Source organism: Carassius gibelio, chromosome A8, assembly GCF_023724105.1.
Source record: "Carassius gibelio isolate Cgi1373 ecotype wild population from Czech Republic chromosome A8, carGib1.2-hapl.c, whole genome shotgun sequence".
In the NCBI taxonomy this organism is placed as follows: Eukaryota; Metazoa; Chordata; class Actinopteri; order Cypriniformes; family Cyprinidae; genus Carassius; species Carassius gibelio.
Window position 1 is genome coordinate 2155436 of NC_068378.1, and position 71135 is coordinate 2226570.

At 42.8% G+C, this 71135-nt stretch overlaps 3 protein-coding genes across 8 annotated transcripts; all 3 read right to left on the reverse strand.

Moving 5' to 3' along the window:
- Window positions 1-4811: 4811 nt before the first annotated feature.
- LOC128019190 (ubiA prenyltransferase domain-containing protein 1-like) lies at window positions 4812-14389 on the reverse strand. 3 transcript variants are annotated; one of them, XM_052605287.1, is made up of 3 exons: window positions 14207-14389; window positions 6141-6677; window positions 4812-5774 (listed from the first exon to the last, which is right to left on the reverse strand). In XM_052605287.1, exons 2-3 carry the CDS (start codon window positions 6637-6639, stop codon window positions 5287-5289), a joined length of 987 nt encoding a protein of 328 aa, XP_052461247.1. In that variant the 5' UTR covers window positions 6640-6677; window positions 14207-14389; the 3' UTR covers window positions 4812-5286. The 3 variants fall into 3 exon arrangements, with proteins under 3 accessions (XP_052461247.1, XP_052461248.1, XP_052461249.1); XM_052605288.1 differs by having other exon boundaries at window positions 14117-14270; XM_052605289.1 differs by lacking the exon at window positions 14207-14389 and adding an exon at window positions 14014-14035.
- An 8069-nt stretch (window positions 14390-22458) lies between these two features.
- On the reverse strand, window positions 22459-34537 carry LOC128019176 (cyclin-dependent kinase 11B). 4 transcript variants are annotated; one of them, XM_052605256.1, is made up of 19 exons: window positions 34397-34537; window positions 33271-33401; window positions 32675-32790; window positions 32468-32598; window positions 32117-32264; window positions 31858-31997; window positions 31501-31632; window positions 31261-31356; window positions 31040-31165; window positions 27149-27220; window positions 26821-27023; window positions 26532-26744; window positions 25940-26045; window positions 25733-25854; window positions 25542-25649; window positions 25244-25360; window positions 24248-24396; window positions 22932-23121; window positions 22459-22854 (listed from the first exon to the last, which is right to left on the reverse strand). In XM_052605256.1, exons 2-19 carry the CDS (start codon window positions 33379-33381, stop codon window positions 22762-22764), a joined length of 2373 nt encoding a protein of 790 aa, XP_052461216.1. In that variant the 5' UTR covers window positions 33382-33401; window positions 34397-34537; the 3' UTR covers window positions 22459-22761. The 4 variants fall into 4 exon arrangements, with proteins under 4 accessions (XP_052461216.1, XP_052461214.1, XP_052461213.1 ...); XM_052605254.1 differs by having other exon boundaries at window positions 27104-27220; window positions 31261-31359; XM_052605253.1 differs by having other exon boundaries at window positions 27104-27220; window positions 34341-34400.
- A 1758-nt stretch (window positions 34538-36295) lies between these two features.
- LOC128019186 (solute carrier family 35 member E2A) lies at window positions 36296-46854 on the reverse strand. The gene is made up of 9 exons (XM_052605281.1): window positions 46608-46854; window positions 45413-45784; window positions 44352-44487; window positions 43643-43770; window positions 40174-40294; window positions 40028-40081; window positions 39319-39391; window positions 38793-38938; window positions 36296-37042 (listed from the first exon to the last, which is right to left on the reverse strand). The coding sequence occupies exons 2-9, from the start codon at window positions 45681-45683 to the stop codon at window positions 36805-36807; spliced, it is 1167 nt and encodes a 388-aa protein (XP_052461241.1). The 5' UTR covers window positions 45684-45784; window positions 46608-46854; the 3' UTR covers window positions 36296-36804.
- Window positions 46855-71135: the final 24281 nt, after the last annotated feature.

Consider the following 71135-nt stretch of genomic DNA (forward strand, 5'->3'; position numbering starts at 1 on the left):
ATTTTTGCATTGCTTTATCACAGCTGATCAATTTAGGTGCTCACCTAATGTGTTGCTGGTAAGAGAGATTTAGAGATGGTTTAGAGATTTTCCCATATTTTCCTGATATGTATCCCATGCATTAGGTGTGTTATATATGTTTGTATTCTTATAATAGTTTCAAAGTGTTTTCTGAAACATACAAGTGCAAATGTCGGTATTTAAATAATATAATTTTAATGAATTAATGAAAATGAATAAATAAATAAAAGGATTGTTTAAAGCCATGGTTCTCAAAGTGTCAGGCCCCCTCTAGTTGTTATGCAGGTGAATCACTAAATTAAACTAATTAATGTTAATATATTTTAACTTAATCTTTGAGTAAGTTTTTTTTTTGCACATTTAAGTATGTCAGAGTTAAAGTACAGTACAGTTTTGTAACTTTTGTTACATAATTACATTTAAAATTACATTTTAATTTAAACTTTTTTATTTTATTTACCTGTGTATGTAAGCACAGTTGTAGTGTTAATGTTCAAACTGTATTTACCATGGTAAAGTGTCTGACAACAATAAATATTCTTATTAGAATAAAACTGCCTCATTTTTTAACTGTAGAGCTGTAGCTGAATAGTTTGGTCTACTACGCTGCTGAAATGTAATGTTGGTCATTATGGTGGAACTTAATATTTATTTTCTGAAGTGGTACTTGGTATAAAAAGTTTGAGAACCAGTGGTTTAAAGAAATGGTATAATATGAAATCCTGCTTTTTAAGAACTTTTCAGTAAACCATTTCTTCTTTCCCCTTGTAGAGTCATCGAGCATCCAGTTTATTCTTGAAACATTGGTAAGAAATTGTTCTTCTGCTACATTGCACTGTCACTTCTGCTAGAGATGCTTTGACCTTTTGTGATAGGTTTTGGTTGTGCTTAGTTTAATAAAAATGTACTGAATTTGATTGGACTTGTTTTACTACACTGTAATGTTAGTGTTCTGATTAAAACAGTGTAACTGGGGGCTCTGAAAACACTGCTTGTGAATAATTTGTTAATATTGTACATTTTCATCTGAATACATTAAATAAGTGTTTAATGAATAGTGTTGTCCACTTTGTTTCCAACCTCACTGTTACTGAACTGTAAAGTGAAAATATTGTGTGTTTATTTTGCATTCAGTTTTCAGTTAAATATATTTCACAATATCAAAGTTATTGTGAAACATTGTGAACATACCTAAACTCACTGGTTAAATCTTGTTCCCTCCAGAAGTTTGCACTCTGCAAGTGAACGACGCCTTGTGGTGCCATCCCAAAGAGGTTCACAATCACTCTCATGGACCTTTTCCTGGACTGTGTCCAGCTGGTGGAATGTCCTCCCAATCTCAATCCAAACTGAGTCTTTACTCATTTTCAAGAAACATCTTAAGACTCATCTTTTTCACCAGAACTTAACCAACTAATGCTAGCACTTTTCCTTCTTTTCTTGTCTTTCATATTAAAAAAGAAAAACCTGGCTATGTGTTCTGTACTAGACTAACTGAGACTTGTCATGGCACTTGTATCCTGTTGTTGTTCGCTTGTACACCTGACTGCTTCTGTTCTTCTCATTTGTAAGTCGCTTTGGATAAAAGCGTCTGTTAAATGATTAAATGTAAATGTTTATACAGGACGGTACAGAAAGTGCACAAGTGGGAGAGAGTGGAGGGGACGGCATCAGAAAGGACCTAGCGCTGGGACACTTTCAAGGATCACCCGAAGCACAACCACACTGTATACACTAAGGCTGCTGGTTCTAACATTTTAGAGTGCCCTGCGGTAGAAATCTCATTCTGCATTCCCCACGGTAAAGAAGACACAGTCCGGGGGGTTCCCATTAGAAATCAACTGGTTGAAGGTTCCCTGCTCGTACTGTGCAACACATTTTCACGGCACAAATGTGCACAACTTGAAATGAGACACATTACTGGGACAACTGGGTCTTTACTTTGGACGTACAGGTGAGTATACAAGGACAACTAGAGCTTGACTTCGGGCATACAGGTAAGTATACAAGGGCAATACGCTGGCTCTTAGCTTGAGGCGTACAGATGGGCATACAGGGGCAACTGGAGCTTTGCTCTGGGCATGCAGGTGGGTATACAGTGACAATACTGAATGGATACAACTCAGAGACCCTCGAAGAGGTGGACGTCAGGCTTAAGCCCTTTTCAGCTCGGGAGTCTAGAGAGGGTGTATATGTCACGACAGCTGTGGTCTTCTTCACCGGGGCAGACTTCCCAGACCAACACTGAACACGGTCACCTCCAACCGTGGAAACTCTCCCACGACGACTCAGAGCCTCAAGCTCAGACCTGTAGGACTGGTAACAGACAGAGTTCCTTCACAAATTTACTTAGCTTCAGTGAATATATGGAGAAGGACGCACTACCTCTCAAATTTGATTAAGAGTGGATAGGAGTACAGATTGAAGTTGCTGCACGTTGGGCCTTCCACGGCCTCAGCTGGTGCCACCACGCTGGGTGACTTCAGGTAGGTTTGTGCCACCGGGTATGTACCTCAGGAATGACTCGAACGCTTCCCTCTCCTCTCTTCCAGACAACGGACCAGAGATCTAGACAGGGCGAACCTCTGAAAGCACTCCACAAACAGGTATACATACACAAGGGCTACACAGCTGGATGTTGATATAGCAGCCAACACTTCTCCCAGTCGTCGTCCCCCACAATATGCACACTGTTCCTTACTTGCTATTGTTGACACGTCACCACTCGGCGGAGTAGGGGTCCAAAGCCACGAGCGGACATGTATATAAAAGACGGTCGTCTCAACAGGGTTTTCTCTCCCAGCCCACTGCACTCCACACACTCACAGTGAATTAGGGTCAAAACCACATTGGACCGGGGATTAGTTCCTGGACGTTGGGGGCACCGATGCAGCAGACGGCCAGAGGAAACGTCACAGCCACGACAAGGCTCCAGACTCCTTTTTCGCTGGTTCCAGCTCACCCACCAATCCTATTACAGTGGGGCCGCTCACACTGGTCACAACTCACAAGAGGTATATGGATATTCAACACTTGCAAAATAACTGTTGACTCGAATATTTCAGTGTAATCACGCTTTCATAAACACTGGATCTTTCCACTTCTCTTCCAGATAACCGACACAACTGGCAGCACGATCTCCTTCCTGCAATCCTAGCAGATGTTCAATGTGTGTTAACTCCACATCACACAATGCATCTGAACACAATGCTCCAATAAAGATATTCGTATACTCAGCCCTGTGTGTTTATCTCTCTTTGCCCAAGCTCCACAGTGCTCCATACACTCTCTCTCCAACTCGCGCCTCCGCTCCGTTGCACCCACAATAACTACTGGGAATCACCAACCACTTCCTGTGTTTCTGATGCCCTATTCATGTGTCTCCTCTTCCCCGCATTGCCCAATCAGTGATCGCCACGCTCAACAAGACACCTGTTCCCAATAACACGCCGATTTGGGTTCGTCGGCGTTCCCGGAAGCGGCGGTGTTTGCGATATATGGTCCGGGTATTGTAATTTGTTGAGAGTGAATTGGTGGTTTTTTGTTAAATGTGATCCAAAATCATCACAATTAAAAGAACCAAAGACTTGAACTACTTCAATCTGTGTGCATTGAATTTATTTACTACACAAGTTTTACTATTTGAGTTGAATTACTGAAATAAATGAACTTTTCCTCAACATTCTAATTTATTGAGAAGCAGCTGTAAGACACAAATCAGTGCTCTGCTGCACAGCCCATTGTTCATTGAATTATGAGCTTTTACAGATATTTTCAATGGTCCGAAAGTCCAGTTTTGGTCACCCTGTACGATGGTCCTCAATGCAGAACACAAGATGAAGGGGGCGTGGTTAAACCAGATCCAACTCCTCCCACCTCACATATACCAACCCCCACCCCCTAGAGGTGGATCTGACCACGCCCCCTGGATCTTGTGTTCTATAGAGAGTAAATAGTTTATGTATGCATCTATCCATCTATCTATGTTAGGTAATTTCATGTTCTTATAGCTTTTATTTTAACCTTCTACAAAATATGATTGTACTATTGCAAAACAGCTGAAAATACAAGCTAATAACTGACAATGAGTAAGAGTATAAATGGTTCAGTAAGACCTGTCTCAGTTGCAGCAATGAAACGGTTTCAGGTGGATGACTACTCATAATTATGTGACAGAAATATGCCACGTTTGTAGCTCTGGCATGTGAATGTAGAAAGCAATATGAGCCAAATAACCTTCAGTTTCAACAAAAGCTGTCATCCATTTCACCGTCAAATGTCAAAAAACAGGTACAAATGCTGGACCCTTAAAGATCGGGGAAATAAACGTGTTCATCTTTTTTATTTGCAGACATAAACTTGACATAAACTTCCTTTTACATTTTACATCTGGAGCAAATGGGTCATAAAGCTTGGTTTTCCAGAGCCACACCGCACTACGATGCTAACTTCAGCCATATTTCAGGAAGATAATTGACATTAAAACAGCTGTAGTGGTTAAATATCTGGATGACATCACAGGCTTTCCATGGTCCATCCACTGATGAAAGCATCATCACATGTCCACACACAGCTGGACGCTCGTCTCATGACCCCGCCACACACACACTGTAATGTCATTCATATGAACCCGTAATAAGCATTATTCCTCTTATGCATTGGCCAGTAATCACATTATTATTTTACACTTTAAAAGCATTGAAGAGCTGAACTGGGCTTGCCCTGCTGTATTTGTTCTCTGTGTAACATCCTCACTGAACACCTCACTCAACGAAGGAAAACACACTTCATTTGGTAAATCCTTTATTTGGAAAATATGTCTTTTAACGATGTCAGCTGGGAAACCTTTCCAAACAACTACCCCGTTCTTGTGGATTCAGGACATGGAGGGCTTTTATTTCCCCGAGGCACTGTAACTAAAGAATGATTTAATGCTGAACACATGATGCTGGGATGATATTCTGGGTTTATACAACATACAATCAAAAAAAAGTCATTACAACATGTTCATAAAAACATGAAATACTGAGAAAGGGCCTCAATTATATCTGAAATATATATACTGTATACTGTATTCTATACTGTATAGAATGTCCAGACTGGTCCGTTTCATGATCCTGATGTTCTGGACAGCCTCTGTACTGAGAAACATGTCCCAAAACATGAATTAACAACAATAAATTAAAGTCTCTGAACTTCCCATCAATAGAAAGCGTGTAGAGTGGTTTAGACCATCGGGACGGAGGTTTTAAAGCAGTAGTGCTCTCACAGTAAGGGCAGGCTTCCCTGGGGGGCCAGTATAATGCCAAACACGTAGAAGAGTCCCATGAGCAGGTTGAGCTTGGCCGTCTTCTGCGGGATCTGGGCGTAGCACTGGCGGCGGGACTGTCTCTCCAGAGGGAAGGCCATGGGCAGCGTGAGCAGCGGCAGAGCCATGCTGATGGTGTAGCGCGTGGCCAGGATGCAGAAGAGCAGGTAGGGCACGAACAGCAGAAGGTTGTAGATGACGTAGGACAGCGCCGGCCCCAGCAGGATGGCCAGGGTGACGATGCCCGCCTGCTTGTCCGAGTCCATGTCTCGCGTGTTGTTGCTGTGCAGGATAGCCTCGGTGTTGAGCGCCAGCGGCACGGCGTACACCAGCGGCAGCACCGACAGGTAACCCACCTGCACAGCGTGAGCGAACATCACGGCCAGGGGACCGAAGGTGATGAGGATGACCACGTCCCCCAGAGCCACATACTTCAGCCCGATGCCTGCGAGACAAGAGCAACAACACGTCAGGACACACACGCCTCAATCGAGGCCTCAGTAACTCCTCATCTGCTGCTCAGTGATACTTCTTAAGTGTAGGGGTGTGAAACATGCTCATGCAGAATAAAGCATTAATATGTGCTTCATAAGTGCTAATAAACAGCCAATACACTGGTTATATGCATGCTTATAAACAACTAGTTAATAATGAGAACTGGTCTTTATCTGAATTCAGCAGAAGCTTAAATAAGACCGGACAATACTGATTAGAAACAAGTCATATTCAGCTTTCGGACAGTATTCAGTATATCGAGAGTTAATCTCTTCTCAACTTGAACGTATGCATGAAAAGCGATCAGCGTATTGACCTCCAGTGTATAAGAAAGAGCTGGACAGTCCTCCGAAGTAGATGAGCGCCAGATGCTCTAGTCTGAGTGTGGACAGGAAGTAGAGCAGCGTGGCACAGAGACATCCTGCGGAGTACAGCGCCGCTCCGAACATCACCACGTCCTGCGGCGTCAGGATCTGATCCACCAGAGTCCTGTCGTCGCTCTTCTTGTGATCGATTCCCTTGGAGAAGTCGTAGTAGGTGTTGACCAAGTTGCCCGCCCCGTGGACCAGCAGCACGGCCGTGGCACACACCAGCAGGACGAGCAGGTCCAGAGATCCCTCCAGCTTGTAGGCCAGAGCGCTGCCCAGAGCCACGGGGATGAGGGAAGCGCTGAAGCTCCAGGGACGCAGGGCCAACACGTACGCCGCACACCTCCCCTGAACACCCAGCGCCCCCCACCGCTCCGGACCATCCACTCCAGCAGACCCTGAGAGCACACAGGTGTCTCCGCCGGACTGCTGCGGCCCCGAGGACATGGACACCTCCGGGAGAGAGCGCTTCAGAGAGATCACAGCTGTGCAGAGAGAGAGAGAGAGAGAGAGAGAGAGAGAGAGAGAGAGGGAGAGAGAGAGAGAGAGAGAGAGAGAGAGAGAGAGTCAGAGAGACACCGAGAGAGAGACACAGAGAGAGAGAGAGAGAGAGAGACAGAGAGAGAGAGAGAGAGGGAGAGGGGAGAGAGGGAGAGAGAGAGAGAGAGAGAGAGAGAGAGAGAGAGAGAGAGAGACACGAGAGAGACACAGAGAGAGAGAGAGAGAGAGACAGAGAGAGAGAGAGAGAGGGAGAGGGAGAGAGGGAGAGAGAGAGAGAGAGAGAGAGAGAGACAGAGAGAGAGAGGGAGAGAGAGAGACAGAGAGAGAGAGAGAGAGAGAGGGAGAGAGAGAGAGAGAGAGAGAGAGACACCGAGAGAGAGACACAGAGAGAGAGAGAGAGAGAGACACCGAGAGAGAGACACAGAGAGAGAGAGAGAGAGAGACACAGAGAGAGAGAGAGAGAGAGAGAGAGAGAGAGAGAGAGAGAGAGAGAGGAGAGAGAGAGAGAGAGAGAGAGAGAGAGAGAGAGACAGAGAGGATTAAATTCCTTTATTTATACCATATAGGTAAAACCAAACTGTGTAACAATTTTACATTCATACAATTCATAAATCACAATTGAAACATTTAGCCGATCACAACAAAATAGTTAAAAACTGACCACTAAATCATCATTTTCATTAACTGTGCATAGTACCTCATTTACAGCCCATATATTTACAAACATTGGCAAGCACCCTACAAGTTTATAGTATGCATATTCAATCTTAAGTCTTGATTTCACCAACCCCATAAACATGAACAAGGGATCTAAACTGTCTTTGCCCAACATCTTATTTTTCCTTGTTTTCCAAATAGCCAACTTGGCAATACCAAACACATAATTTAATAAAACCAAAGCGTTTTTATGACTAACTGAATATTTTGGTCCACATATAAACAGGTGATAAAAAAAATCTTCACCTATGGCTGATGCCCATTGGGTTAAGACAGTGAACAAATTTCCCAGCCGTGCACATTGCACAAACAAATGAAAAACAGTTTCACTTTCAGAACAAAAAGGACATCCCTCTGTTGTATTTGGATTGAGGTGCACCACATGTCTATTTTTTGCTATTGCGCCATGAACTATTCTCCATTGCAAATCGCCTGTTCGTTTGTCAATTGGGCGTTTATACAATGACCGCCAACAGCCTTTGGGGGAGGCATTATCTCTAAAAAATTCAGTCCATCTAGATGAAGTCACTCCAGACAAAAATTGTGCATTGGTTACTTTGACACAAGTCACATATAATGCCGTCTTCTCAGCAGACTCAAAACTGCCCAGTTTAGGAGTATTGAAGGACAATATAAGGTTTTCCTCCTCTTGCCATTGTCCTGAATTAGCAGTTACCATTAAGGTTGGAAAAATATATTCAGATCCAGTTTTCCATTCATTAATATGATTAGAATTCTTAATGAATGATCGTTGATCAAAATTCAGTTCTCCAAGCATTCCGTCAGTGAGCTGTTTCAAAAATCGAGTAGATTTGATCCCAGTTCTCTCACTCAGATTGTCTACACTGATACTTAGAAGATGGCCCAATTTCACACATCCAGCTGTTGTCAGTCGTGATGTCACATTGGCGGAGCATAATTGTCTACAGGGCAAAAATGGATTAAAAAACAACGGTTCTTCAAAAAGCCAATGACCTGCACTCATTTCAACTGATCTTGACACAGAAAATACTTTCCAAGCTTCCATCATAGACCTGTAGAAGGGGGTCAGATCTATTAAAATTGTCTCATTTAAGTCCATTAGGAACAAGTGTCTATGAATTGCCATATTTCCTGCCTTTTTTAACAATGCAACTGCTGTATTTAGCCAAGCAATATCATTGGTGTAAAGTAGTCTTTGAGCAGCTTGCAGGCGAAATGCCAGAAGTCTAGATTTGATGTCCACAAGACTTTGCCCCCCTTCTTGAACTGGCAAAAAAAAGAATAGCTGAACGAACCCAATGCTGTCCAGAGCAGAAGAATGTCACTAGTTTCCTTTGGATTTCTTGAATTAATCCAGCAGGTGGCTGTAGCACAATAAATCTGTGCCACAAAGCAGAAGCAACTAAATTATTAGCAACTAATACTCTCCCCCTATAAGACATCTGTGGCAACAGCCATCTCCATTTCGACAGTCGATTGCACACTCTCTCCAATACTCCTTCCCAATTCTGTTTTTGATACTCCTCAGATTCCAAAAACACACCCAAAATTTTTAGTCCCCTTGTGTTCCAGTTTAAATTACTGGGTAGTTTTGGAAACCTTTTTAACCCTCTATAACCTGCCCAAAAGGCTTCAGTCTTTTCCCAGTTTACTTTGGCCGATGATGCCTTTTCATACATGTCAATTGTCTTAATTAAAACATCAATATCATTTTGATCATTGACAAAAATTGTGACATCATCAGCATAAGCAGTAACCATAATTCTTGAAACCTGAGGCATAGTAGGTATTGAAAAGCCAGTTAAAGCTTTTCGTATGTGAAGGAGAAAAGGTTCAATTGCAATACTGTACAATTGCCCTGATAAGGGACAGCCTTGTCTGATACCTCTTGAAACTGAAATGGGCCTGCTTAAGCCACCACCCAGCTTAACCATACAAGAAGCTCCAGTATATAAAAGTTGTATCCATTTTATAAATGTTTTACCAAAACCAAAACTTTCAAGTAAATTAAAGAGGTAGTTATGGTCTACACGATCAAATGCTTTTTCTTGATCTAATGTTAATACTCCAATCTCTTCATTATATGATTTACAAATATCCAAGACATCTCTCACCAGGAAAAGATTATCCATTATTGATCGTTTTGGGACACAGTAGGTTTGGTCTTGGTGGATTATAAAATGTAGATACTTCTTGAGCCTGTTAGCAATACATTTAGATAGAAGCTTGTATTCTGTTGTTAACAAGGCGACAGGTCTCCAGTTTTTTAGGAGAGTTAAATCTCCCTTTTTTGGTAAAAGAGACAATACAGCACGTTGACATGAAGTTGGTAAAAAACCATCTCTATAACTCTCACAAAATACTCCAAAGAGGTCCATACCAATACATTCCCAAAAATGTTTATAAAATTCAGAAGTCAGTCCATCAATGCCAGGAGAACGACAAGGTTTTAACTGTCCAACGGCATCACTGAGTTCGTGAAAAGAGATTCTAGCTTCCAAAGCAGTCTTGGATTTACAGTCTATTTTTGGCAGATCTTGACACAGCTGTGCAGCACAATCAGAATCACATTCATCAGCCTTATATAGACAAGAATAAAAATCAACAGCATGACGACGCATTTCTGTAATATTGTTGGTTATTTTCCCATCAGGAAGGCGCAAGCATGTCATTTGTTTGTGCTGTGCCACTGATCTTTCCAGATTAAAAAAGAAAGTACTTGAGGCATCCATTTCAGCAACTGATGTGAACCGTGCCCTTACCAATGCTGCCTTCACCCTTTCATTCAATAAAGAGCTTAACTGTGACTTCTTCTGCTGCAAATTATTTATCATAGTTTGATCATTTCTTTGTAATGCAACAGTTTCTATAGAATCTATGTCTTTTTCAAGTCTTTTAACTGTTTCTCTTTCTATGACAGTAGAATATGCAGTATATTGTTGACAATATGTTCTAATATGAATTTTGCCAATTTCCCACCACTGCTTTAAATTTTCAAAATCTGCCTTTTTAGTTCTCCATTGATTCCAAAAAGTAACAAAGTATTCACAAAAAGATACATCTTGCAATAATTTAGCATTGAAGTGCCAATATGAGGATTTTCTTGGAGAGTGTACCATATTAACTGAAATAAACACCAAGTGGTGATCAGAAAATCCCACAGGACAAATACAACAATCAATGATTCTATTATTAAAAGACTCTGAAACATAGATTCTGTCTAATCGGGCAGCACTGACTCGATTGTCAGACATTTTAACCCAGGTATATTGTCTCTCTGCTGGGTGTTTAATTCTCCACATATCCAACAATTCAGCTTCCTTCATTAATTTTGACAAAGAAATAGAAGAAGGCATATGAGGCTCCTCATTTACACGGTCAACAGTAAACTTTTCCGTGCAATTCCAGTCTCCACCAATAATAATATTTCCATCACTAAAATCTTGTTTTAAAACATTACTCAATATATTAAAGAAAATAATTCTTTCATGTCCCAGGTTTGGTGCATAAACATTTATGAAGTAAAAAATGACCCCTTCAATAACAACTTTGACAAGAGCAAGACGGCCTTTTACAAATTCTTCTGTTTTCACAATGCTAATCCTTTTGTCTGGCATAAAAAGAAAAGCAATACCCGCACTCAGATTTGTGCCATGACTAAGGATATAATGACCCTTCCACCACATTCCCCACTCGACTTCATTATCAACATCGCTATGGGTTTCTTGTAACAGAACAATATTTAACTTTTTTTGATGCATTATTTCAGACACCAAGGCTCTTTTATGCCTATCCCTCCCTCCATTAATATTTAGTGATCCCACCCTCAATGAATCCATATATAAAGTAAGGAAGGGATAGAGACAGAACAGAAAAGAGCAGCAAAAAAGGAACACCGCGTGATGCATGGTTAGTTGTTTACAAAAAAACTCCTAATTTTCTCTTTTTATCCACCTTTCTGCATTTTCTAATAGAAGTAATGTGTTTTTTTAACCGAAACCGTTTCTTTTCACTCAACAGATCATGACTTACATTTTTATAAAGAAAGGCCACAGATCTCTCAAATTTTTCCACATCAGGAAAAAAATCTTTGATATTAACTTGTCTTCCAAAACTGTCATCAAGAAAGATATTGATTTCCTCTAATGTATAAAAAGAGGAGTCTTTATTCATATCTTGAGAAGTGCCTTCAGGTCCACACACAGAACCTGCTTGTGAATCACAATCAAAATCAATAGAACCATTGTCATCTGATACGTCATCGATTACACTTGCATCATTACTGGAACACAAAGCTTTCTGACTCGCCTGCATACAACCATCCTCCACACAACTACTGGAACTAGGTCCTGCCTGCATCACATTATTTTCTGGTTGTTCATCACCTCTGATGTTCTGCACATCATTCCTGATACATTTAACCTTTTGGCTTACATTTACATCAATATCTCTGCCATTGGAAATAATAGCAACTTTCTCTACAGTTTTTGTGGCGGACGGCGCCGCATCATCATTACTCACCGGCAAACACGGTGTGGATCCCTCCGCCTGAACTGAAATCTCCGACACACTTCCCTCACCTGAGACACCAGGCCCGCTCTCCACTGCTTGCTCTCGGTGTGGGCATGTAAACTTTTTATGGCCAAAGTCACCGCATTCATAGCATCGTAAATGCCCAGTTGATGCATATACCATATAGGTTCTCCCGTCATGTCGCACGCGAAAAGACACATCCATTGAATTTTCTGGAGAATCCAAAAACATAAACACTTGTCTTCTAAAAGACTTAACGTGTTTCAAGGACGGGTGTTTACAACCCAAAGGGATTGTCTTAAAACCACTCGCAAATTTGCCAAAACGTGCCAATTCTCGCTCCAGTGCATCATCGGGAATAAAAGGCGGAACGTTAGATACTGTAATTTTAGCAGACGGGGCATACAAAGGGGTAACCTGAACAAGGTTTTCATTTATAACAAGACCAGTTTCGATCACACGATTAACAAGGCTATGATCCTTCAAAAAAACCACTACAGCCTTGTTCATACGAGAAGCGGACACAATATTTTCATGTCCGACTTCTTCCCCAGTGGAAACGAGAACGTCTTCCACCGAAACGCCGTCCTCGGGTACACACCTGAAACCATTTCGCAGTGACAACGACGGCGTCTCCTCGTGAGACGCCATCTCACTGCGCAGTTTCTTCAAGGTGCTCAAAATAACTAACTCCAGACCATGCAGGAAAAAAAGAAAGAAAGAAAAACTCAAATTTTAAGAAATAAGTGTATTCACACAGTTCAGGTCTCACCCACCACCACTCTCAAACTTTTCCCAGCATCCACTGCGAGAGAGACAGAGAGAGAGAGAGAGAGAGAGAGAGAAATAAACTACAATCCCATGAGGTTCCTGCAAATTATAATTGAAAAAAAAAATGGAGAAAATTTAATCCTTTAAAGCTATTGACTGTCTATTATAGAAACAATATATTTTACAGTTATTGCTAAACATGCACATCATTTGTGGCACTTCAAGGAAGTGGGTGGAGCTAAAGAAGCTGTGACTCTCTAATTGGTGGTATGTTCTGAACAGCATCATGGGTAATGTAGTTTTCCACCATGCATTCAGGGATTAAAGAGAAGAGAATAATCCCATGATTTCTTCACTCTCAGGGCATCCCAGGTGTGTGAGTTTCTTCTTTCAGACGAATCCAATCAGAGTTAGAATCGTCCTGGCTCTTCCAAGCTTTATGATGGCAGTGAATGGGTGTTATTTCTCAATAGTCCAAAACAAGTCCAATAAAGCGCATGCATCCTCACTTAGCTCCAGGGGGTGAATAAAGTCCTCCTGAAGCGAATTGATGTGTTTTTGTAATAAAAATAGCCCACTTTAAATAGGGATATTTGTCTTACACAAATACACGACGCTTACTGTGAGACACACAAGACCATGAGGAGGATTCAGCTTCCACACCAGAACCAGAAGCACCTGTCCTAGAGCATGGTGTATTTGTGTAGTTAGTAAGAGTGGAAGGTTTATATGCAGGCTAAAGTGAGTCTATTATTGCACTCAAGCAGTTGACACTGAATCATCACTATCTGAAAGTGAAAGTAAAATGTGCATGGCATCTTTATAAGCTATTTAAACGTGAGGGAAAGTGAGGAAAAGAGGGACTATTCTTTTGGACTATTGAAAAATAACACCCATTCACTGCCATTATAAAGCGTGGAAGAGCCAGGACGATTATTACTCAGACTGGATTCATCTGAATCACACCTAGGCTAGTTTTCATCTTTGGGTGAACTATCCTTTTAAATTACTAGTTTAAAAATAAGTTATAATAATGCAAACAAAGTGTTTCAACAAAAACATATTCGATTAACTTCCAGAACAGAAGACTACAGCCATCCATGATCCAAAACAGAGTTATTATCAACATGATAAAGCAGAGCTAGATGGGGACAGTCACTGTATATGACTCTATGGTCATTTACAAAGATCAGTGTTATGAATGATATATATATATATATATATATATATAAAGAGAGCTAGAAAGCTAATGTTAGATTTACTAAATCAATAACTGTGTAAATGTGTGTGAAAAGGGTCCATGTGAAGCACATTCACCATCATGCCCTTCACAACACAAGCACACTGATCAAACACGTGTGTTCAGATGATCAACACTGAACACAGAAGTGAGTGCTTCACCAGACCATGATCACTGCACCTGAGGATGAGGAGGAGGAGGAAGAGGAGGATGGAGATGATGAAGGATAACACTAGCTAGAGAGATGATCAGAGTCTGTCAGGATCATACCTGCTCCACACACTCTTCACCAGCCGTGGCCTTCACACAGATCCCCGCGGGCTCCGAGCAGAGCACACATCAGCAGCATTACTCACGAACATCGCCATTTCCGTCCTGCGCCTCAGAGCGCCTGCGCGTGAGCGTGCGCGTGCACGGACCGGGCGGAAACACGGCGCAGCGTCTTGGTTCCGCGCGCGCATCACACACAGAGGGATGGGAAACACTCACGGGACGATGGGAAGGCAGGAGGCAATTAATTAATTAATGAGTATTTAGACTGGCGATATAAAACCCAGGTAGTTTGTTTTCGAGAGGTTATAATCAGGTTTCAGAAGGTCTAGTTTCTGGATGTATGGAGTCTAAGGTCTAAAATAACATTTGCATTGCATCTTCAAATGTAGAAAGGGAATTAAAGGTACAGTTCACCCAAAAATGATGTCATCATTTACTCACTTTCATTACTTACTTATAGCAGCGAAAGAACTGTTTCTGGTGGAACAGGGAGGCACAAAGAAAGGGAACTTCTGGTTTCAACATTTGTAAGTGAAGAAAAAAAAGCAGACACAGGAATGAAAGCGAAGACATAAGGAAGTATGGAGAAGAAGTGAGAAGAGTTTGTGGCAAAAGATGTGACATGTTAATTTCTGGCCTTCATAGGACACGCAGCTTCGATTCAGACTTCAAAAACAGAATAAAAGGAGTAAACAGACAGTAATAGAGGATGTGCAGCAGAATCTGGTGAACACACTCCTCTGAAGGTGATGGGTATAACAGAGAAAGAGAACCAGACCCCTCATCTGAAGGACACTTCATGATATGAAGATGCTGCGAGAGTTCGACAGAACAGTTAGTCTCTGGAAAAGAGGAGGTTTTGAGACCGGAAGTCAAGGGTACAGTCCGGGTCTTCTGTTCCCAGAGGAAAGAAAGTTCATTTAGGACCAACAAACCCGATGACAGCATTTAGATCTTTGGGTAAACTATCCATTTAGACAAAACATAACCATTTTGAGCGTTTAATAATCCATTAGAGCGGTTTTTCTGTCAATTCTGTCCAGTTGTGTTTATAATTATACATGTAGAAAAGTCCTAGGCCATTAGTATTTAGCCCAGCAGTGATGATGTCTATGGATGGATGTCCTCCAGCTGAACACACACTGACACACGCTGTTACACTAGTGCAGAGTTCATCAAGAAATATACACTTCATATTACAGTTCATATCCATGAATAAAGTCATTTATTATTATTAAACCTACACAACAGAAATGATGACATTAAAATATGAAATTATTATTATAATTAGGACATTTATAAAAAATAGTGATCTCTGTAATTAATACACATTTAGAAAGATTTAAAGGAACAAAATAATAAATAAATAAATAATATGTGAAAGGTTAAATAAACAGTTTGAGAGGAAGACTCCTGGCGAGCCTGTTTTGTCACCCGTATGAAAATAAAATCATTATAACAATTATAATATTAGCAGTATTAGTGATAAAACTCCTGAAAACAATAACCTGAATAATAAGAGTTGAAAAGTGTGGAATATGAGTAATTAAGTGGTTTATGAGTGTTGTAGTGCTTGTAGATCTCAAGCACACACACATTCAGCTCTGCTCCGCTGCTCTTCTGTACAACACACTCAAGACTTCTCTCTTCTTCTCTGGGTTTGGGTTTTCTAGAGTCACTCTGTTTGGGACGTATCAGATAAATCAAATTAATACCCATACACACTGTAGTTTCATCACAGTATCACTGGTGCGTCTCTCTTGACAGGTAAAGTCATTTATTTAAAGTTATTTTCAGAGTGATCTCTGATTCAATGCAATATCCACCACTGGAAGAAAGTGTCTGACACACTTTCAAAGGAAATGTCTGATTTAGACAGTAGTCAACATTCACTGGACGAACAGCTCTTTATAATGGAAATGTTTCTCACGTGAATGAGAAGATGGTTATTTTAAGATCTGTTCACGGGAAGATTATTTTGTGGCATGGATATGAAACCCCCTTTTGCAATCTTTCTGCTCCGCGCTCCAGTATATGTGATCTTGTGTGTCCGAGGCTCATCTGAGCTCCAGCGCATCACAGAGCCCCCAATGGCGAGCCAAGGAGCCCACGGGAGTAAGTGCTGAGGGCAGTTATTTGGACGGAGACGTCGCAAAGATGGAGCGCGCAGTTTGTGTCCGTCCGCGCGCAGAAGGGAGGCACGCGGGACTTCTCGTGCTCGTGCTCGCGCTCGCGGGGCTCGGGCTCTGGATGCATGAAGTCACGGCTCTGCCTGTCTGGAGATGTGCGGTATGCCTTTAGGTTTTATTTCAGCAGGCTCAATGGCGTCAGTCGCGCGTGATGTGATCGTCACTGATCCAGACGAGTCGTAAGGGGTCGTTCGGCACGGGACGCGTCTTGGCGGGGATCTGAGACGCAGTGACGTCTGTCTGACACACAAATCTCGGATAAAGAACAGCAGATGCGGGTCAAGAACAAGAGCTGACTGATACATATATAGAGATATATATATGACTGATGCACATTATCAAACTTTCGAGGACGCAGCCTTGGCGCCTCCAAAATGCATTCTCTGTGTTCACTAAGTGTACCCTAAGAAAAACATTTCATTCAAAATATAGTGTTGTTGCTCCCTCTTCTCTTCCAAGAAACAGAGGCACTAATCTTCCACTCACAAGCATGTCCAAAGTGTGTCCAATAAACTCCTCCTAATGTCACCTGGAGCTCTCCATCCATATCGTCCGTTCATCACAATGGCATGGTGCTTGGAGGCATGAAATAAATACTAAACGAAATGCATGTTATAGCCTACATCTTATTGTTGCATGTGTTTACAACACGTTTAATCAAAATGTCCTAACTGGATGTTCTACTGAGGACCTCTGACCTCTCTGGTGACGTATGCAGGACTTCTGCAATCATTTAGTGCACTTATCAGTTCCCCCAAAACATACTGAAAGTGTGCCCCCCTCAGGCAGGCCATAGGAGATGTAGGTGAGTTTGTTTATGCATCAAAATGGATTTGGAGAAAAGTAGCATTACTGGCTCACCAATGGATCCTCTGCAGTGAATGGGTGCCGTCAGAAAGAGATTCGTTAAACATCTTGTGAAGCTAAATGCGGTGTCAATTTGATTTGGATTTTTTTCACTAGAGGGAGTGTTATGGATTATGGAGTCGTATTCGAGATAAAAATGTCTGAATTATGGATTTGTTTCAGATGTTCACTGATGGACTGGAGTGCTGTGGATTATTGTGATGTTTTTATCAGACTCTCATTCTGACGGCACCCATTTACTGCAGAGCATCCATTGATGAGACACTGATGCAGTGCTACATTTCTCCAAACCTGATGAAGACACAAACTCATCTACATGCCCACACCTCAACATCCAATCAACAACTGATGCACAGAACCGAGTTCACACCCATTTTTATTTTTTGATAATGACTGTGATATACTGTCACATTACAAAATAAAAGCTCTGTAACTACTTTTGCTTCAATGTGACTTCAAAGTGTATTTTAAGTGATTTATATATTATGGCTATTTAAAAAAAATAATAATAATAATAATAAAAAAACAGCCCAACATCCTTTTCCAATTGGAAATATTATGCCAATTTAGAAACATAAACTGCACTTATCAACTGAATGCATGGTGTCTAAAGCATTAAAGCAAGTGGAACCATCATCGATTTGTTCGATACAAATATAAAAGATTTTCCAACCTCAGTAACCCTTATATTCAACACCGTAATATTGTTCTAGGTTGCTCCTCCAGTGGATTCTCATTCAGAGGTGGTGGCTTTGGGCCACTGGCCGAAGTATCCAATCCTGAACGTGCCCTCAACGCTGGACAAACAGACCAACTGGGCTGGAATCTTACCACTGCCAACCCCAGACGAGAAGATGAAGACAGACTCTCAAATCATCTCATCATGCATCGTTCCCATTAATAATCACCTTCCGCTGTGGATGAAGATAGCAGCCAAGAAAGGCAAAGTCTAGTGAGTTCTTGTTTTTCTACACAGATTGTTATAATAACTTTGACTGGGTTCCATATCGATGCTGATTCTGAAAAGATGAAGCACTGAGGGTTTCACTTGGTGTTTTTGACACAAGATCATGAGTTGAACATGTAGACTACTGGTGTGCCTCCAGGAGTCATTTTCTGTTATTAACTTAATTCCTCTGAGACTCGATGCTGTAAAACAAACATGAAGGTCTATTTCTACAGGCTCTGTATGTGATGTAAATTCTGAAGGTAGATTTTCAAAGAGAAAATGGTTTGAAGCATATGTGAGCTATGTTTGCTTCAAATGTCCTAACCTAAAGCATTCTCTCACACTGATAGTTGGTATAAAGACAGTGAGCCTCTGGAGTTCTCTCATCCGGCTACATTTCCCTGAAAGATGACCACATCACTATTGTGGCGAATGCCATCAACGAGGGCACATACACCTGCATCGTGAGGAAGAAGAACAAGGTGCTGACCACGTACTCTTGGACGGTACGAGTGCACTTCTGAGGACCTGACGTACTCCTGGAGCGCAAATTATATCCAGAAGATTAGCCAGGACCAGATCCAGACCAGCATCCTCTCACGCTTGATCCTGATGGACATCACACATCTCAGGATAGCTGCAGCATGGAGGAAACGACGGGATCAGGGTCAAAGTTCACCACAGTACAGCGGGACATCACTCACACCTTTATACATACACACTGCCAAATGTGTTAATACCAGGGTTTGTACTTGTGTGTGTTGTAAATACATCTCTTATTTTGTCCAGTAAAACAATTTACGATGTCATTTGAAGCCTTTAATTCATCCAGAATAACAGTCAACTTTCACATCCATAAAACCTTTTATGAAGTTTAGGGGAAAATGTAGTGGTGTCTAAAAGTCTGAAAACGCTGGTGAAACGGCTTCATTCTTGAAAACGGAAATTTTAACTACAACCAATCAAACTGAAAAAAAGTGCATTATAATGCCCAGTGTTTTCTCACCTTGGACTCAATGGTTGCGGTGTATCCAAGTGTCTTCTCGTATTACACCACTGTAAAACAAAACTGCTCTCTCACTATATTCCACTCGCATTTTCTTTTCATAGTAATAATCCACTGTACTAAACGCTGGTAGTGACCCAAGGCTTATTCTAGTTTGTGGTTTCGTAGTCCGTTCTGATTTTAATGTTTTATCCCCTTGTGTAAGATGCCACCCATCGGCACATTGGCTCACATTATAGGCCACAGAACATTTATAGAGTCTTGTAGACATGAGAGCACTTCAAAGAGTGGAAAAGCTAGTGGAAAGCAAATGGTCACTCCTGGATCCCCCTTTTACAGCTGGAAACAAGCGATTAGAGACCTTATATAATGTGAGGAGCAAGTGGGGACTTGGGAATTTTCTCTACTGAAAAATATTCAGAAGATTTTCCTCACACAAAAGATTATTCTGCTCTATTGTTCCAGTCCCACAGGACACATAAGGAGGGTTTTGGAGAATATGCTGGGTATTCTTCCATATACTGAAAGTGAAGGGACACTAGGTCTGTTCAGCTCTGGAAAGTTTCAAACCCAAACAAAATAAAGGTAGTCAAACACCACTCAAGTGCTACAGTCATGATTTTTCCTTCTTGTGCTCCACCAAATGCTCTGCCAGTTTCGTTCAGACAAAACCTGTTCCCTTTCTCCCTCTCTCCTCTGTAATATCATCCTTTGTTCCCTGTCCCACCCGTTCTCCTCAGTTGATGTGAATACTGCTCCACATTAACACTCTGTCTAGAGAATATCTGCTCTCTCTTCTCCAGGTGGTTATCTGATGTTCTCCATGAACATTGGTCCAAACTTGGTCAAGAGTTCAGGTTCACACAGCCAAGAACTCAGACCAACCACATACACAGCTAATAACCCTCTCCCTGTCCTTAAAGAGGCAGACGCATCTAAACTTCATGCTTCCACCTCCAGACCCAATCCCTTCACACCTTCTGCAAGCAATTTCTCCTAGTCTTTCACCAGCACTCACACATCATCAACACATCTGTCCTCACAGACACTATCCCCAGTGTTTTCAAGCAGGCTCAGGTGCAGTCACTGCTGGAGAAAACACACACTAAACACTTCAGAAGTAGAACGTTAAAGGACCGGTGTCTTTCTCCCATTCATAGCAAAAACACTTGAGCGAGTGGTTTTCAACCAGGCATCATCTATCCCTCTCAGAATGACCAGCTGGATGTTAACCAAGTCTACATGACTGTTGGTCACTGAAGCCCTGCTGATTGCAAAAGCTGATTTCAAATCATTAGCTAGATCTGTCTGCAGGTTTCGACACCCATCAATCATCAGATCCTCCTGTCCACCCTCTTATCACTGGGTGTCACAGGAACTGCACTTCTCTGGTTCGAGTCCTATCTCACAGGTAGGTCTTTCAGGGTTGCCTAAATTGAAGATGTCCAAAGTACTGGGGTTCCTCAGGGATCAGTTCTTGGACCCCTCCTCTTCTCCATATACATTGCATAACTGGGTCCCATCATACAGGCACATGGCTTCTATCTTCTATCTTTCATTTCAACCAGATGATCCAAAGGTAGCTGCACAGATCTCAGGCCTGGCAGACATCTCGGCATGGATGAAATAATATCACACACAGCTCAACCTGGCAAAGACTGAGCTTCTTGTCTTCCCTGCCACTCCTAAACTACAGTATGATTTCTCCATTCAGCTAGGCTCTTCTACAATTACCCCATAAACTTCTGTCAGAAATCTTTGTGTAACCTTTGATGACCAGCTGACCTTCAAAGACCACATTGAAAAGACGTCTCAATCATGCAGGTTTACATTGAACAGCATCAGAGACATCAGGCCTTTTCTAACGAAACATGCTGCACTACTTTTCGTCTAAGCACTTGTCATTTCTAGACTAGTTTCCAGCTATCCCAAAAGAGCCCATGTTACACCTCTCTTTATCTCCTTGCACTGGCTACTGGTTTCAGCTCGCATCAAGTTCAAGACACTGATGCTTGCATACAGAACAGCCACAGACTCAGCACCCCAGTACTTCCTCTCACTATCACGAGTCTACATCCCTCCAGAAGTCTGAGGTCTGTAAGTGATGACTCAGGGTACCATCAACGAGAGGCTCAATATCACTTTCCAAAACAATTTCATTCACTAAATGATCTTCCCACCCATCTTCTGAAACTAGTCTTTGAAAATTTTCAACAACTGAAAAGTTATATTTCCCATGAACACTTAACGGCATACTGCTGACTTTTTCTTAAAAAAAAAAACAACAAAAAAAAACATAATAATAATGTCCTATGTGTCACACTTTATGGATTTTGTGTTTGTTCTCATTCCCATCCCTCATATTTTCTTTGGTCTAGTTTCTGTCTTCCCTTTATTGTGTCATCATGTACAGGTGTTTCATGTCAAATACCTTTATCAACGTTCCCCTTGTAAGTTGCCTTCTGTTGGTTGTCTGGTCTTGTCAGTGTATACTTGTGTTTCTGCCTGCTCCCTATGGATTACTCCATGTGGATTATTAAAGACTTCCTCGTTATGTGTTTCTCTCCGACACCACTATTGCTGGTGCTTATAAAACTCTTTGGATATAAGTGGTTGTTAAAAGAATAAATTGAATATAAGAGCTTAAGACCAAAATCTACACCATTATTCCCTGAAATTATTCCATTCAGTCAAAGGTTCTTTGAAGAACCATCTCTTTCTTACCTTTTTATAAAATACAAGACACACCTGGTTCTGAGCCTGTGACCTGTGAAAACAACAGTCTTCGTCCAGTAAGACAGCAACAGATACAGACGTCCTTAGCCAGTTCTTAGAGAGGCAGAAGACATACTGACTCCGGCGAATTAACCTTTGGTCTGTGTGTTCCAGGTTAAGGACGTTCTGCACCTACTCCAGGTGCTCCAGGAGATCAGCTTCCTACAGTGTGTCGTGTTCAGGGCTGCTGAAGAAGAGTCCTGCTTCCTTCCTCACCGCACTGATACCAGCACAACCAGTGGAAGAAGTCTCCTCCACCACAGAGAACATACACATCTCCTCTCCAAACCTCTTCCAGAGACCAAGACTGTGGTAGATTATCAGCATGACAACTAAGAGAGGGGAAGTGGTCATCTGACGGACTCATGACTGTACTAATGTGTTCCCATCACTACATTATCCCACCTCCCTCGCTGAGCTAAAGCCAGACTAAAGCCAATCAGAATCTAGTATTCAGACAGACCATGGTATCAATGTTTTTTATTCAATATTCATATTTGTCACAAAAATGGATTCTGAACATCCGATTCCCATCTGCGACTGCAGACGGAGAGAAAAAGAGAAAAGCAGTCTGAACGTGCTGATCTGCTGCTCGTCTCCAAACCAAGCAGAGCCAGCTAGCACAAGTGTAAAGCTCGTGAGCTTCATGGAGGTCCTGGGTGTCTGTAAAACACAGTGTTCCTCAGAGTCTGTGTGTGTGTGAAGCTCAGGGAACTGCTCGGTGATGCTGGTCCTCTAAACCCGTCAGACACATGACCACTGGAGCTCAGAACTTCAGGCTGAACCCTGGACCTGCTTTAGAAGCGCCCTGGTTAGCAGTGGTCAGGTGGAAACCAGTTTCTTTAAGATCATCATCACCCTGAGGAGGACAAGAGAGAGATGAGAGTGAGAGACAGTAACAGAGACGGAGCAGGGTTCAGGAGCATGAGTGTGTACCAGCTGACTGAAGTCCTGTCCTCCCTCCGGCGGCCGAGGACTCGTTCCTCTCTTCACCCGCTGCTGCTCGCTCTTGGCCGGCCAGGTGGGGAACATGGAGGGCTCGATGGGGAGCGGAGACTCCCGGAAATACTCGTGTTTGAGAGCCTCGTCGGCACTGATCCGCTTGGCAGGGCAGTACGTCAGGAACCTGAGACGGAGAGCAGACACGGGACAAATGATGAGGGAACTACAAACCAAGGAGTTCGGATAAACTCACACAACGTAGATAATATTACTGCTCAGTTTCAGCTAGATCAATGAACATCTGGGAGGTGAAAAGCTGCGTGTTTGTAACAAACCAAACATCGATACATTTAACTTAAAACCATTGCTTGAGATACGAGTCCATGATCCATACTAAGTGAAGAAGTGTCAGTTCAAAACTGAGATGTCTACATGATCTGAATCTGAATACATCATCTCTCCAGTGATGTGTGGTTTGTGAGGAGGACAATATCTGTCTGAGATACAACTATTAGAAACCTGGGATCTGAGGGAACAAAAATATCCACATTTTGAGAAAATCATCTTTAAAGTTGTCCAAATGAAGTTCTTAGCAAAGCATATTACTAATCAAACATTAAGGTTTGATATATTTACAGTAGGAGTTTTACTAAATATCTTCATGAACATGATCTTTACTTAATATCCTCATGATTTTTGGCATAAAAAGCACAATAATTTTGCCCCATACAATGTTTCTAAAAATACACCCAAGCAACTAAAGACTAAACTAAAGGTTTTGTGTTCCAGGGTCACAAACGTATCCTGGATGACCTGAGGGTGAGCAGATCTGTATTTCTGGATGAATAATCAGATGAGTGTATTTGTGATAGGAAGTGAGAGAGTGTGAGGTGATATAACACACTTCTCAAGCAGCAGGAGATCAGGCACAGGTCTGGACGAGGCAGATGTGAGTGTGCTGCTGTGAAGAAGCATTACACCAGTGAATACACACGAGTCTTCAGGGTGTTCCCTCTTCCTCCGCTGCTCTCTCATGTGAATGTGCTGTGTGCGGTCAGGAGGGACGAGACCCTTCAGGGCCACACAAGAACCACATCTCAGAGCAACGCTCAGATCCATGGCTGTCTGACTCAATGACCAGGATTGTAAATGTCCAGAAGCAACGTTAGTTACACTCTTGAGAGCCTTTTGTTTTTAACTCCAGAGTCTGTTTCTAATGCAGCCAAACACACACACTCTCTGTCCGTGCCTCATCATGGGTCTCAGTCCTGTGCTCTTCATAGCATGTGCTGGTCAGTGTGAGCTCTTACTTGTTCATGAGGTCGAAGCCCTGGTCAGACAGCAGCGCTCCGAAGCGCTTGCGCAGGTTATTGTAGGGATATTCTGTGAAAGTCATCTTCTTCACCGCAGGCAGCTCGCTGTATCCTGGCCAGATCTTCTCACTGGGAGAGCCCAGGTCCTGCACACACACACACACACACACACACAGGCACAGGGAGAGGGAAAGACTGTGAACATGTCTAATCAAACACAAGGTGTAAACACCCATGTTACGCTCCTGTTACAGTACATCACCATGGTTTAAACAGGTGATTTCCTCATACTCTCTCCTCCCTGGTTTAGTTCCTGTCTCTTTAAAGCCTGCTGTTCTGAAATCTCAGCTCTGATTGGTCAGCTCTGGCCCAGTGCCTCTAACCATGAGTGTGCTTCAGCTGTAACAGCATTACTCTACTGTCTCTGTTAGAAACTACAGCAGCACTATCAGCTGAATCTCCACCCGATCTAGAGTGTTTCAGTTAAACACATGTATATATAGATCAACCAGCTGTGATTTGGTGATTGTTTGACTGTAACACACACCAGCTGTAAAAGTCCTGCTTATACCATGATCTCTCACCAGCGTGGACTTTTAAAGTGGTCATTAATGATTACAGTGCAAAACCGGACTTGTTTTCTCTATGGTAGATCTAGACTCCTGAAGTGAATGAATGAATGTGGTAAGAGTTATTTTATTTCGATTGGACTGTGATTGTGAATAACTGGGCTCTATATAGAGCAGCTGTGAGTTTAATAGCTTCAAAAACAGCAGTGTAGCTTTAAGTAGTGAACACAAGATATTTTATAACATTTTTAGCAGCTGCTAAAATGCTTTCTGTGCTCCTGATGTTTGTAGCTGGTAACTCAACAGTCGATCTGTGTCTTTGAGGACAGACGTGTCGCAGCTCACTCACAGACACACAGCAACACTTCTTCTGAGCTGATAACAGAGCCTAGACTCCACACATTCAGGATGAGCTCAAGCATACCTTAAACACTCTGTTGATTTGATCGATCTCAGATTTGCCAGGGAATAAGGGTTTCTGTGTGAGCAGTTCTCCAAATATACAGCCGACCGACCACATGTCCACTGCTGTGGAGTATTCCTGAGGAAACATGAGCAGGGAGACCAGCTTTCACACGCAGTACAGAAACTATCATTTACACACACAGATCTGACCCTTACTGTCAAGACTATCTCACAGCCACTGCTCTGGACACTAGTGCGGAGAACTTCATCTCTGAGCTCATGGTCTGTCAGAACAGAATGTGTGTGGTGTCACTGACCTTTGCCCCCAGCAGCAGGTCAGGGGAGCGGTACCACAGCGTGACCACCACAGCTGTGTAGGGCTTGAGTGGAGAGCCGTACTCTCGAGCCAGTCCAAAGTCTCCGATCTGCAGACACAGTCACAGTCGCTTCATGATTGGAGAACACTGCTAACACAGCACTAGCTGACACACTGCTGGTGACCTCTGACCTTCAGAATGCCCTTGTGGCTCAGCAGCAGGTTGGAGGTCTTCAGGTCACGGTGGAGGATCCAGTTATCATGGAGATGCCGCACTCCTCTGAGCAGCTGGATCATCAGTGTCTTGACTTCCCCTGCGCAGGACACAGAACAGAAGCAGCTCAGTATAGCCCTGATGTCCTGAGCGTGAGGGAGTACTCTGGGTCTGCTGGGGCGTACCGGGCAGGAACGGCTGCTTCATGGTCTCCATCAGACTCTTCAGATCGTGCTCCACATAATTCATCACAATGTAGATCTTGTCCATGTTACTGCCCACCACGATCTCCTGCAGCAGAGTCACACACACACAAACACACTCCAGCTTCAGATTAGCATCATCAGGACGATTAGACCTCATGACAGAGAACGATTCATCAGTTAAAGTGTTAGATCCAAGTGAAAGGACTAGAGTCAGACATGGATGGGATCAACTAAAGGTCTCTTATTACAAATGCTTCAAAGTTTGAAAACAAAACTTCTAACAAATCTCTATTACTCCCATGTTTTCCACTGCAAATATCTACAGACTAGATCAGATACAGCGGGGAAGAGAGAAGGAGAAGCTGATTGAGATGATGGGAGTTCATGATTAATGTCTCAAACACCGTGTCGTGACTTCATCACACACCACTTCCAGATTACTGTTCTCATTTTAAGCATCAGTTTTTGAAAAGGCATCACATAAATGCACACATGTATTGGAAATGTGACTGCTCTTCTGAAGGCAGTGTTTGACTGAAGAAGCCCTGATCTAAGCGAGAGCTGCTCTGACCCGGACGGTGACGATGTTGGGGTGCTGGGCCTTTAGGATGGTGTTGATCTCTCTGAGGGAGGTGATGGGGAAGCCCTCTTTCTCCTTCTCCATCTTCAGTCGTTTCAGGGCCACGATTTCATCCGTCTTCTTGTCTTTGGCTCTGTAGACGACGCCATAGGTGCCTTCTTCAATGCGGTTCAGACACTGGAACTCCTCCACGCTGCGACAGCCCTGCACACACACGGACACGGGTCACACTCCTGCGCTGACGCTGACACTGTGTGTGTGTGTGTGTGTGAGCGTGTACCTGTAGAGCCGGCAGGTATTTGGGCAGCTCTTTCTTCAGCTCTACGGGTGAGATGGGTGGTGATTCGGGGATGAAGTGGTCTTCTGGAGTGGCTGAATGAGAGGGAGACTGTGGGGTGACGTCTCCGGCCTCCTCGGCTGCCTCTTCTTCCTCCTCTTCCTCAACACTCACCTCCGAGTCGTGATCAAAGCGGGACTCTGGAACTGTCACCACAGCACACATAGCACACACACACTAATGCGGAACATTTCTGATGATACGAAATGATCAAATCAAATTATACCTTTGAAATCACAAAAAAATAAAGCACTGTTGGTGAAATGCTCACTGGGAGGAATGTGGTTTCCATTCCCTCTGTCCTCTTCCTCCTCCTCTGACTGCTCTTCATCACTCATGGCTCCTGAGAAAGATAAAGCACAGCTCATGATTCCTGCACACTACACACACACACACACACGAGCGGCGCACACACACACTCCTTTGATGCAGCGTGAACAGATCGAAGTGTAACGCTGCACTCAACACTTCATTCTTACGTCTCACTGTAATAACGACAGTCGTAACAGAGTCAGTTTAATGGTACAGAGGCCGTTTTTGTTCATTTGGGGGGCAGTGTGTGTGAGCGAGAGTGTGAGTGTGAGAGAGAGAGAGAGAGTGTGTGTGTGTGTAAGAGTGTGTGTGAGCGAGTGTTAGTGTGAGAGAGAGTGTGTGTGTGTGTGTGAGAGAGAGTGTATGTGTGTATGAGAGTGTGAGAAAAAGAAAGTTTTTGTGTGCGAGAGTGTGTGTGAGCGAGAGTGTGAGTGTGAGAGAGAGAGTGTGTGTGTGTTTAAGAATGTGTGTGAGCGAGAGTGTGAGAGAGTGTGTGTGTGTGTGTGTGTGAGGGAGAGTGTGTGTATGAGAGTGTGAGAAAAAGAAAGTTTTTGTGTGCGAGAGTGTGAGTGTGTGTGCGTGTGTGAGAGAGTGTGTGCGTGTGTGAGAGAGTGTGTGAGCGAGAGTGTGAGTGTGTGCGTGTGCGAGTGTGTGAGCGAGAGTGTGAGTGTGTGCGTGTGCGAGAGAGTGTGTGAGCGAGAGTGTGAGTGTGTGCGTGTGCGAGAGAGTGTGTGAACGAGAGTGTGAGTGTGTGCGTGTGCGAGAGAGTGTGAGCGGGAGTGTGTGCGTGTGCGAGAGTGTGTGTGAGCGAAAGTGTGAGTGTGTGCGTGTGCGAGAGTGTGATTGTGTGCGAGAGTGTGATTGTGTGCGTGAGTGTGAGTGTGTGCGTGTGCGAGAGAGTGTGCGAGCGAGAGTGTGAGTGTGTGCGTGAGTGTGTGCGAGAGAGTGTGTGTGAGCGAGAGTGTGAGTGTGTGCGAGAGAGTGTGTGAGCGAGTGTGCGAGAGAGTGTGTGAGCGAGAGTGTGAGAGTGTGCGAGAGAGTGTGCGTGTGCGAGAGTGTGTGAGCGAGAGTGTGAGTGTGTGCGTGTGCGAGAGAGTGCGTGAGCGAGAGTGTGTACGTGAGAGAGAGTGTGCGTGAGCGAGAGTGTGCGAGAGAGTGTGAGTGTGTGCGTGTGCGAGAGAGTGCGTGAGCGAGAGTGTGTACGTGAGAGTGTGCGTGAGCGAGAGTGTGCGAAAGAGTGTTAGTGTGTGCGAGAGTGTGTGCATGTGCGAGAGTGTGTGAACGAGAGTGTGAGTGTGTGCGAGAGTGTGTGAGCGAGAGTGTGTGCGTGTGCGAGAGTGTGTGCATGTGCGAGAGTGTGAGTGTGTGCGAGAGTGTGTGCATGTGCGAGAGTGTGAGTGTGTGCGTGTGCGAGAGAGTGTGTGAGCGAGAGTGTGTGCGTGTGCGAGAGAGTGCGTGAGCGAGAGTGTGTGCGTGTGCGAATGTGCATGTGCGAGAGTGTGAGTGTGTGCGAGAGTGTGTGAACGAGAGTGTGAGTGTGTGCGAGAGAGTGTGTGAGCGAGAGTGTGTGCGTGTGCGAGAGTGCGTGAGCGAGTGTGAGTGTGTGCGAGAGAGTGAGCGAGAGTGTGTGCGTGTGCGAGAGTGTGTGAGCGAGAGTGTGTGCGTGTGCGAGAGTGTGTGTGTGCGAGAGTGTGTGCGTGAGCGTGTGTGAGGGGGGTGAGTGTGTGCGAGTGTGTGAGCGAGAGTGTGAGTGTGTGCAAGAGTGTGTGTGAGCGAGAGTGCGAGTGTGCGAGAGACTGTGTGAGCGAGAGTGTGAGTGTGTGCGTGTGCGAGAGTGTGTGCATGTGCGTGTGCGAGAGTGTGAGTGTGTGCGTGTGCGAGAGTGTGTGAACGAGAGTGTGAGTGTGTGCGTGTGCGAGAGTGTGTGCATGTGCGAGAGAGTGCGTGAGCGAGAGTGTGTGCGTGAGCGAGTGTGAGTGTGTGCGAGAGAGTGTGTGCGAGAGTGTGTGTGAGCGAGAGTGAGTGTGTGCGTGTGCGAGAGTGTGAGTGTGTGCGTGTGCGAGAGTGTGAGTGTGTGCGTGTGCGAGAGTGTGAGTGTGTGCGAGAGTGTGTGAGTGAGAGTGTGAGTGTGTGCATGAGTGTGTGCGAGAGAGTGCGTGAGCGAGAGTGTGTGCGTGAGTGTGTGCGAGAGTGTGTGAGCGAGAGTGTGAGTGTGTGCGAGAGAGTGTGTGAGCGAGAGTGTGTGCGAGAGAGTGTGTGAGCGAGAGTGTGAGTGTGTGCGAGAGAGTGTATGAGCGAGAGTGTGAGTGTGAGCGTGTGCGAGAGAGTGTGTGCGTGTGCGAGAGTGTGTGAGCGAGAGTGTGAGTGTGTGCCAGAGAGTGCGTGTGTGTGCATGTGCGAGAGAGTGCGTGTGCGAGAGTGTGAGTGAGTGTGTGCGTGTGCGAGAGTGTGAGTGAGTGTGTGCGTGTGCGAGAGTGTGTGAGCGAAAGTGTGAGTGTGTGCGTGAGTGTGATTGTGTGCGTGAGTGTGAGCTTGTGCGAGAGAGTGTGTGAGCGAGAGTGTGAGTGTGTGCGTGAGTGTGTGTGCGAGAGAGTGTGTGAGCGAGAGTGTGAGTGTGTGCGAGAGAGTGTGTGAGCGAGAGTGTGTGCGTGAGTGTGTGCGTGTGCGAGAGAGTGTGTGTGCGTGTGCGAGAGTGTGCGTGTGCAAGAGAGTGTGTGAGCGAGAGTGTGAGTGTGTGCGTGTGCGAGAGTGTGAGTGTGTGCGAGAGAGTGTGTGAGCGAGTGTGAGCGAAAGTGTGAGCGAAAAAGTGTGTGAGCGAGAGTGTGAGTGTGTGCGTGAGCGAGAGAGTGTGTGCGTGTGCGAGAGTGTGAGTGTGTGCGTGTACGAGAGTGTGTGTGTGTGCGAGAGTGTGTGAGCGAGAGTGTGTGCGTGTGCGAGAGACTGTGAGCGAGAGTGTGAGTGTGTGCGAGTGTGTGAGCGTGTGCGAGAGAGTGTGTGAGCGAGAGTGTGAGCGTGTGCGTGTGCGAGAGAGTGTAGGAGCGAGAGTGTGAGTGTGTGCGAGAGTGTGTCAGTGAGAGTGTGCGTGTGCGAGAGTGTGAGTGAGAGTGTGAGTGTGTGCGAGAGAGTGTGTGAGCAAGAGTGTGTGAGTGAGAGTGTGAGTGTGTGCGTGTGCAAGAGTGTATGAGCGAGAGTGTGAGCGTGTGCGTGAGTGTGTGCGTGTGCGAGAGTGTAGGAGCGAGAGTGTGTCAGTGAGAGTGTGCGCGTGAATTTGTGCGTGTGCGAGAGTGTGAGTGTGTGCGAGAGTGTGTGAGTGAGAGTGTGCGTGTGCGAGAGTGTATGAGCGAGAGTGTGTGTGCGTGAGTGTGAGAGTGTGCGAGAGAGTGTGAGTGTGTGCGAGAGTGTGTGAGCGAGAGTGTGAGTGTGTGCGAGAGAGTGTGTGAGCAAGAGTGTGTGAGCGAGAGTGTGAGTGTGTGCGTGTGCAAGAGTGTATGAGCGAGAGTGTGAGCGTGTGCGTGAGTGTGTGCGTGTGCGAGAGTGTAGGAGCGAGAGTGTGTCAGTGAGAGTGTGCGCGTGAATTTGTGCCTGTGCGAGAGTGTGAGTGTGTGCGAGAGTGTGTGAGTGAGAGTGAGAGTGTGTGTGTGCGTGTGCGAGAGTGTATGAGCGAGAGTGTGTGTGCGTGAGTGTGAGAGTGTGCGAGAGAGTGTGAGTGTGTGCGAGAGTGTGTGAGCGAGTGTGTGAGTGTGTGCGTGTGCGAGAGTGTGTGTGAGCGAGAGTGTGAGTGTGTGCGTGTGCGAGAGTGTGTGCGTGTGAGTGTGCGAGAGAGTGCGTGAGCGTGTGTGTGTGTGCTTACCTTCGCTGTGTTCGGACCCCACAGAGTCTGATCCTGACTCGCCCTCTTCCTCTCCCTCACTCTGACTGCTGGACTCTTCTTCTTCATTCTCCTGACCTTCCTCATCTTCATCCTCAGACCCAGAGCCTGACAGAACAAACACACAGTCAGCCTGCATCTCTCACACACACACACACACACACAGAGAGAGAGAGGAGAGAGAGAGAGAGAGAGAGGTGTACCCATGGATGACTCTGGTGTGCTGGTCTTCCTCTCACTGTCACTGATGTCCTGGAGATCAGACAGGGGGTTCTTCTCCTCCATCTTCCCCTCCCGCACTGCTAACACAAACAGCACTGTGTGACATGACGTGACATGCAGAACTCCCCCTCAGGACACACACAAATACACACACAGACAGATGAGCTGATTTTGAGGTGAAGTGTAGTACTGCTGTGTCATCTAGAGGAGGAGTGTGTAACCTGCTCGCCGCTGTTCACTGCTCTCAGCTCTGCTCTCTCTCTGCTGACGGAGCGGGCTGTGACTGCGGCTGCGACTGCGGTGCCGTGAGCGGCTCTTCTCTGTGTACTCCTCTCTGTGATGAGACACAGGCCCTGAAACACACAGAGCCTTCGGTTAGTGCACTGTAGACACTGTCCAGTCCCAGAACCACCAGCTTCAACACACTGCATCGTGTGACACATCTGACATGAGTCTGAACCGTCACTGCAGATCCTGAAACAAGAACCAGATGACAGGCTTCTGTGTCTGGTGTGTGTGTGTGTGTCTGTGCGTGTGCGTCTGGTGTGTGTGTGTGTGTGTGTGTGTGTGTGACACACCGTCTCTGCGCGCCTCTCTCTCTTTGCGGCGCTCCTCCGCTCTCCTCTCTCTCTCCTTCAGCTCGCGCTGCTCTCTCTGCTGCTGCTCTCGGAGCTTGCGCTCTCTCTCGCGCTGGCGCTCCAGCTGCTCCAGACGATCCCTGCAGATCCACACGAACACACACAGGCGTCAGCTGCAGCGTGCTGAACACCAGAGAGCCTCATGTGTGTGTGTGAAAGCAGACGAGTGACTGTGTGTGTGTGTGTGTGTGTGTGTGACCTCTCTCGGCGGGAGTGATCTCTGGCCTGATCTCTTCGTTTCTGACGCTCATAATCTCGTCGTGATTTGTTGTCCTCCTGCCACTGTCTCGGTCTTCTCTCATCTTCTCGCTCCTTCTCTTTCTCTTTCGTGCGCAGGTTTTTCCCAGCTGTAAACACACCAGACAGGAATTAGCCCAGGCACTTCTTTATATCCTGACTTTACTGAACTGGAGCAGCTCTTGATCATGATTAGCAGTGATTCTTATTTCGGCTGCTGCAGGGTTTTGTGGTCGGACACACACCCGTTTGATCTTGTGTGATGTGTTTTCTCTAGCTGCTGTGTATTGGGTGTGTGTGGGTACGGTCAGACCTCCTTCTGCAGAGTGACTCCTGCGCCTCCTCTTGTCCTTCCTCTTCTCCTCTTTTCTGTGGTAGGACTTGTCTTTCCGTGTCATCTGCTGCGGGGGGGGTTTGATGGCCAGAGACTCGTCCTCCTCTCCTCTGCAGAGACACATTCAGCATGAGAGGATCACACACACAGAGACACACAGACACACACACACAGACACACACACACCTGTCCTCCGTCGAGTCTTCCCGTGTGTAGGGGGAGTTCCTGATGGTTATTTCCATCCTGTTGTCTCGTAGCTCTCCTTCCTCTGGAGTGTCCCGTGTTGACTCCCGATCATCCGTCTACACACACACATCGGTCCGTCAGTGTGAAGGATGTAATGCGTCTCTCTACTCTCTCAATAACACACTCAGATGCATCCGTCAGGAATAATGCATGTCAGATAAATACATGCTGAGACTAGAAAAAACCTTGAATATATTGCTTGCATGCTCATAATCTGATTATTGATTGCTTAATGGTCCTATTGTGTTCTGTGATATGAATAAATACTACGTGCAATTAACGTTATTTAGATGCTATTCAGAATTATTTGTTTGTGCCTCAGTGTGCAAATATTCACTGCAAACATTCATGAAGGGAAAAAATAAATATATATATATATATATAAGTGATTTTATGGGTCAAACATACGCCTAACACAATAGAAATGAGAGTGTAGACACAGATGGGATATAAACGTCTGGTTTTCTCTCGGGGTTTGATTCAGAGCAGACTGCTGCATGCAGGATTTATTTCTCCAGCTGAGGATCATGACTCACGTTTTTAGATCGTTTAGGGTCACTCTTCTCTTCCAGCTCTCGTCTGCGTTTCTTCTCTTGTAAGATCTCGTCTAATGTCTTAACTTTCCAGGTTACCTTTTCGTCCCCCATCAGCTCCAAATCACCTCCCACTGAAACACACACAGCACACGCTCTTACAGAGTCACACAATCAACCAGAGCACTGACCACAGCAATGACTCCGACTCAGTGTGTGCGTGTGTGTGAGAGAGAGAGAGAGAGAGAGAGAGAGAGAGAGAGTGTGTGTGTGTGTGTGTGAGAGAGAGAGAGAGAGAGAGAGAGAGAGAGAGAGTGTGTGGTTAGTATTGTTTAAGAGTGTGTTCTAAACACACATTACAGCTGCTGAAGTCTTCTCTGTGTATATTCTGAACACATTCAGTGACACTTCTTGACTGCACATGAAGAACTTCTGAGGTAAAGTCTTCACTCTTCTCCTGTTAATGTTACCCAGTGTGACAAAAATCCTCAAATTTAATTAACTTATTCCTTTGTCATTAAATAACTGACTCAAATAGTATTATTTTCGCCCAATTAACTAAGTAAATCTCTATTGTGTCAAATAGATATAACCATTACATATTTTGTTAAACTAAAAACTGTAAATTAAAGATCACGCTAAAATACACCGTTTGTGAAAATAAGAAGAATTTTTTTTAGGATTATAATAACACAAAAGTAAACCATGAAACCACCTAATTTTTTTTTTTTTTTTTTAAAGAGAGAGATATTTGGTATGAAGTTCGATAAAGAGGCAGATCTTTTAGGTGTTGTTTAGTCCAGTTAATACTGACTGTATAATAATAAGAGTAGCAAAGCTGATTAAATCAATCCCGCCTTTTTTCTGAGAGTTCATAACTACAGGTTTCTTATTTTTCATAAAAACTACACCGAGATCGGTCATGTGCTAGAAGAGAAACAGAGTCACACAGACTCTTCTGAGGAAACAATCCTTCATCAATCACTGTGACTCGACTGCACACAAATAACTGACTTCATCTATCATCTCACTTACGCTTATCAAAGGACATTGTTTAACTGTAAATAACTCACACTTATTCATATTTAAGTGCAAACCTGAAGCCCGAGAAAATAAACTAATAACTCACCCGTGATGTACTCGGCGCGTTTTCACAACACCGGAAGAACTACTGACCTCCTCCTTCCGCCTAACCACATCCGGGTCAGGAGGCTTCCGCTGCTCTGCCTCCTACCGGCGCTCTGACATCATCACATCCATCAGAGCGCTGCTTCACATACAGTACAGTATACAGGTGCTGGTCATATAATTAGAATATCATAAAAAAAAGTTGATTTATTTAATTAATTCCATTCAAAACGTTAAACTTGTATATTATACTTTGATTATATTCATTCATTACACACAGACTGATATATTTCCAATGTTTATTTCTTTTCATTTTGATGATTATAACTGACAACTAAGGAAAATCCCAAATTCAGTATCTCAGAAAATTAGAATATAACTTAAGACCAATCAGGTCAGGTGTTATGAGAGCCAGGTTACTCTGATAGTGGCCTTCAGCTCTTCTGCATTCTTGGGTCTGGCATAATGTAGCTTTCTCTTCACAATACACCATAGATTTTCTATGGGGTTAAGGCCAATTAACAGGGACACCATGGTCCTTAAACCAGGTACTGGAAGCTTTGGCACTGTGTGCAGGTTGGTCAGCAGCAGGAAACATGAAGTGCTCTAAAACTTTCTGGTATACGGCTGTGTTGACCGTTGACCTCAGAAAACACAGTGGACCAACACCAGCAGATGACATGGCACCACAAACCATCACTGACTGTGGAAACTTTACACTGGACCTCAAGCAACGTGGATTGTGTGCCTCTCCTCTCTTCCTCCAGACTCTGGGACCCTGATTTCCAAAGGAAATGCACAATTTACTTTCATCAGAGAACATAACTGTGCACCACTCAGCAGCAGTCCAGTCCTTTCTGAAGCGAGACGCTTCTGACGCTGTCTGTTGTTCAAGAGTGGCTTGACACAAGGAATGTGAAGCTGGAACCCATGTCTTGCAGACGTCTGTGTGTAGTGGTTCTTGAAGCACTGGCTCCAGCTGCAGTCCACTCTTTGTGAATCTCCCCCACATTTTTGAATGGGTTTTGTTTCACAATCCTCTCCAGGGTGCAGTTATCTCTATTGCTTGTACACTTTTTTCTACCATATCGTTTCCTTCCCTTCGTCTCTCTTAATGTGCTTGGACACAGAGTTCTGTGCACAGCCAGCCTCTTTTGCAATGACCTTCTGTGTCTTGTCCTCCTTGTGCAAGGTGTCAATGGTCGTCTTCTGAACAACTGTCAGGTCAGCAGTCTTCCGCATGATTGTGTATCCTACAGAACTAGACTGAGAGACCATTTAAAGGCTTTGCAGGTGTTTTGAGTTAATTAACTGATTAGAGTGTGGCACCAGGTGTCTTCAATATTGAACCTTTTCACAATATTCTAATTTTCTGAGATACTGAATTTGGGATTTTCCTTAGTTGTCAGTTATAATCATCAAAATGAAAAGAAACAAAGATTTGAAATATATCAGTCTGTGAGTAATGAATGAATATAATATACAAGTTTCACTTTTTTTACGGAATTTGTGAAATAAATCAACTTTTTGATGATATTCTAATTAAATGACCAGCACCTGTATAGTTTACATACATTTTTCTTGGCTATTGCCTTTTGTTGTATTGTTAGGAAAAGTAATGCAATAAATATTTGTTTTTGTTTATTTTTGTTGTTATTTTATGAGCAGAAGTCCCTGAGCAGTTAACAGAGCCAGGGTTGACCGGTTTACACAACTGGTTTATTAGCCACAGCCATATCCCCCTTCAGCTCAAGACCGGTTTCCCACTGCTGCACACTGATGGTGGTTTGAGGAGAGACCCCCCACATGATTGTAAAGCACTTTGGCTGCACAACAATACATGATAAAGCGCTATATAAAAATGCATCATTCATTCATACACAACAACACTAGCCCAAACTCATTCCTACACGGTTTATTCATATAAAACAACCAATGCACAAATAAAGACCAAATTATACAGACACTTCCCATAAGTGGTTTTTGTTCAGACATCATGATACTATGACACACACAACCCACCACAGCTGATACGATTGATTAAACATAACCTTGAAGACATTGTGTCAGCAGTTTGATCGAGTATCTGACGAGTCTGTTTCTGTCACATCACTTAACCAACACTCCCAGAGAGACAATTCATACAAACTAAGAGAGAAAACAACAGGAAAAGAGAAAAATACACAGGCATAATCCAACAAAACCATCTCTTCTGTTCCAGATCCAGAGCAAGTGAGAGGATGTGGAGGAATACAATCAAATCCAGTCATACCACAGAAGACACTGATAACTGTTTGGGGTTTAACTGCCTACATCTTCCTAAAGAGTCTCTGTCAGTTTGACTAAATGTACAGAGGGTCCCGAAGGCATGCCTCTGTCAGTCCTGAGCGGCGAGGAGCTCCTCCTGGTCTAGTCGTGAGGATCAGGAGTGTTGTCTGAGTCGTGTGCGCTGGGCTTCTGCTGCTCGGTGGACTGCTCCACAGCCTGCTGGAACAGAGAGTCTCTCTGAATCTGCTTGGCCTTGTTGTAGAGCAGGACTCCCAGGAACACCATGAGGGTCCCGGCGGCCGACACCAGCGTGATGGGGTTACTGAACACGATGATGCTCAGCCAGATGGACAGAGCGTGCTTCACCGTGCTGGCCACACTGCGGGAGGACACAGACACCGTCAGTACAGCACTACAGCATCTCTGACCCCCCACAGACAATGAGCTGCTCCAGCCCACCCACACTGCTTCTGACACAGACAACATCTCTGCTCCTAAACACTACAACATGGAAATAACTTCCTCCGTACTTCTGGTCACACTGTAGTAAAGTCATGCTCTCTCAGGCCTTGTTTTCCAGCGCAGCGAGTCTTAATTCATTAAACCCAGAAGCCTTGTTTTATCAGGAACTGATCAAAATAAAGTGAGTTTGGGCTGAATCCAAAGAGAAACTAGCTTAGGTAACACTTCACAAAAGGGAACACATTCACTATTAAAGGGGGGGATGAAATGCTGGTTTTCACTCAATCTCCTGTTAATCTTGAGTACCTATAGAGTAGTACTGCATCCTTCATAACTCCAAAAAGTCTTTAGTTTTATTATATTCATAAGAGAAAGATAGTCTGTACCGATTTTTCCCGGAAAAACACGAGCGCCTAGAGGCGTGACGTGTGGGCGGAGCTAAAGAATCACGAGCACCAGTAGGCTTTTGCGTTGAGAGCATGTGGAAGCTGTGACATTACCGTGAGGGAAAACCCATCATCCAAAACAAACCATGGCTTACAGTCAGATTCAGCCGTTTATTTATGATCCAGAATCAGATCCAGAGGCTGAAACTGAACGAGAGCAGCAGCAGCAACGACTCGCTCCGAGCGGGGCTCGAACCCGGGTGTCCGGCATGGGAGGGGATGCACTAACAAGGAGGCAGAGATATTTGAAGCAGTTTTACTCACCGCCTGCGGTTCCAACACACGATCATGACCCTTTTTCGTTGGGACTGCATTATCCTTAAGAAATAAACGATGTTCAAATCCGTCGTCAAACTGGGCCTTGTTTGTAAAACAAGCATCTTCAAAATGCAGGGAACAAACAAAAACACTTGCACAACTCCGTTGATGCTCTGTAAAAATAAACTCCATCCACTGGTCCCTTAATGCTGTTTCTCTTTTGGTAATCTGTGCAGGGTTGTCTTGCCCTGGCAACCAAAACACACTCCTTTTGTGACATTTGGCGACGCTCTCGCTCTGATCAGTGAAGTCTGTTGTGCTCTCAGTGCTCTGCTATACGGGAGCGCTCTCTTCCGGCAGAAGTGCCTCAGGACCCATATAAGGAAATTCCGCTCCATCTAACGTCACACAGAGCCATACTCGAAAAAAACTTTCTGAAACTTTTGACAAACCGGAAGGAGTATTTTTCATGAAATAGCATTTCACCCCCCCTTTAAAGAGTTTTGCCTTTATAAACTCTTAATTAGCTGGTTATCAATCATTAGTTGTTGAGTTTAGGTATGGATCTAAAATATGATCGTGCAGAATAAGGCATTAATATGTGCTTTATAAGTACTAATAAAAAGCCAGTGTGCTCGTAATATGCAAGCTAATTAACAACTAATTAATGTTCCCTAATCTAATCAAAGCTTTCACACTCCTCGGACAGATATTTGTTCTTATTTTAAACAAACTCTCTTCATTTTGTTCAGTTTCTCAGAAAACATGACTCTGCACCTTCATTGTGCATCTGAAGTAAATGCATCTGGATTTAACGCTGCACTGGAAAACAACACAGAGGTAGATATGAATCAACACTGAAGACTTTCTGCTCTCTTTTTAACCCCTGATCTTCCTCGTATATCTGGTTATGTAGAAGGGTTCAGATTAGATGTATCATGTCATGATGGGTGAGGTGTGCACCTGAAGGTGACGGGGGAGATGCGTCCCATGAGAGCGTAGGCCGTGACACTCTGCAGGTGGAAGAGCACACCGTCCAACAGCAGCAGCAGCACGATGTCCTGAGAGAGTGTGAAGGAGCGCCCGCTCTTCCCCATCAGAGGCAGGTCCTGCACACACACACACACACACACACTCCAGAACTGACACGCCACAGATACATGATATTCTGAAGTAAAGCACTTTTTATGATGGATTGATGCGCTTTATTGGACTTCTTTTAGACAACTGAGAAATAACACCCTATTCACTGTCATCATAAAGCTAGGAAGAGCCAGGACGTGTTTTATTGTAACTCCGATTGGATTCGTCTAAAAGAAGAAACTCATACACACCTAGGATGCCTTGAGGAGGAATAAATCATGGGATTATTTTCATTTTTGAGTGTACTGTCCCTTTACTGGTTGTTCTTCATATATTTCTGATGTAGACACTGTTTTATGAGAGCATTCACTGAGGCTGGTGAGTGTGGAGTGTGTTTTTGACTGACCATCAGGAAGATCCAGGCAGGTATGAGCATGATGACCGCAGCAGCGCTGGTGTAGAACTGAAGCTCTGGAGGACTAGACCAGACCAAACACACACACCATGCGTAACTCCTCACAAAACACACACACTCTCGCTCGTGTTAATTAAACACACCTGGTCCAGTTAGTTAAGAGCTTCACACCTGGAGCAACCCAAACACACCGCAGGTGTTTCTGCTCTGATCTGTGTCTGAAGCTATTCATCTATAGATCTGCACACATACTGGGTTTCTGGAGGTAACGATAAACTTTCCAGTTTCAGAATACTTAAGGGAAGGGAACAATATGTTCTCCAAATAGAAATGTATCAGTATGTGCGCTGCTTTCAAACATGTTGAAAATACAATTATTGTACTAAAAATATCTGCACTAGAATATGGAAATCACTTTTCCTCTACCCTCTGATCACACGGAAGACAAATGCTGTTCTTGTTCTAGCATAAACTCATAAAACAAGAGTTCATATGTTGCATCTCCAGTAAACGTATATTGATTAAAGAATGTTTGGATGTGTGTATTAGAAAACGAGACAGAAATACAGAAGACGACGCTCATTTCTAGCACTTTCTGCTCTGACTGCGTTGGTGGTTGATAATGAAGCCTGCTGTTGTCAGTGTGTCTCGGTGACCCCGCAGCGCTGCATGTGTGCACAGGTCAGACCAGCGCTCTCACCTGAACCTGTACTTGTCTCCACTCAGCAGCTTCTTGGAAAACACATTCTGTAGACTGAGAGAGAAAGAGGTGCATTAGACGGTGTGTGTGTGTGGAGTCGGGAGTGTAAGGTGAGGTCTGTGTGTGTGTGTGTGAGAGAGCAGCACCAGTCCATGATGTTGGTGGAGAGAGCGGCGGAGAAGCCCAGCATGTTGAAGCTGACCTCGGTGGCAGTGCAGAGAGCCAGACCCGCCATCACAGGAACCAGAGACAGATTCACCCAGAACCCTGCAGCACACACACACACACACACTCCATATATTCAGGGGCTGTTAGTAGGGTACCTATCCACTACGATAGATCAATATATTCTGCCTGGTATGAGGCAATACTGTTCATATTGTTCAGGACATTGTTTAAAGTCACTGGTAAGATAGTTAACACGTTTACACATTAAAGTTCAATCGCAGTATTAAGATGCTTTCTGTGAATGTGCCAGACTTCCTGTTCATTATCTGCTGTAGGGAAATAACCAGAAGAATATCAAAGAGCAGTAAACGGTACAACTGTATGCGCTACAAACCAGTGTGTTCAGATTATGAAATTAAAAAACGTTTGCAATATCAAGCGGTGGTTTTGTACAGCTAAAAAGAGCTGGAAGCGAAAGACGTCAGTAACCTCGCACATCCCCGCGCTCTTACAGGGAACTTTACTTTGAAATCTGATTTTTTTTAGATTGTAATGTTACAATGCTATAATGTAATGTGACTTCAACCCTTTTTTGCACATAATATATAGCACAGCCTCTGTGTCTATATTCACTGTATTTGTTTTCAAACCCCTTTATTTTTACACTGTTTGCTGGACAACATTGGGCAGGATCTAATTTATTTAAATAATCCAAATAGCATAACAAACACTCTGCTCTCTGCTCTAGAAACACTGTCTGTCACATGGCTGCAAAAACAATGCGTTTCTGAATGAAAGATGCTGTTTCTGCTCAGCAAGGCTGAATTTGTTTGATTAAAATTACGGTAAAAACAGTAATATTGTTACAATTTAAAATAATGCTCTTCTGTGCGAATCTGTGTTAAAGTGTAATTTATTTATGTGCAGCTGCATTTTCAGCATCCTTCCTCCAGTCTTCAGAGTCACATGATCTTCAGAAATCAGAATAATATGATGATTTACTGCTCAAGAAACATTTCTGATTATTAGCAATGTTGAACACAGTTGTGCTGTACAATATTTTTGTGGAAACTGTGATACAAAAGTAATACGTAATAGTAATACGTTGTGTGTGAGCTGGTGTGTGTGAGGAGTGCGTGAGGAGTGTGCGAGCTGGTGTGTGTGAGGAGTGTGCGAGCTGGTGTGTGTGAGGAGTGTGTGAGCTGGTGTGTGTGAGGAGTGCGTGAGCTGGTGTGAGTGAGGAGTGCGTGAGCTGGTGTGAGTGAGGAGTGTGTGAGCTGGTGTGTGTGAGGAGTGCGTGAGGAGTGTGTGAGCTGGTGTGTGTGAGGAGTGCGTGAGGAGTGTGTGAGCTGGTGTGCGTGAGGAGTGCGTGAGCTGGTGTGTGCGAGGAGTGTGTGAGCTGGTGTGTGTGAGGAGTGTGTGAGCTGGTGTGTGTGAGGAGTGCGTGAGGAGTGTGTGAGCTGGTGTGTGTGAGGAGTGCGTGAGGAGTGTATGAGCTGGTGTGCATGAGGAGTGTGTGAGGAGTGTGTGAGGAGTGTGTGAGCTGGTGTGTGTGAGCTGGTGTGTGAGGAGTGTGTGAGCTGGTGTGCGTGAGGAACGTGTGAGGAGTGCATGAGGAGTGCGTGAGCTGGTGTGTGTGTGTGAGGAGTGCATGAGGAGTGCGTGAGGAGTGCGTGAGATGGTGTATGTGAGGAGTACGTGAGGAGTGTGTGAGCTGGTGTGTGTGAGGAGTGCGTGAGATGGTGTATGTGAGGAGTGCATGAGGAGTGTGTGAGCTGGTGTGTGTGAGGAGTGCGTAAGGAGTGCGTGAGATGGTGTGTGTGAGGAGTGCGTGAGGAGTGTGTGAGATGGTGTGCGTGAGGAGTGTGTGAGCTGGTGTGTGTGAGGAATGTGTGAGCTGGTGTGTGTGTGAGGAGTGCATAAGGAGTGTGTGAGGAGTGTGTGAGCTGGTGTGTGTGAGGAGTGCGTGAGGAGTGTGTGAGCTGGTGTGTGTGAGGAGTGCGTGAGGAGTGTATGAGCTGGTGTGCATGATGAGTGTGTGAGGAGTGTGTGAGGAGTGTGTGAGCTGGTGTGTGTGAGCTGGTGTGTGTGAGCTGGTGTGTGAGGAGTGTGTGAGCTGGTGTGCGTGAGGAACGTGTGAGGAGTGCATGAGGAGTGCGTGAGCTGGTGTGTGTGTGTGAGGAGTGCATGAGGAGTGCGTGAGGAGTGCGTGAGATGGTGTATGTGAGGAGTGCGTGAGGAGTGTGTGAGCTGGTGTGTGTGAGGAGTGCGTGAGATGGTGTATGTGAGGAGTGCATGAGGAGTGTGTGAGCTGGTGTGTGTGAGGAGTGTGTAAGGAGTGCGTGAGATGGTGTGTGTGAGGAGTGCGTGAGGAGTGTGTGAGCTGGTGTGCGTGAGGAGTGTGTGAGCTGGTGTGTGTGAGGAATGTGTGAGCTGGTGTGTGTGTGAGGAGTGCATAAGGAGTGTGTGAGGAGTGTGTGAGCTGGTGTGTGTGAGGAGTGCGTGAGGAGTGTGTGAGCTGGTGTGTGTGAGGAGTGCGTGAGGAGTGTATGAGCTGGTGTGCATGAGGAGTGTGTGAGGAGTGTGTGAGCTGGTGTGTGTGAGCTGGTGTGTGAGGAGTGTGTGAGCTGGTGTGCGTGAGGAACGTGTGAGGAGTGCATGAGGAGTGCGTGAGCTGGTGTGTGTGTGTGAGGAGTGCATGAGGAGTGCGTGAGGAGTGCGTGAGATGGTGTATGTGAGGAGTGCGTGAGGAGTGTGTGAGATGGTGTATGTGAGGAGTGCATGAGGAGTGTGTGAGCTGGTGTGTGTGAGGAGTGCGTAAGGAGTGCGTGAGATGGTGTATGTGAGGAGTGCATGAGGAGTGTGTGAGCTGGTGTGTGTGAGGAGTGCGTAAGGAGTGCGTGAGATGGTGTGTGTGAGGAGTGCGTGAGGAGTGTGTGAGCTGGTGTGTGTGAGGAATGTGTGAGCTGGTGTGTGTGTGAGGAGTGCATAAGGAGTGTGTGAGGAGTGTGTGAGCTGGTGTGTGTGAGGAGTGTGTGAGGAGTGCGTGAGATGGTGTGTGTGTGAGGAGTGTGTGAGCTGGTGTGTGTGTGAGGAGTGCATAAGGAGTGTGTGAGGAATGTGTGAGCTGGTGTGTGTGAGGAGTGCGTGAAGAGTGTGTGAACTGGTGTGTGTGTGAGAAGTGTGTGAGCTGGTGTGTGTGTGAGGAGTGTGTGAGATGGTGTGTGTGAGGAGTGCGTGAGAAGTGTGTTATGAGTGTGTGAGGAGTGCGTGAGCTGGTGTGCGTGAGGAGTGTGTGAGGAGCGTGTGAGAAGTGCGTGAGGAGTGAGAAGTGCATTAGGAGTGTGTGAGCTGGTGTGTGTGAGGAGCGTGTGAGAAGTGCGTGAGGAGTGAGAAGTGCATTAGGAGTGTGTGAGCTGGTGTGTGTGAGGAGTGTGTGAGGAGCACCTGTGTATTCTCCCAGTATGAGGCGGGACATTATAACCGTGAAGATGGGCGCTGAGCTCTTCACCGTCTCAGCGAATGACACGGCCACATTCTTCAGACTAACCAAACCCAACACCACCGTTGTGAACCTGAGAGAAGAAGACAAATGAGCTCGCCGTGCCAGAAAAACAGGTTCCAGAGCTTTCTTTATCAGGTGAGCAGGAGTAGGTGTTTCCCCAGACTCGACCACTGTGGTGTGAATCTCACATTTCACTCCGGAAACAAGAAGCACATTCACCCTCAGTATTAGAGAAATATATATATATATATATATATATATATATATATATATATATATATATATATGCTGGAGATGCTAGTAAAAAAACTCCTAAAAGTGTGTCTGTTACTGCATTACTGTATAATTTTTTTTTATATATAATGTTGCAATGCAAATAAAACATTAATGTCCTAAAAATAGGCCTCCTTTCCTTACAAAATAAAACCAATCTCTTTCTGTTGATTTTGAGGTGAAATGTTCCCTTGATGTGTTCTTTTTATATTGTCTTACAGCATATTACAGCAAACATGCAGCATTACATCACCTAGTTTAGTTAAGTGAAGCTCTTTTATCCACTAAACTGCATCAGTGCATCAGTAGACTTGTGTGTCTCTATCAAGCTATAGTACACATGAAGGAACAAATGAAGGCTTGTGAGTGTGAACGCACCTCATCAGGCCCACAAACAGCATGATCATGAGGAAGTTAGGGGGGTATTCTGTGCGGGATTTATGATGATACAGGGGGCAAGGCACGAAGGTCTTAACACAGCCGATGACAGTCGTGGAGAGCATCTGGACGGCACCTGAAAGACGCAGAATATCTGTTAACTGATGTACATTTACAGGAACAGTTCATCCAAAAATGAACATCTGCTGAAGATGTGCTCATCCTCAGTTCATCAGAGATCAGGTTTGTAGAAATGCAGCACTGCATCAGTGTCTCATCAGTGGATGCTCTGCAGTGAATGGGTGCCGTCAGAATGAGAGTCTGATAAAAACATCACAATAATCCACAGCACTCCAGTCCATCAGTGAACATCTGGAGAAGACAAAACCTGAAACACATCCAGCATTAAGATGATTTTAACTCAAACACATAGAGTCTATAATCCAGAATAACACTTCCTCCAGTGAAAAAGTGTTCTGGTCTGAATCAGGAGAGAAATCTGCACAGATCAAGCAGCGTTTAAACAGATCTAAACTAATCTGTGAGAGACAACAGCAGATGCACTTTCTCACTGGAGGAAGTGTTATTCTGGATTATTTGAGTTAAAATCATCTTAATGCTGGATGTGTTTCAGGTTTAGTCTTCTCCAGATGTTCACTGATGGACTGGAGTGCTGTGGATTATTGTGATGTTTTGTTCAGACTCTCATTCTGACGGCACCCATTCACTGCAGAGCATCCATTGATGAGACACTGATGCAGTGCTACATTTCTACAAACCTGATGAAGAAACAAACTCATCCTGAACTCAGATGACCTGAGGGTGAACACATTTTCAGCAGATTCAAATTTTTGGGTGAACTTTTCCTGTAAAGCACAATGTGTCTCGAAGCAAAGGCTAATAAATGATGAAATTAACCTCAGTAAAATATCTTATGTCACATCTAACCCCGAAACCCAATGCACTTGCATGTCTTTGTTTGTAAAGACAGGTTTATTGAGAATCAGAGTGACCCAGCAGTGGTTTGAGTCAGAAGGTGGTTGTGTAAGCGTGTATCTCACCGAGCATGCTGGGCTCCCCCTCCAGCAGAGACAGGATGTACTTGTTGAGGAAGAGCGTGCAGAAGCTGAAGAAGTACCAGAGCGTCAGGTATGAGAGAGCCCTGGAGCTCCAGACGCCGGCGTCGGCCTCGATCAGCGTGGTCTCTGTGATGGTGATCTTCAGCACCGGTTCTCCAGGTGTGCTCTCGCTGCGGGTCAGCAGCACTCGCTCCGACCGAGGCCTGAAGCTGCTGAACGAGGGCCAGAGCCACGACTTCCCAGAGATACTCATGCTGCAGGACTCCAGCAATACAACAGTGACTGTGTGCAGACTTCACATACTACAGACACCAGCAGACACACGGGGAACGAGAGTCCAGAGAGCTGCTCCATCTGACAACACACAAACACACACACACACACACTCTCAAATACTGCATGAGACCAGGAATCAACTCAATGAATACAAACACAGATTGTGACACACGTCCATTTACAAAAACAGCTTGAGTAGCTCTGATTCACACATTTGAATATGGAAACAACTTTTACTGTTCTTCTGATCACGCTGTGCATAGACTCTTTAACTGAGACTAAAACAACAAAAGAAGGGTTATGATTAAAACAAGAACAGATATCAGCTTAACTAAAAGTGTTCACTTCTCATTGACAGATGGTCGTTCTTGTTTTTAGCTTGAACATGTTTAGTTAGTTTTGTTTATCAGAAATCTTTTGACAGTGTCTCTTGACTTTCATACTGTAAAACAAACACAAAACCGAGGAAGATGTTGATGTTTTATTGCATGCAGGCAGGGTATAATGGCATGGCGTGATGAAAGTGAGTCCTTCTGCTGGGGTTTAAGAGTTTGTTCAGATCTGCAGAAGCTCAGAGAGAGTTAGAGAGCTGTAACACACTGAAGACCTTACTGTCCGATTCTGTGACATTAAAGATGCTTCGTTTGACATTTCACTAACGACATCACAAAGACTTCTGAACAGGTGAAGGGCGTATTGATGAATGTATATATAGAAGAATAAGCTGCTTGATTTAGTTATTTGTCTAGTGTGTTTGTTTAGTTGGCTATATTCTGTCTATACTCTATCAATGTATTACTCCTCCAACACAATGAATGAGAAAGTCATCTCTAGCGCTCGATCAGATCAGTACAGATTAGACACGATCTGAACACAAGACAATAAAAACATAAGACTCAACCCAGTGTGTTCCTCCGAGCTCCAGCGAGATACACTTCATCTGCTCTCCAGCGACTGTTTCACACGCTGCGATGAGCCTGAGGACAAGGTTCAGCTGGAATCATGAGGTGTGTGTGTGTGTGTGTGGCAGCGACACGTCTCCAGCTCAGGGCTGTGTGTGTGTGTGTGTGTGTGTGTGTGTGTGTGTGACTCCAGCTGCTGGAGTCTTCTCTGTCTCTTTCCTGATGTTTGTGCGGATCATCTGGAGCACAAGCTGCGCAGCTCTGCGCGTGACTGTGTCCTACCGGAGACGCTTTCATCTCCTGCGCAACTGGAGCGCAGCTTTGACTGGAATCACGAGAGCAACGACAATTTGCGGAAGTTTAAATAAACACGATAGTTGCGTCCCAAACAAACAAATCGCACACTTATTCACTATTCTATGTCGTGATGTGGTTTAAATAGTGCTAGAAATGATTTCACATTTACAAAAAAAGTGCATAATAAATACCAAGATAAAGCACTTAAATAACCGAAAAAATGTGGAATGTTTGGAGCCTAATATACATAACTATGGTTTAGACAGTCAACTGTCGCAGCTTTAATTACGTTACGATATGAATGATAAAAGTAACCTTATATAATTGATTTCAGCCCCCCCCCCCCCCCAACCCCCCCATGTCGCTCCCTTTTTACAGTCCATGGTCGCTCCAATGTTTTTGTTTTTTCCTGACGAACACAAAACAAGATATTGAATGAATGTTGAGAACCAAACATTTTCAATCAGCGCACGATTTATCAATTTAAAGCTTTCACGATGCACTACGCATGAAACTTTATTAAGTCTAGATGGAAATAGGGGTCCACGTGCACCCCCCGGCTTTTTTTATGTCACCTGATTTTTTAAAATCCTTAAAGTGTCTATTTTCATAATCTGCCAGGTGCCAAGCTGAAATAATGTCCCAAAGGGTTCTTTTTTAACCATTTGCTGCACCCGACCGGAACCCGAAAATTCTAAAAGTGATATAGAAAGTGGCATATCATTAGAAGTAAACAACATACAGAGACAAATGAACACATTTTCCCATACAACTCTGACCCCAGGAATTTAATGGAATTATTATTTTTGACATTTGACAACATATTGACCTTATTTCTTGAGAAAAATAGCAAAAAATGACCAAAGATTTGTAGAGGATCAACTATTTTTTCGTTTTCTCAAGCGCATATGGTGATTTTTTCCACAACCTGTTATTTCTTTATCATTCAAGTATCTATTTTAAGATTAAATTGGGTACCAAGCTGAAATAATGTTATTAATAATGTTATTATTATTTTTAACCCTTTGCACCAAACCTGAAAAATCTAAATATGATTTAAAGTGGCATAACTTTTGATGTAAACAACTCAACAAAATGGACAAATGGACACATTTTTCAATACAATTCTTACCCCAGAAATTGTTATTTGTCATGTTTTATAACATCTTGACCATCTGTGGTCGAAAAGAGCAAAAAAAAGTTAATTCGACAGCGTTTTTATTATACTTAACAGCCTAAAATAGGGTTTATTTGAACCTTTTACTTCATCTATCCTGAACCTGAAGATTTTTAAAATAGTTTTACTTTTGAAGTTAACAAAACTAAGCAAATTAACTTAAATAAATAAATAAAAAATAATAATAAAATAAATAAATAACTAACCACTGCACGGTTCTTCTTCGAGCAGCGAAGTACTCGGTATCGGCCGATACCCTGAGCCCAGGTATCGGAATCGGTATCGGGAAGAGAAAAATGGTATCGGAACATCTGCTGTCTTATTCAGTTTTGTATTATGTCATTGTTTTGAACAGTTCTGAAAACAGTATGTAAGCATTTGTAAACTGGCCTGTACGTACAAAGAGTTTTGTCAGTTGTTGTGTCTGAGTGAGAAAAGAAGTCATGAAATTTGAAAGATGTAGTCATTGAATGAGTTGTGTGCCAAAGCAATGATAACTGATCCTCAGGTTAGCCCACATAGACTTCTGTTGTGCTCACTGTGTGAAGAGTTTGGCAAAAGTATTGAGAAATGTGTCCTAGCGCCTGTAAAAAAAACTGTAAAAATAATCTTAAAAAAGTATTGCAGGGGGAAAAAAAGTCAGAACTGTGAGATAAAAAAGTTATTAAATACAATTACCTCCTTTTTTTCTGTGATAACCAGCTTCAATATGAGTGTAACTGATTTCTGTGTACTGAGGTTGTGTGTGTGTGTGTGTGTGTGTGTGTCATATCAGGACACAACTCTGTATAATGACATGAGTATGACACAGGTATTACAAGGAGAGGGTGACTTATGAGGACATAACCCATGTCCCCATTTCTCAAAACACTTATAAATCATACAGAATGAGTTTTTTTGAGAAAGTAAAAATGCACAAAGTTTCCTGTGAGGGTTAGGGTTAGGTGTAGGGTTGGTGAAGGAACATAGAATATACAGTTTCTACAGAATAAAAACCATTACACCTATGGGATGAACACACTTTACACAAAAACATGTGTGAGTGTGTGTCTGTGTGTGAGTGTGTGTGTGTGTGTGTGTGTGTGTGTGAGTGAGTGAGTGAGTGTGAGTGAGTGAGTGAGTGAGTGTGTGTGAGTGAGTGAGTGAGTGAGTGAGTGTGTGTGTGTGAGTGTGAGTGAGTGAGTGAGTGAGTGAGTGAGTGAGTGAGTGAGTGTGTGTGTGTGTGTGAGTGTGAGTGAGTGAGTGAGTGAGTGAGTGAGTGTGAGTGAGTGAGTGTGTGTGTGTGTGTGTGTGTGTGTGAGTGAGTGAGTGAGTGTGAGTGAGTGAGTGAGTGTGTGTGAGTGAGTGAGTGAGTGTGTGTGTGTGTGAGTGTGAGTGTGTGTGTGTGTGTGTGTGTGTGTGTGTGTGAGTGAGTGAGTGTGAGTGAGTGTGTGTGAGTGAGTGAGTGAGTGAGTGAGTGTGTGTGTGTGTGTGAGTGTGTGTTCACTAGAGGTAGTAGCTCATCTCCTCCACACACTGATTTGTCGTCAGCAAACAGAACAATATTTGTGCAGTATGATCAATCACTGATAATACTATAGTTTCCTGCAGCATGTGTGTCTCTCATAACAATCCAAACATCTGCTAGTCTTTCACTGACACTCTTTGTTTGACACTTTTCCTCACACTGAGGTTTAGATGTTTGTTCTGATCTCTAACACCAAGTATTAAACTTCACATTCACATGTGTACTTTGGCAGCACTAGAGCGACTGCTTCATTAGGAATCTGTGAATGGAAGATGAATGCTGTGTCATAGCTGTGCTTCCTTTTGGAAAAACTTGATTGTCACTGGAAAAGCTTCTAAACTCCTGAGAAAACAGCTAGTGAAAGGTTTAAGTAAATGGTGTATCAGCTTTGTTTAGTTCCTAGCCATCTCTTGTGTTGTGCAGTCGAGGTTCAGATGAGAAGAACGGCTCTGCGGTCATTTGTGATGAAGTTCTGCTGTGTTTTAGTGGTTCAGCTGTTGTTCAGGTCTTCAGATGTATTGGTCTCCATAAAAGAAGCTGATTGTGAATATGTGCAGAGGGTCAGATGTGCTGTTGGTGTGTGACACCAGTGCAGTGTGTTTTATGGCCTGTCAAGTTACCGTGACTACAGACCTTCACTTTGACTCCATGCATTATTAAGCTAAACATGATCAAACAGGCTCTGTGTGTGTGTGTGTGTGTGTGTGTGAGTGTGAGTGTGTGTGTGTGTGAGTGTGTGTGAGAGTGTGTGTGAGTGTGTGTGTGTGTGTGAGTGTGTGTGAGTGTGTGTGAGTGTGTGTGTGTGTGTGAGTGTGTGTGTGTGTGTGTGTGTGTGTGTGTGTCATGTTCGGTTGAATCTAAAAAAACTCTTGTCCAGGTCATATTTCACCCCAAAACCAAAAGGAAAGAGCACAGTAACGACTCATCCAAGAGGTCACAAAAGACCCCACAACAACATCCTAAGTATCTGCAGGCCTCACTTGCCTCAGTTAAGGTCAGTGTTCATGACCCCACCATAAGAAAGAGACGAAAACTGCTGCTGAGCAAAAATAACATAAAGGCTCTTCTCAGTTTTGCCAGAAAACTGTCACGCTATCAGTCTCTGTTTCCCTGGGTGTCCACTAGTGGGCTCACTTCCCCTTAGGCACTTCACCATAGGCACTTTAATTCCTCTAGTCTGGTCCTGTCTTCACAGTAATTGCACTCCAGTTAATTGCACCAGGTGCAAGCAATCTATTGTCATTAGCCTCGTTATAAATACCAGTCTTTCCCTGTTGTTTGTATTGAGTCCTTACCCTTCCATGTTCCAGTCTTCTCGTTCCCCGAGATTCTTCATTCCTGATATTCTGAGTTCCCGTTCCGTTCCCTTCCCTTTTGCTATTCCTTTCTTGTTTGTTTGTTTTTGTTTGGACTGCTATCTGGTTTTGACCCTGGCATGTTTGACAACGATTTTGGATTATCCCCAATAAAGCATACCTGCGATTGGATATCTCGTCTCCCTGTGTTTCACTGGTCGCGAATCGTTACAAAAACATCTTGATGATATCCAAGACTTTTTGGAAAATACTCAGTAGACTGACGAGACAAAAGTAACACCATATTTCAGAAAAAGAAAATCATACCAATAGTAAAATATGGTGGTGGTAATATGGTGGTCTGCTTCAGGACCTGGAAGACTTGCTGTGATAAATAGAGCATCACAGTCCCACCCACAGCCCGAGAGAGCCTTGGTGCCGGAAGTAAATTTCCCATTCATTTCTCCCATTGACTTTCGGAAAAATCCGTATCTGAAGAGTTTTAGAGCATGTGTGAGGATAACCAGCTACGGCTGAACTCATAAGCATACAACATATCATTTCAAGTGAAAAAAACTAAATCCAAAAAAAGTCAAAGGTACAAGACTGTGTACATATTTTCCTTTTGAACACAGAAACTACTCATCCCATAAACCACCGTGCCTCACTGAATTCGACTGAAGCCACAACTGCGAACTAGCCTTTTGAGCGAAATCTGATGACGGCCGCGCAAACTTTTTCCTCCAGTGAATTTTATTTTATATAGTGAATGTGCAGTAATAGCAGTTCTTTCAGTATTTATCGTGTAAATAAATAGTGTTTTGTATAGGTATTGTTTATTGATTTTTATATTTATCATCGTGTATTTTATATTGTGTGCGTGTGTGAAAGTGGTTAACGATAACGTCAGCAACATGGTGCAGTGCTTTGTACCTGACTGCAATCACCGCTCAGTCGTCAACACATGTCGTTGCCATGAATTATTACACATGTTCAATATGTAATAATTGTAATAATAAAAAAAAGATAGCCTAGGCTAGATATTGTTTTGACAGTGGCATTATAAAATGCTTGATATGACTCATACCATATGAAGGTTACATTAGCCTTGCTAAAGTGGATGATAATGTTAACTAACGTTAACAACTTCCCTGCTAAACTCTCATGGCAGCCAAGGAGATCATGATTGCACCGATAAGTCTACCATGCAAAAACGCAACACAGGTTTTATTTAATTTAATTTTATTATTAATGATCTTTAGTCTTCACGGACCTTCTCGGGGTTTAACCAGATGGTTACACGAGCTCCACCAATCAGATGCATCACTGCAGGATTGTGGGATTGTTCAGGATTGTGGGTAATGAAGTACTTAGCCAAGACTATCTGTTTGCATAGACAGTAAAAGAAATGGACACAGCGACCCCATTGGAACTCAATTGAGACAAATGAAGCCCAGTTTTAGCGTTTTTTAGCACTTCCGTTTCTGACGCGCAGACTCAAACGAAGCTTGACGACGTCAGCAACCTGTCTGACAGATGTAAATCTTCTAAGTGGCTGTGCGTGCAAACAGCCATCGTTAATCTTGCAGAGACGGCGAGCTTGAGCGGGGAGTTCTTTGGCGTGAGTGAGCAGGAGTAAGTATTCTGATTAATTATTTTGTATAGTATTTTAAAATGTAACGCCAGTACGCCATATTAAGTTAATTGCCTGCGAGCTTCTCTTCCTGTCTGTACGGTAATGCGACAGAGAGACAAGTGGTTATGACGCAATCGTTAGCCTATTTTTTACAAAAACTGTTTATACGGGGCCATAATGTAACATAGAAGGTAATGGAGCCCTTTATACATTGTCGTGTATCTTTAGAAATAAATAATCGACAAACGGAGTCTTTAAACGCCTCAGATGTAAAGTTATTCGCTGTCAAAGTGACGCCAAAATGAATGGGAGTCAATGGGAATGCTAACGCAAGTGAAGTTCTGCTAAAAGATGGCAGCCCCCACCCGACTTCAACTTCCGGTCGAGTTCCTTGCCCCTTGTCTGTTTGTGACCTCAAGCTGAAGCAAACTTGGGTTCTGCAGCAGGACAATGATCCAAAACACACCAGCAAGTCCACCTCTGAATGGCTGAAGAAAAACACAATGAAGATTTGGAGTGGCCTAGTCGAAGTCCTGACCTGAATCCATGGGTTTGGTCTCAGCTTTGGTGGGGACACCCCCATAAATACCCCCCCCCCCCCCCCCCCCGGAATTATTTTGTTGTAAGATACCAGAGATTTAGTGGTGATTTAGTATAACTGTATAATCTCAAAAATGCACTCTCAAAAAATAAAAATCTGAGACTGTGTAATGCTGAACAACCAAACGTTTTATTAAGATAAATTGTTATGTACATTAGTATTTACACTAGCAAAAAATACTCTGCCACAAGGAAAAAATCTAAATAAATAAATATAATAACCTTTTTCTATTATAAACACTATTTACCCTCCAGTACACTCACGTTTATGTTGACAGCAAGATTCTAAGTTAAGGTAACTTACAGGCTAATTGACATTCAGTTACTTGCTAACGTAGCATTCTATCATCCTGGGTAATACTATCACCAGTTAATACTATTTTCCACAGGAATATGCATTTGAAAGCATGGTGGTCAGTCACTATTGCTAGTTTATTTTTGTGGCTAGCTAGTTATTTTGCCTACTTACAACCCCCCCCCCCCCCGGAATATTAAAATGTTTTTACTCTGGCCTTTGTATGTGGCAGAGAGACAGGCCTTGTAACTTACCGTCGGCGTTGTCAACATGCGCGCGCACACACACCACCCGCTCGCTGCTGGTGCAAGCACAAAAGTAGTCCCGGCCCACGCGTGTAGCCTGTCAGATACCCCGCCACCAATCAAATTACGGTGTTTCTTGTACTGTCGTCGTCCTGGCCGTTAGAATCGATCCAAATAGCAGTGCAAAGGAGCTTGCTAAATATTGGTGGGGACAAATTTGTCATCTCAAAATATTGATAGGGACTAGTACGTAGCGTCCCCCCCCTAAACCAACGCCTATGCCTGAATCCTATTGAGATGCTGTGGCATGACCTTAAAAATGTGATTCATGCTCTCAAATCCTCCAATGTGGCTGAATTACAACAATTCTGCATAGATGAGTGGACCCAAATTCCTCCACAGCGCTGTAACAGACTCATTGAAAGTTATCACAAACACTTGATTGATGTTTTTGCTGCTAAGGGTCGCCCAACCAGTTATTAGGTTTAGGGGCAAACACTTTATCACACAGGGCCATGTAGTTTTTGAATTTTGTTTTCCCTTAATAATAAAAACCTTCATTTAAAAAACTGGATGTTATGTTCAATTGTGTTATCTTTTACTAATATTTAAATTAGTTTGATCTGTAACATTAAAGTGTGACAAACATACATAAAGATGAGAAATCAGGACCACTGTACATGCAGACAACACATCCATCCATCCAAAGACATTATTTCAGTGAGGGGAAAACACTAAAGAGCACTAGATTTAATCAGTCTACAGGTAATGGAAAAAATAAATACAAACCAAACAGTTGTACAGTTATATACTGTATTGCAAAGAATAAACCTGCCTGTTTTATTACAGATTTGTAAAAAAAAGATTTGTGCTCAAAGAAAACAAAAATAACGACTTTGCTCAACAGTCTTCTCTCAGCGTTTACGAGAGTATCAGGATGTATGCGTGTGATGATGCTGACGCAGGAGCTGGCATTCTGACGCAGAACACGCATGTGCTGTGACCTGTTATCAGTCAGAGGAACACACACACAATCATCCTGATACTCTCCTAACTCTTTGTGCACAAAACATATTCTCATAGCTTCATAACATTACGGTTTTAATAATTATTGGTTTTAATAATATTCTTACTACCTTTCTGGGCCTTGAACGTTTCAGTTCCCTTACTGTCTAATCAGGGTAAGAATCATAGCTTCGTGTAGCTTTATTTTTTTCTAGAGAATCTTTATCTTACTATCACTCTCTGTTGTTTAAAGTGATAAAATATAACTTAATTCCCACCATATTTCTGAAATTATCTATCAATCTAATCTGATTAATTTGATCGTTCACTTTTATTTTAAATCTGTGAGTGCAGTGCACCTGCATTGCATTAGCACTCGTTAGCTTGTCATTAGCGCTTTCATTCATACTTATCGCTGTTTTCTTTTTCCTCTCCTCTCTCTCTCTCTCCAGTTTTCCACAAGTTCATCAAACAACCGCAGTAAGAATATTTCATCAAGCACGGTGAGTAATGGCTTCTCCTGCTATTGTTATTTGCACCTCTTGCCACATGTACAGTTTATCTATCTCTGTCGCTGATGAGGGATTCACATGTGATAAATGCAGGGAAATAGTTAGGCTGACAGAGAAGATTTCAGAATTAGAGGCACGCATCCAAACTTTAATTGAGGACAGTAAGAATGTTAGGGCTCTAGATACGGCTTTGGATGCGTCTAGCTCAGGGATTCCTGTACATTGTTCGGTTCCAGAAACAGAGCCCCTGCAGCAGGGCAACTGGGTGACGGTGAGGCAGCGTAGTCGTGGGTCAAAACACCGCTCTTCTGTTCCGATCAAAACATTAAACAGGTTCTCCCCACTCAGTGATGCACCCACTGAGAAACCTGATGAAAGTGCTCTAGTTATTGGCGATTCTATTGTACGGAACGTGAATATAGAGACACCAGCCACCATAGTCAGATGTTTACCGGGAGCCAGAGCGCCTGACATCTTGGCAAATTTAAAAGTGCTGGCTAATGCTAAACATAAATACAGTAAGATTGTTATTCATGCCGGCGCTAATGATGTTCGACTTCGCCAGTCGGAGATCACTAAAAATAACTTTAAAGAGGTGTGTGAACTTGCAAGCACGATGTCAGACACTGTAATATGCTCTGGTCCCCTCCCTGCTTACCGTGGTGATGAGATGCATAGCAGATTGTCATCACTCAATGGCTGGATTTCTAAGTGGTGCCCACAGAATAACATAGGTTTCATAGACAATTGGATGAGCTTTTGGGGCAGACCTGACCTGTTTAAAAGAGATGGTCTTCATCCCTCCTGGGGTGGCGCCACTCTTCTGTCTAGAAATATGGCACATAGTCTTAGTGTTTATACTTGACTAACTGGGGCCCAGGTCAGGAAGCAGACAGACTGGCTAAACCGACCGTCTGCTAGCTGTCTCCCGTCACAGAGGTCAGTTAATTCTCAGCACATAGAGACTCTTTCACCTAGATATCACACTATAGATATTGTGTCTGTTCCCCGAACTAGAAAATACAAAAAACATCCAAAACAAGTTAAGAGTAACAATTTAATTGAGGTTCAACAAATAAAAAACAGATGCAATACGGATAAACAAATAATAAAGCTTTATAAAGAATATCTAGATGTGCTCTGTTTGACAGAAACTTGGCTAAAACCTGATGATTACATTATTTTAAATGAGTCCACCCCCCAAGATTACTGTTATAAACATGAGCCGCGTCTAAAAGGCAAAGGGGGAGGAGTTGCTTCAATTTATAACAACGTTTTCAGGATTTCTCAGAGGGCAGGCTTCAAGTATAACTCGTTTGAAGTAATTGTGCTTCATATAACATTATCCAGAGAAACCAATGTTAATGATAAATCCCCTGTTATGTTTGTACTGGCTACTGTATACAGGCCACCAGGCCACCATACAGACTTTATTAAAGAGTTTGGTGATTTTACATCCGAATTAGTTCTGGCTGCAGATAAAGTCTTATAGTTGGTGATTTTAATATCCATGTTGATAATGAAAAAGATGCATTGGGATCAGCATTTATAGACATTCTGAACTTATTGGTGTTAGACAACATGTTTCAGGACCTACTCATTGTCGAAATCATACTCTAGAATTAATCCACAGCTGGAGGAAGGTATTAGAAGGTACTAGAGGTATTTCGTATTGCTTGGCGATGAAGTAACCAATCCTACAGAAAACCATTAAAAACTGCCAGATCTGATTGCGTTTCGTCTCTTTTAGAAGAAAACAAACATAACCCCAGGTATTTATTCAATATAGAGGCTATTTTAACCACAGAAAAAAATAATTAATGAAAAAAAATTAATTCAGCCGTCAGCTACAATATCACATCAGACAGTGCACTATAGACCCCCTGAGGAACAGTTTCACTTATTCTCTTATATATGAGAGGAAGAATTGTATAAACTTGTTAAATCATCTAAACAAACATCTAAAAAAATTAATAAATAAATAGTGACGCCTGGGGAAACACACCAATTTGAAAAACTAATGGAATGCATAATCGATATAAAAAATTGGATGACAAGTAATTTCTTACTGCTAAATTCAGAAAAAACAGAGGTGTTAATTATAGGGCCTAAAAACTCTGCTTGTAATAACCTAGAACACTGTCTAAGACTTGATGGTTGCTCTGTCAATTCTTCATCATCAGTTAGGAACCTAGGTGTGCTATTTGATCACAATCTTTCCTTAGAAAGCAATGTTTCCAGCATTTGTAAAACTGCATTTTTCCATCTCAAAAATATATCTAAATTATGGCCTATGCTCTCAATGTCAAATGCAGAAATGTTAATCCATGCATTTATGACTTCAAGGTTAGACTATTGTAATGTTTTATTGGGTGGTTGTTCTGCACGCTTAGTAAACAAACTACAGCTAGTCCAAAATGCAGCAGCAAGAGTTCTTACTAGAACCAGGAAATATGACCATATTAGCCCGGTCCTGTCCACACTGCACTGGCTCCCTATTAAAGGGATAGTTCACCCACAAAGCAAAATTATGTAATTAATAACTCACCCCCATGTCGTTCAAAACCGTAAGACCTCCGTTCATCTTCAGAACACAGTTTAAGATATTTTAGATTTAGTCCGAGAGCTCTCAATCCCTCCATTGAAGCTGTGTGTACGGTCTACTGTCCATGTCCAGAAAGGTAAGAAAAACATCTTCAAAGTAGTCCATGTGACATCAGAGGGGCAGGTAGAATTTTTTGAAGCATCGAAAATACATTTTGGTCCAAAAATAGCAAAAACTAAGACTTTATTCAGCATTGTCTTCTCTTCCGTGTCTGTGTGAGAGAGTTCAAAACAAATCAGTTTGTGATATCCGGTTCGCGAACAAATCATTCGATGTAACCGGATCTTCTTGAACCAGTTCACCAAATTGAACTGAATCGTTTTAAACGGTTCGCATCTCTAATACGCATTAATCCACAAATGACTTAAGCTGTTAACTGTTTTAATGTGTCTGACACTCCATCTGAGTTCAAACAAACCAATATCCCGGAGTAATTCATTTACTCAAACAGTACACTGACTGAACTGATGTGAAGAGAGAACTGAAGATGAACACCGAGCCAACAAATATTCGTATTTCCTCATATTTTCAATTTAGGAGGAACAGTGACACAGAGCTTTTTCAGTGAGGAAGTGAGTGGTTTACCAGCGTTTCAAATACCCAGCTGATGGCCTGATGACCGAGTCTGCTTTACTGTCAAACCACCACTGATTTCACTGAAAGACACTGACTAAAGCATTTCATTCACTCAAAAAAGGCAGTCCTGACATCATTTATTTACTTTCAGATTTGTTCTGAACCTATTGCGCCTCCAAATTCTGCTTCCTCTCTTATTACAATCAGTCAGTTTTGTACTTACCCACCATCAGTTCCTAATTCCACTTTCTCACACATCACACCTCAAAATCAGGACCACCGCCTCACTTCTGTCTCACATCTGACTTTCCCAGAGAGTCACTGGGATCCCCTGCAGCTGCTTGAAAATACAGTCTGGTGCTAAACGAAAGAAAATGAAGGTGGAGATGTCCTTCACACTGTGTGTGTGTGTGTGTGTGTGTGCGCGCGCGCGTGTGTGTGTGTGTGTCCATCCGTCCGTCCGACCTTACTTAATTGCGGAGTTGATGGCACATTGGATAAGACACATGCCTTTGGTGTGAGAGACCCAGGTTTGAATCCACTGTGAGACACCAATGTGTCCCTGAGCAAGACACTTAACCTCTAGTTGCTCCAGAGGCGTGTGACCTCTGACATATATAGCAATTGTAAGGCAAGACAAGTTTATTTATATAGCACATTTCGCACACAATGGTAATTCAAAGTGCTTTACATAGAAGAAAGTAAAATAATCGTAAAGAAAAATAATAACAAAAATAAAACAAGCAATTTTAAAACTTTTAAAAAGGTTAAAACATTTAAAAACAGTTAGAAAATGATTTTACATTAAAAATAAAGATAAAAAACAGTGACAATATAGTGCAATCAGTTCGGACATTGCACAGTGCTCATTCAATAAATGCACAGCTAAACAGATGGGTTTTGAGTCTAGATTTAAATGTGACTAGTGTTTTAGCACATCTGATCTCTTCTGGAAGCTGATTCCAGCTGCGGCAGCATAGTAACTAAAGGAGGACTCCCCTTGTTTTGTGTGAACCCTTGGTATTTCTAACTGACTCGATCCTAGTGATCTGAGTGCTCTGTTAGGCTTATATTCAGTGAACATATCTGCAATATATTTCGGTCCTAGGTCATTTAGTGACTTATATACGTAAGTAAAAGTACTTTAAAATCAATCCTAAATGTAACTGAAAGCCAGTGTAAGGACCTGAGGACTGGTGTGATATGCTCAGATTTTCTGGTTCTAGTCAGAATCCTGGCAGCAGTGTTCTGGATGAGCTGCAGCTGTCTAATGGTCTTTTTGGGAAGAGACCATTACAATAGTCCACCCTGCTGGTGATAAAGGCATGAACAAGTTTCTCCAAGTCTTGACTGGAAACAAAACATCTAATTCTTGCAAAGTTTTTTAAATGATAGTATGCTGATTTAATTACTGCTTTGACATGACTACTGAAACTAAGGTCTGTCTCCAGAATCACACCAAGATTCCTGACTTGATTTTGGTTGTTTGACCCCTAGAATCAAGGTATGCATTCACCTTGAAAACTTCATATTTGTTTTTTCAGTTTTTTCCTCATTTAACTTAAGAAATTTCTGGCACATCCAACTATTAATATCATCAATACATTGGCAGAGGGAGTCAATGGGGCTGTAGTCATTTGGAGATAAGGCTAGGTAAATCTGGGTATCATCAGCATAGCTGTGATTGGCAATTTGGTTCTTTCTCATTATTTGACTCAGTGGAAGCATATACAGGCTAAACAAGAGCGGTGCAAGAATTGAGCCTTGTGGGACTCCGCATGTCATGGACGTCCACTTAGACTTATGCTCTCCTAGACTCACATAATAGCCTCTCCCTTCTAAGTATGACCTGAACCATTTGAGATCCATCCCAGAAAGCCCGACCCAGTTTTCCAGTCTCTCTAGTAGTATGTTATGATCGACAGTGTCAAACGCAGCACTGAGATCTAGCAATAATCAGCACCGATATTTTGCCAGAGTCACAATTTAAGCGAATATAATTTATTATCTTAATGAGTGCTGTCTCTGTGCTGTGATGCGGTTGAAAACCAGATTGAAAATTGTCCAGGTATCCATTTGAGTTTAAGTATTTGTTCAGCTGATTAAAAACTACCTTTTCTATAATTTTGCCTATAAGAGGAAGATTAGATATTGGTCTAAAATTGCTCAAAATTGTGTTATCAAGATTGGTCTTTTTCAGGAGGGGCTTAACAACTGCAGTTTTTAAGGAGTTTGGAAATGTCCCAGAATGAAGTGAGGCATTCACCACTTGAGGATGTGCTAATCACCTTCCTGATATTGATGATCTTCTCTGAAAAGAAAGAAGCAAACTCATTGCAATTGCTGTCTGATAGCATTTCACTGGGAATCTGACTTTGTTGTCAGTCTCTCAACAGTGACAAAAAGAGTACGAGTGTTATTTAAGTTACTGTTTATAAGGTTTGAGAAGAAGTTCTGTCTAGCTGTGGCTAGTTTCACATTAAAAGCATGAAGGATGTCTTTATAGATGCTATAGTGCATTTCAAGTTTCGTCTTCCTCCACATCCGCTCGGCTTTTCTGCATTGTCTTTTCATAGTCTGAACTGCTGTTGATCTTCTCCAAACTGATTTCTGTCTGTTTGTTTTCTTACTGACTATTATTGGTGCAATATCATCAATATAATATAACTTTTGAGTTGAAGCAATCAAGGAGAATTTCAACAGAGTAATAAATAAATAATAATAAACAGAATGTGTGGGGCACCTTTCAGCACAATCCCTAGATATTCGAAAGACAAGTACTGACCAAATGACACTTGCTTGCATTGATAGACATCTTTAAATAGAGCAGCTACACCTCCACCTCTCCTAACAGTCCTACAAACACTGATGTAAGTGAAGTTAGGAGGGGCTGCTTCATTTAGGATTGTTGCACTGCAGCTGTCTTCTAGCCATGTAGGGTCGGCGCCAGGACATACGGAACGAGGGGGCCTCGTTGTGTCACTGGGGGGGCATACCTCCATAATACACCCACTTTTATTTAAAACAACAACAACCATCAAGTCACCATTTAGGCTACCAGACGCAACGATACAGAGCACGAACGCTGCCTACAGCATTCTCATAAATAACAAACGGACCAGCACTGGCTATAATCAATATAGTAACAAAGACAAAAAAGCAAAAACACATCTTACCTTTAGAAAAGCTGCAGTCGACGAGTGGAGGAGTTAAACTTTCTCAGAACGAGGTCTTTCCATTCGTTACGCATTTTCTTTGTAAGGTCCCGCTCAAACGCAAGCTGAGACTTACATGTGTGGTTCATTGCTCGTCTAATCAAATATAATTTGCCGACGTGTTTTTAGTCATATATCAGACACACATAGCAGAACAATAAAGTTTACTCAAGTCTTCGTCCAGTTCAACAGCCACTTACTCTCATCTATTTCAGGAGAAACTGGGGAATTCAAGTGCTGTACCTTCATTGAATCCAGCTGACAGGACTCTGAACTGCAGCGCTCATCTCGTTATAGATCAAGATAATTTATAAAGGTTTTTAAACGATGAAAAACTAAATAAAACGAATAGTAGTTAGTTAGTTATTGTGGCTGCTGTGTGTCACGTGACAATCATGACGTGTCGCCATGGAAACAAGGGGTCAGTTAAAATATTTAAACTTACGCGTGAAAGGGTTGATTTTAAAATATATATATATTTTCTAAGTAAACAACAATAGCCCAAGTTAATTAAACATTTTTTTTATTGAGATTATAAAACATAATTCTGCATCTATTTTTAGGTGGCTACGCCACCGATCCAAAGCACTGAAGTACAGCCTGCGTAGCTCCACTTTATCAATGATGCTGGCTCCAGTTGTTTCTTCAACTACATATTCAGTCAGGTTCTTGTTCACCTGTCGCCTCCGTTTTGCTGAAACAGGTGTATTTTTAGTGATTGCTGTAACTGTGTCACAGAAAATGCAGAATTCATCTTCGCTGCGGAGATTGCGCACACATTCGGCAAAAGATACAACTTCATCTCAGTTAAAAGGTTTGTATCCTCTCCTTGCAGAATTATATCGGCAGGATTGAGCAACAAAAGAACATTTTGGGGACTTCAGAGCGGGTCCTTTTTTAATTAAAGGTTGCGTTAACTGAAATAGAACATTGAATGATAGGCCTATCTCAAAATTAATGCTATTTGTCTTTTCTTCTTTTTTTTTGACATAAAAAAAGGTTCTAAATAAAACCAGTCTATTTAAACCCATATAAAGACTATCTTTGGTCGAACTGTTTTAACTGCCTTTAAAAAAAATAAATTTTCAAGTTTAAAGATGTCGATTATGGCTATAATAAAATGTCATCAAATTGAATTGAATAATCCTTACACATTATTCATATTATGAAATAATTAGTAAAAAATGAAAATGCAATCGTAAGTGTCTTGACTGTGAGTGTTAATGCAATTAAGAAAAATAGCATTTAAATGATCATTTTGCCACAGTTTTTGCTTTAACATGTTAGACATATCTAATCATTTCTGTAATACATTTTCATTTTAATTTTGCAACTTATAAAGCGTTAAAATTAATATTCATTTTACATTTTAAAACTGGTGTAGTAAATGGCAAATGAAAATTATGTAATTTAATTTTCATTTTCATTTTGCACCAAACGTTGCACAAATGTATTGGAAAATGTAAATGTAAATACAGAAATGCATTGCCATTTTACATATTGCATTGTCATTTTGCATATTACATCCCAAATTGAATAATGCTACCTATATGCTTCCATACATTCTTCCCCACATGGATGATGATTCGATTTGTAGTATTGTGCTTCATCAGAATGTTCTGAAGTTCCTTGTTCACATCAGAGACTGTTGCTTGAGGAAGGCAGCATGTTGTTGTAGTCCTGCTACGGATGTTTCTGATAACAGAGTCACTGAATGAGCTGAAAGCCGCTGTCTGCTCGTCCTTGAGCGCCTGTTAGTAGCGGTGTTAGCTGCTGGCTGATCCGATCCATGTTTAATCACATTTGGGGATTCCTCACCCGCATTTATTAATGCCTTGTCATAGTCGAATCTGGGGTGGCAGCAATACAAGAAACTCGTGACAATCTGATATCTCGTGTTCCTTTGGGTCTCGCTCCCTGTTTGTGCCATCGATTAGTGTGGCGATCAGTTTCGGCTTTTTTCTCTACTTGGTATAAACTGTTGAGATTCATATAAATTTTTGAGATTCAGAAGATTCATGGGACTCACCGGCTGTATGCTGAGAGGGTCCATGATGACGGTCTGCTGAGTGTTCCGTCTGTTTTGGAAGTCCAGAGAGTAACTTTGTTTCAAGAAGCACAATCCTTTGTAGAAGTTTGCAGTAGTTCATGCAACAAGTATCCAACAGGAGGCATTTTCTCTCTCTTCTGTTTGAATGAAGGCAGTTGTTATCCCGTCACAGAAATGTAAGCTGTTATCAGTGGGAGGCAAAGTCTTCTTTATGTAGAATTATTCCAGTCCCAATGTTTTTAGTTTTAGCGTTTGTGCCAAAAATCTGTAGTTTGAGCACTGTGCTGATCTGCTGAAGTAAAAATCTTAGAAAAATCAGAGAAAAGTAGAGAAATAAGAAGCAAAGTGCAGAGCAGTAAGCTAGACCGTCTGAACGGTAGCAAAGCCGGAAGCTTTGTTGTCAATTGTAAGCTGCTTTGGATAAAAGCGGCAGCTAAATGAATAATGTAATGTAATTTAACATATATATCAATAAACTGGCAGATCTTCTGGACCAATCAAACAGTCCAGGACTACAGTTATGTGACACAGAGGTCAAATATTTACTGTATGCAGATGACTTGCTAATTCTGTCTAAAACACCAGAAGGTCTACAGAACAACCTTGAAGTTATAACTAAATACTGCCAGGATTGGGCCTTAGATGTCAACATCCCAAAAACTAAGATTATGATATTTCAGAAAAAAAAAACAGAAATCTAGAACATAAACATTTATTCACATTAAACAACACCAGACTTCAACATACTTTACACTATACTTATCTTGGTCTGGTTTTAACTCCCACTGGAAATTTCAAATTGGCAATTAAAACATTACTTATAAAAGCCCGCAGGGCACTACACGCTATACGAATGCAATTATTTAAAATAAACATCCCCATCAGAATCTGGACAAAGATCTTTGATAGTGTGATTCTGGCCATCGCCCTGTATGGAAGCGAGATCTGGGGTCCAGCGAGTAACTCCAGCCATAAAGACTGGAACAAACACCCTTTAGAAGCTCTGCATGTGGAGTTCTGCAGAAGCATCCTTCACCTGCACAGAAACACTCCTAATAACGCCCGTCTTCCCCTAAACCTCATCATTAAAAAAAGAGTTTTAAAGTTCTGGATCCACTTAAACTCTAGTTCAGAAGATTCTCTTCATTATAAAGCATCAAAAGAATCAAAGAGATTATGAATGAAGAGAAGGAGACATACATACAGTATTGGAAAGAACAAACCAAAGACCAAAGTCGCCTCCAGTGTTATCTGAATATAACACACAGACAGTTACTGACCAAGTACAGACTGAGTGACCACCAGCTGGCCATAGAGAGAGGACAACACAGAAAGAGCGAGTCTGTAATGTACACAGGTACATATTGCCAAACCATTGTACATGGCAGAATAGAAACAAACAAAACAAAAAATACATATAATATATATCAGCCAAGACTTGGAGAAACTTGTTCATGCCTTCATCACCAGCAGGGTGGACTATTGTAATGGGCTCCTCACCGGCCTTCCCAAAAAGAGCATTAGACAGCTGCAGCTCATCCAGAACCAGAAGATCTGAGCATATCACACCAGTCCTCAGGTCCTTACACTGGCATCCAGCAGTTGGAATCAGCTTCCAGAAGAGATCAGATGTGCTAAAACACTAGTCACATTTAAATCTAGACTCAAAACCCATCCGTTTAGCTGTGCATTTATTTTTAATGTAAAAACATTTTCTAACTGTTTTTAAATTCATTTTAAGTACATTTTTTATCATTTTAAAAGTTTGAAAATTGCTTGTTTTATTTTTGTTATTTTTCTTGCAAAATGTGCTATATAAATAAACTTGCCTTGTCTTGCCTATGTATGTCATGCCAATAAAGCAATATGAATTGAGTGAGTGTGTGTGTGTGAGTGGGTGAGTGAGAGAATGAGTGTGTTTGAGGGAGTGAGAGAGAGAGAGAATGTGTGTGAATGAGTGAGTGAGTGAGTGAGTGAGTGAGTGAGTGAGTGTGTGTGAGTGAGTGAGAGAGAGAGTGACTGAGTGTGTGTGAGTTAGTGAGAGAATGTGTGTGTGAGTAAGAGTGAGTGAGTGAGTGAGTGATAGAATGAGTGTGTTTGAGGGAGTGAGAGAGAGAGAGAATGTGTGTGAATGAGTGAGTGAGTGAGTGTGTGTGAGTGAGTGAGTGAGAGAGAGAGTGACTGAGTGTGTGTGAGTGAGTGAGAGAATGTGTGTGTGTGTGTGTGTGTGTGAGTAAGAGTGTGAGTGAGTGAGTGTTAGAATGAGTGTGTTTGAGGGAGTGAGAGAGAGAGAATGTGTGTGAATGAGTGAGTGAGAGAGAGAGTGAGAGAATGAGTGTGTGTGAGTGAGTGAGTGAGTGAGAGAGAGAGTGACTGAGTGTGTGTGAGTGAGTGAGAGTGTGTGTGTGTGTGTGTGTGTATGTAGGTGAGTGAGTGAGTGTGTGTGTGTGTGTGTGTGTGTGTGTGTGTGTGAGTGGGTGAGTGAGAGAATGAGTGTGTTTGAGGGAGTGAGAGAGAGAGAGAGAGAATGTGTGTGAGTGAGTGAGAGAGAGAGTGACTGAGTGTGTGTGAGTGAGTGAGAGAATGTGTGTGTGTGTGTGAGTAAGAGTGTGAGTGAGTGAGTGTTAGAATGAGTGTGTTTGAGGGAGTGAGAGAGAGAGAATGTGTGTGAATGAGTGAGTGAGAGAGAGAGTGAGAGAATGAGTGTGTGTGAGTGAGTGAGTGAGAGAGAGAGTGACTGAGTGTGTGTGAGTGAGTGAGAGTGTGTGTGTGTGTGTATGTAGGTGATTGAGTGAGTGAGTGAGTGAGTGTGTGTGTGTGTGTGTGTGAGTGAGAGAGTGAGTGTGTGAGTGAAAGGATGAGTGTGTGAGTGAGTGAGTGAGTGTGTGTGAGTGAGTGAGAGAATGAGTGTGTGAGTGTGAGTAAGCGAGTGAGTGAGAGAGAGAGAGTGTGTGTGTGTGTGTGTGTAGGTGAGAGAGTGAGTGTGTGTGTGTGAGTGAGAGAGTGTGTGAGTGAGTGTGTGAGTGAAAGAATAAGTGTGTGAGTGAGTGCGTGTGTGTGTGTGTGAGTGAGAGAGTGTGAGTGTGAGTGAGAGAGAGTGAGTGTGTGTGTGTGTGTGAGTGAGAGAGTGTGTGAGTGAGTGTGTGAGTGAAAGAATAAGTGTGTGAGTGAGTGAGTGAGTGAGTGTGTGAGTTTGTGTGTGTGTGTGTGAGTGAGAGAGTGTGAGTGTGAGTGAGAGAGAGTGAGTGTGAGTGTGTGTGTGTGTATGTGTGTATGAATGAGTGAGAGAGAGAGAGAGAGAGAGTGTGTGTGTGAGAGAGAGGGTCGTGGAGTGAGGCAGGGGTGCAGTCTGAGCCCAACAATGTTTAACATCTACAGACCTCGCTCTACACGACTCTGAAGTCAAGTGCCTGCTGTATGAAGCTGTCTCGCACAGCAGAGGGTCTCCAGCACAGCCTGGCCCTGCTGGAACAGTACTGTGAGGAGTGGACAAAACCAGGGTCATGGAAGAAGGCCAGCTCTCAGGGAAGCAGATATCAGCAGATATCACCAGATCTCAGCATCAGGGGGCTTCATTCCATCAAGGCCCTCAATGAGAAGGCATGGAGGGTGTTGTATGCCATAAAACCAATCCTACTGTACGGGAGTGAAATTTGGGGACCAATATTAAAATTTGAAAACTGGGATAAAAGTCTAATATTAAGAACACAATTGGAATTTGCCAAAAACATCCTAAGGGTAAACAGAAGCACTTCTAATATCGCCTGCAGGACTGAGCTGGGCCTATACCCCTTACACATAGAAATACAAAAAAGAGCTGTTCAGTTCTGGCACCTGACTCAATCTGACACTCAATCTGTTCAGTCAGAAAATCTGAAGTACTGTATAATTATGACGAAAATTAAAAAATGAAATTGAGTTCCAAAACAAACTCCAGTGTTTTCCGGCCCTAAACAGAACCACAAAACTGGCAAATTACTTATCACTCAAGCAAACACAGCACTACAAGAGAAACATTCTTCCCACAGTTTGAAGCTTTGAATCCTTCATTCTTGTCTCTAAATGACTCAGAGAAACTACTCTATATACTTGGAGAGAATGAGACGGCATTCAAACTAGCTGCTAATTATGTATACAACATACACACCATACGAAAGGGATCATTCAACTGTTTTATTTGATATTCTTAACTGTATATAATAATTACTATTATTAATATTTGAAATATTATCTGCTGTTATTTTTATTGTATTGAATTTGTCTATTTTTCTTTCATTCATTACTAATTTATTGTCTCCTTTTACTTTGATGGCTTAATCATATATTCTGTATTTAAATGTTTTGCCAATACTGTAACTCAAATAATTGGCCATGCAAATAAAGCATCATGAACTTGTTTGTGTGTGTGTGTGTGTGTGTGTGTGTGTGTGTGTGTGTGTGTGTGTGTGTTAGTGTTTAATGTGTGTGTACTGGTATTTATGTTATGAGGAACAATCCTCCCCACAGTAATACAGTAACACAGTACATTTTTACATTTTTTGGTTCCCATGAGGAAGCGAGCTTATAAAGCACAGAGAATGAAGTGTAGTGAGAATGTAAAAGTGCCTGTAGTTTCGTGTGAGGGGTAGGGTTAGGTGTAGGGTTACAGTAAGGGTTTGTTTGAAACAGAACACAGTTTGAACAGTAGAACAGCCATCACAGCTACAGAATGAACACATAAAACATGGCAGTGTGAAGAAGAGCTCATTACATTACCAGTGACCTACAGACCTATCCAAAGGTCTAATGCTGATGTATGTGTGACTGCAGGGTTAATTATAACTGTGATGTGCTGGTATACTATTCATTGGGAATAATAATAGTATGGGAATGACTTCTTTCTTGCTTCAAAACATGGTAAAACACAAGAAAACTCATGAGCTTCTTGGTCTAGATTCTTCTCACTGAAATGAATCTCATCCAGTTTCATGAGACGCATCCTGGAATGATTTTAGAGTTATATTGTATTACAGATTACATTGTTTTTTTCCAGAAAGAAATGAATACTTTTATACAGTAAGAACACATTAAATTGATGAAGAGTGACAGTAAATACATTTCTATTTCAAATTCATCTGTGAATCCTGAAAAATAAAATGTATCAGTTTCCACAGAAACATTGAGCAGCACAACTGTATTCAACACTGATAATAATCATAAATGTTTCTTGAGCAGTAAATCATCATATTATTCTGATTTCTGAAGATCATGTGACACTGAAGACTGGAGGAATGATGCTGAAAATACATTTTCACTTTAACAGATGTTCACACAGAAAACAGCTGATTTAAACTGTAATAATATTTCACATTTCTACTGTTTTTACTGTATTTTTGCTCAACTAAATTCAGCCTGCTTGAGCAGAAGAGACTTCTTTCAGAAACATCTGACACCTGCAGATAAAAGATCAGGAGAAACAGACGATAACCTCCATGTCGTCATTTCTTGATCTGTCACCAGACTCTTTCATTGGTTCTCTCAGACTGTCCTTCCTGACCGATCTCTATTCCCTCTTCCTCCCTCCTGCTGTCATCCGTTGGGTCGGTGGGGGGTGTGTATTGATGAGATGGAGGGGATGTGAGACAGATGAAGGGGGAGGAGCGGAGTCGTATCAGTGTGTGTTATTGTGCAGATGGACTCATGTGTGTGTGAGCGTGGAGAGCACAGCTGGTGAGTGCTGCTTATTTTCTGCGGTCTCTGTTAATGTTTCTGTGGTCAGCAGACGGTATTGAGCTGGTAATATCTGCTGTGTGTCAGTCTACTAGCTCAAGCCTGTTGAAATATGCATGCTCTACTTTCATGTTTTATTGAGAGATTTGTGCTGAGGATGAGGTTATGCTGCTTCATACCAGAGGATTTTTACTCCTTTAGTTGTTTAACGGAGTTGACATATTTCTTTAAGTGGTTTTAGGATTATACACTATGTAATGCTCATAAAGTCTTCAGTGATAATGTAAAAATGTTAATCATGCATCAGTATTACTATACTAGTGAAAGTATAAATCTGCAGCCCTAAGAACAACTCGTCCTGTTCATGCTTCAGAGATGACATGAGCTAATAATACCTCAAATTGTAGTAAAAAAGTAGTTTGTTTTAATTAATTTATAAAACACTTTTGAAGAAAGAACCAGAACGAGTGCAAACTGCTGGAAACCTGTGCGTCAAGAAACCGCTTCTGTCTAACTGGAGCAATTTGTTTTATTTGGCACATAATATCACAGAGACTTTAGGGTCCATGGGCTCCTTTGACTTAAAGAAATAGAAAATTAACTCACTCTCAGGTCATCTAAGATCAGGATGAGATTGTGTCTTCATCAGGTTTGAGGAAATGTAGCACTGCATCAGTGTCTCATCAATGGATGCTCTGCAGTGAATGGGTGCCGTCAGAATGAGAGTCTGATAAAAACATCCCAATAATCCACAGCACTCCAGTTCATCAGTGAACATCTGGAGAAGACAAAACCTGAAACACATCCAGCATTAAGATGATTTTAACTCAAACACATAGAGTCTATAATCAGCCACTCGTTTCTGTTTGTGCTGCTTAATTCTAAGAAAGGAGTGAGCTTCTACCACCCTGTAAAATGACTTCAGTGCAGCTCTGATGTGAAGCACCTGTTCTTCTGCAGATCTGCATCTGAAATAAAAGTCTGACAGTTTTTGTATTCATTATTTAAAAAAAATGACTCACAGCACTCACAAGAATGTGTGTTTTCTGGGTTTTTGCATGTCTGTTACAGTGTAAATGATATGTGCTCATGGCTAGCATGGTTTGAGGAGATGTGGTGGTCTTCCACATGACGGATTTTTCAGACCCCCTTAGCGACTTTTTTTTTTACAAAAAAAACTCCTAGCGACAAATCTAGCGGCTTTCTTGCACAAACCTAGTTTAGTCTCAGAGATTCTCCGCAGAGATGTGCAGTACTTTCAGTTAAAAAAAGATATTCTGTTGCTTCTAACTCTATTTAAATGCAAGGATAGCCGAGATCACAGCACAACCATTGTCTTAATCGTATGAGTGTTTGATTTCATTAGACAATGTCGTGGATAGGATTTTAGTGCAGATTCATATCTTTGAGAGCTGGTTATGTAGTCTTAATGGACCACGTTTTGGTCAATATAATATTCATTCCATTGTCTGACAACAGAAACATTCAAATATAGAAATAATAGGGCGGCATTGGTTCAGTGGTTCATGTAGGTTGTCTACAAACAGGAAGGTTGGTGGATCGATCCCCGGCTCCACCTGACCAAGTGTCGAGGTGTCCTTGAGCAAGACACCTAACCCCAGCTGCTCCCGACGAGCTGGATGGCGCCTTGCATGGCTGACACCGCCGTCGGTGTTTGAATGAGTGTGTGAATGTGAGGCAAATTGTAAAGTGCTTTGGATGGCCAAAATGGATGTTGAAAGCGCTATATAAATGCAGTCCATTTACCATTTAGAAACAGTTGTATTTGGCAATACGACGCAC

Coding starts and splice junctions, on each gene's coding strand:
- LOC128019190 (XM_052605287.1), bottom strand. CDS start 6,639: ATGTCCTCGGGGCCGCAGCAGTCCGGCGGAGACACCTGTGTGCTCTCA. Junction 5,775..6,140: donor CTCTTTCTTATACACTGGAG/GTCAATACGCTG, acceptor CTTGTCTCGCAG/GCATCGGGCTGAAGTATGTG.
- LOC128019176 (XM_052605253.1), bottom strand. Junction 26,745..26,820: donor AATACCTGCCGGCTCTACAG/GTACACGCTCAC, acceptor GTGTGTGTGCAG/GGCTGTCGCAGCGTGGAGGA. Junction 25,361..25,541: donor ACCTGCTGCTGGGGGCAAAG/GTCAGTGACACC, acceptor ATGTTTCCTCAG/GAATACTCCACAGCAGTGGA.
- LOC128019186 (XM_052605281.1), bottom strand. CDS start 45,683: ATGAGTATCTCTGGGAAGTCGTGGCTCTGGCCCTCGTTCAGCAGCTTC. Junction 40,082..40,173: donor TCCACCAACATCATGGACTG/GTGCTGCTCTCT, acceptor TTTCTCTCTCAG/TCTACAGAATGTGTTTTCCA. Junction 37,043..38,792: donor ATCTCCCCCGTCACCTTCAG/GTGCACACCTCA, acceptor GTCCTCCCGCAG/TGTGGCCAGCACGGTGAAGC.